Source organism: Nuphar pumila, chromosome 16 (genome assembly GCF_984573655.1).
Source record: "Nuphar pumila chromosome 16, dmNupPumi1.hap1.1, whole genome shotgun sequence".
In the NCBI taxonomy this organism is placed as follows: domain Eukaryota; kingdom Viridiplantae; phylum Streptophyta; class Magnoliopsida; order Nymphaeales; family Nymphaeaceae; genus Nuphar; species Nuphar pumila.
The window spans coordinates 15872595-15944683 of record NC_143264.1 but is presented as its reverse complement, the minus strand read 5'-3'; the positions used below and the strand labels follow the sequence as shown (position 1 = coordinate 15944683).

Below are 72089 nucleotides of genomic sequence, written 5' to 3'. Positions count from 1 at the left end.
GACAACAATGATGTAGTATACTAATAGAAGATGGAATGATTGCTCAGGAATTTGGGTCACGCTCCATTCAGCTTTCTGTACAAAGTACACATTTGATATATTTACGTAGTGGACATTACTGTAAATGACTATCATTCCCCTGGTTCATAGAATATGTTCACAGTAAGAGTTGGTACTTGATAATATTAGTGTAAGGTATAATACTGAAAAATGATTACTTATGGTCCATAAATATGTCTACTGATTAAAATATGCACATAGCGCTTAGTAGAGTATGACTTATTTTATGCATATTTCATGTCTGACCCGTATGTGCTTCCTCTTGAGTGTGTTTTTCCTCTTTTTGTTTCCCTTGGATGTTAGTATAGAACTGTCAACTATATTTAGGATAGAGTATCCTGCTGAAAGTCCGAGAGCTAAGAACATGCGGTTTTAGTGGATCGAGCAAATTCCGAAGCACAGTAGTTTCTTCTTATACCTGCTTCTATTCTTTTCATCAATATTTTCCAGATGGTGCGATATAATATGTCATTGGTTCTCAAGGATTGCAAAATCGGACCTTTCCTTATGGTCATAAACATCTTCTGTTTGCAGTTTGCACTTTGCACTATCTTGGGAATTGATGTTGCACCTTTTTACCCCTTAACTTCTTAAACTCTGTTTTTCTCTTCGTTCATATCTTCAGATCTATTTATTTCCTCTCCATTTATGTATCTTTCTTTGATAGGCGACTTTCCTTGATGATGGCATTAGTGTTGAGTATGCACGGCAGCATGGCCATACTCATTTATCAGAGGTGAGTTTGCTTGATTGGACACTAGGCTCCTGTGTGCATTTTTCTGCACGTCTGTATATGACATCCTCGGAATATATTGTTACAAAGAACCTGAATTATTTCTTTTGGACTACAAAATCTTGCAATCTTGCACAATACTGCAAATGTATTTGAAAATTTTGAAGTTATTAATTGGATATAGAATGTCCCGAGCAATTTTATAGAAATCATATTTATGAAATTAAGAGTCTTTGCTTTCCTCTGAAGCTGTTGTATGCCAGATGCAGCCTTTTCATGGAGTTTGGCATATGTGAAATCTCACTTTTCAATGTTGTTGAAACCCTTTTTGTTTCAGATAAATATTCTTGTCAGCAATGGACTCATTAGGAAACTAAAATTGCCTACTGATTGTTAGGGATAAAGAATGTAGACTGTCTTGTCTTTATAAAAAATCATGAAAACTATCCTCAATTGAGTGGTATTGTTTTACTTTTATGATATATTGTCTAATGTCTAAACTAAATATGACACAAGGAATGAAACGTGACATACCCATAGAAAGGACCATGTGATGTTTTTGGCTGTACGTTCCTCACCAATTTTGGGTGCTCGTGTTCTGGAAAATCGACACTATACAAAATTCCAATCTTGCTGTTCAAGGTCTACTCTGGTTCAGAAAATAGGGTCTGCCACCTGTTGACCCGATTGTTCATCTAAATAAACTCTTACACTGTGACACACTAAGCCAGTAGTTGCAACAGTCTCAAAGAAAGAAGTCACAAGAAGCCATAAGCTCTAGCATTAATCGGGTTGACATTTTGTAATGGTCTCAAAGGATAAATATGTCCAGTAAACACGGAGTCTCTATTTTGATAAAGTAGAACACTGGCAATGGTCTTTGTATTCTTGCGAGTACATGTAAGATAAATCTTAACTTGAAGAATCTATAAGTGCAATATTCTCAAGACAAAGGTTTCTTTACATGCTCATTAACTTTGGGACGAGGTTTCATTGAATCCATGTTCCAACTGTTAAAAATGTATATATACATAGTGTAAATTGTTAAAATGTAAAGTGTAATGTAACATATATATATATAATTATTATATTATATATATATATATATTTATTATGTTTATTTTTTATTTTCTTTAGTTTATTTATTTTCATATCTAGTTCACTTTGAACTAGCTATGAAACTTAGTCAAGTTCTAGTTAGCACTTGACTAAGAGTCTAGCCGTTGGACTCTAGTCCAACGATTACATTAAGAGCCATTGGACTAGAGTCCAACGACTCTTTTGGGAGCCAACCCCATTCTCCTTGTATAAATAGGGGTGAACACCTCCATTGTAAACTATTAGAAATGCTTCTTAAGCATTTTCATTATCAATAAAGATTTATTTATTTATTTATTGTCGTGTTCTTCCTTTTATACCCTTTTATGGGTTTGGTTGAAGTGTCTTTTTAGACATTCATTTGGTGGATTCAAGTGCATTTGTGGAAGACCACCATTTTCTTACATGGTATCAGAGCCGTGGAGATCATAGATCTTGAAGAGCTTTTGCCTCGTTTTCTGTGTCTCCCTTACAAAGGTGTTTCATCACTTTGTTCTTGGCTCAAGAAGATTCGTTGAACAAATGAGGCTATTGAAGAACCTCACTTACTAGAAAAAGTTGTATTGCATCCTCTCTCTTATTATCTTTTCTTCTCTTATCTAATTCCTTCTCACCCTTGTAAAAGATGAATGACAATGATAAAATCACCATCATACCCATGAAGCTAAACGATGCTAATTATGTAATGTGGGCTTCGATTATAAAGCATCACATTTGGGGAAAAGGGCTATGGGGTATAGTGGATGGTTCCGATTCAGAACCTAGACTATTTCTTACCAAAATAGAGGGTGATAAAGAAGTTTCTCTAATGAAAGAGGAGAAGAGCAAAGCGTTAGCCACTTATGAAAAGAAATGAAAAGAGTGGATGATAGGACATACAAAAATTATGTCATGGCTAATTAATATCGTAGACATTAAAAAATGCTCTAGTCTTGCTAAGTTCGAACATGCCGATAAGGCTTGGGAATACCTTAAAAATGTGTATTCCCTTAAAGATATTGTACATGTGTGCAATTTACAAGACAAAGTTCGGACTATGACTCAAAAGGATAAAACCATTAAAGAATATTACAATGAGTTATCCGAACTTTGAGAAGAATTGACTCTTTTAGAGCCAAAATTGCATTGTCCTGAAGACATTGAGCTCCGTTAAAAACAACTTGACATGAAGCATTTTTATCAATTTGTAAACAGTTTAAGACCAGAATTTGAGTCGAGTAAATCAACTCTTCTTCATCGAGGAAAAGTTTCCTCTATCGTTGATACTATAGAGGAACTAACTATGGAGGAAAATAGAATTAAAAAGAATACTCCAAAACCAAAAGATGATTTTGTTCTAGCTGTGTCTAGACTGGGTAATCATGTACGTTCTTACATACCACCTCATTTCAAAAGACAAAATGATGACTTTGACAAGAGAAAAGTCATTTGCCACCATTGTCATGATCCAGGGCATTATAGGCCTCAGTGTCTTAAACTTAGAGAGCTAAGGGAAAAAGAGTTGCTGCTATTGGATCAGAACCCAAAGATCAAGATGCACCAGTTTTTATGGCTCAATTAATGGAGATTCTTCAACCACTTATCAAAGGGGCTTCCTCCTCATCTGAAGCCTCAACTGGAGCATCTGTTTCATCCTTTTTCGATTCAGGTAACTTTCTTTGGCTTCTTCATTCTGGTGCTTATTTTCATATGACCCCAAATGATAATAGTCTATTCGAATGTTTCAAAAATAAGTCAAGTGTGTCAAAAGTTTTTACAACTGACGAAACCTTTCTTGAAATAGAAAAAATAGGAAATTTTGAAAAAGTTCATAAAACTAAGAAATATTTTATTCCAGAAGTGCGATATATTACTAAACTAAATTTAAATCTTCTATCTGTTTCTCAAATATCCGATTATGGTTGTAATATCTCATTTTCTTCTCATGGTTGTTGGGTACAGGATCACCAGTCAAGGAAGTTGATTGGGGAAGGCTATAGAGAAGTACTCTATTACATGAATTTTTTGGAATTGCCTAATAATGCTTTTTGTTATAACATTCAAAAAATAAAGTTGGATCTGTGGCATAAAAGACTTGGTTATCGTCATATGGCCAAAATCCAACATTTTTTTGATCTTGAAAAATTTTGTAATTATGAAAACTTTACTTAAAGATTGTATTCTTGGCAAAATGAAAAGATTACCATTTTGTGATAGAAACTTTGTTTCTTTCAGACCACTTGAATTAGTACATTCGGATGTTTGGGGTTCTGCACCAGTTATTTCGAAATGTGGATTTGCATATTATGTCATTTTCATTGATGATTTTTTTAGACATACTTGGATTTACTTTCTCAAACATAAATCAGAAGTCTTTTCATACTTTTAAACATTTCATAACATGGTTAAAAACAAATTTCAAAATGATATATCTATTTTTCGCACAGATTCAGGGGGAGAATTTATGTCTCAAGAATTCAAAAACTATCTAAGTTTACATGGCATTATGCATCAAAGATCTTGTCCATACACTTAACAACAAAATGGACTGGCCGAACGAAAACATTGTCATATCATGGAAACAACTAGGATTTTATTAATAGCTAATCATGTCCCAAAAGAGTTTTGGGCAAAAGCGGTCCTAACTGCTACCTATCTTATTAATCGAATGCCATCTTCTTCCTTGAAAAATATAACTCCAATTGAAAAACTAGTGAAACTTTCTCAGGATTACTCTAGATTGAGAGTGTTTGGATGCAAGTGCTTTGTTTTTACTAACAAAAATGACAAACTCTCCCCCCGTGTGATTTCTCGTGCCTTTTTAGGATATGCCGATAATAAAAAAAGCTATAGGTGCTTTGATTTTCAAAATGAAAAACTATACGTATCAAAAAATGTATCGTTTCTTGAAAAGGAAAGCTTCTTTGATTTTGAAAAACCTAAGTCATTGAATATTCCTTCTTAATAGATTTGACCTCAAAACCTACTGAATGTGATATTAAATGTGACTTTGACAATGATCAAATTACTCTTGATCTTAAGCACAATGACAATAATGAAGACCATAGGGATGTTAGTCTACAATATTCTAGACGAAGAGAGTCAAATTTTCCATGTGCATTAGAAAAATATTTTGAAGCATCCACCAGAAGGTTATCCCGAGTTTCAAGGCCTCTTAGAAAATTTGTGTCATACGAATCCTTTTCACCAACATATAGGGCAATTATTGCGTTGATACACTCATATGAGGAACTGTCATCATATCTTCAAGCCAAAAATCATGTGGAATGGGTAGAATCCATGGAAACTAAGTTAGATACACTCGAAAAGGCTTCTACTTGGACTATTCAAGATCTCCCTCTAGGTAAGAAACCTATGGGCTGCCGATGAGTCTATAAAATTAAAACCAAGAGTGATGAAACTCTTGAAAGATATAAAGCCCGATTGGTGGCCAAAGGCTATGCCAAGAATATGGCATCGATTATGAAGAAACCTTTGCCCCAATTGCCCGTATGACCACTGTTAGAACTTTATTTGCCTTGACTTCCGTTAGAAAATGACCCATATTTTAAATGGATGTCAAAAATGCATTTCTAAATGGTAAGTTAGTTGCAGAAGTGTACATGGAAGCCACACCCGATATTAGTATTACCAAGGGTAAAGTTCTTCGTTTAGAAAAGACTTTTTATGGTCTCAAACAAACACCAAAAGCTTAGTATGACAGGTTTAGTCAGGTTATGCTTAATATTGGTTTTCAATCCTGTTTGACTGACAATGCTTTGTTTATTAAGAATTCTGATACAGGTATTATAGTGCTTCTTCTTTATGTGGATGACATATTATCACCGGAGGCGATAAACAGAGAGTTGAAAATATAAAAAACTTCTTAAAACTCATTTTGAAATGACTGATTTAGGTCTATTAAGATATTTTTTAAGAATTGAAGTTGCTTATTCTCCTCGTGGGTATTTAATGTCTCAATCTAAGTTTGCTTTTGATATTGTTTCTAGGTCTGAAATTACAGATGATAAAAAAGTTGATACTCTAGAAGTTGTTAACGTTAAGATGAAAATTGATGATGGAGAACCTCTTGAGAATCCTACTCCATATAGACAACTTATCAGAGCACTTTCCTATCTTTCCATTACAAGACCAAACATAACACACATACACACAACCAACCAATTCCAACATGCTCCCACCATAGTTCACATGGGGGCTGTTATGCGTATTGTTAGATATATTAAGTCCTCTATTTCATGAGGACTTTTCTTGTCTTCTACATCCTCTTTGGATCTAATTGCATATACTGATGCGGATTGGGAATGTGATCCCAATAAAAGACACTCAACTATTGACTTCTGCATTTTTCTAGGTGAATCATTAATCTCGTAGAGATGCAAAAAGTAGCAGAAGGTCTCTCTCTCATCTACAGAAGCCGAATACCGAGCCATGGCAATCACGACCATGAAAGTAGTTTGACTTAGACGTATGCTTGCCTACATGGGAGTTGAAGCAACACAAGCTTCACGCATGTGTTGTGACAACAAGAGTACGCTCTACATTGCAAGCAACCAAACATTTCAGGAACGCACCAAACATATTGAAATTGACTGTCACTACGTCAGAGAGGAATATCTACATGGAACCATTGATTTGCTATATGTCACATCAGAGTATCAATTAACAGACTTCTTCACCAAGCCGCTCGCTGCTCCCAGATTTCACTTTCTCTTAGACAAACTTTCGCTCATTGTACCATAAGTTTGAGGGAGAGTATTAAAATGTAAAGTGTAATGTAACATATACATATATAATAATATTATTTTATTTTATTATATTATATTATTATTATATATATTTTTATTATGTTTTTTATTTTTTATTTTTTTAGTCTATTTATTTTCATATCTAGTTCACATTGAACTAGCTATGAAACTTAGTCAAGTTCTAGTTAGAAATTGACTAAGAGTCTAGTCGTTGGACTCTAGTCCAACGACTACATTAAGAGAGTCCAACAACTCTTTTGGGAGAGCTCAAAGTGAGCTCTCCTAGCCCCATTCTCCTTGTATAAATAGGGGTGAACCCCTCCATTGTAAACTGCTACAAATGCTTCTTAAGCATTTTCATTATCAATAAAGATTTATTTATTTATTATTGTGTCATTCCTTTTATACCTTTTTATGGGTTTGGTTGAAGTATTTTTTTAGACATTCTTTTGGTGGATTCAAGTGCATTTGTGGAAGACCACCATTTTCTTATATATATATATATATATATATAACTAGGTTAACAATTAGGTTAGGTTAGTTAGTTTATTTTAAACTTTTTTTTTTTGGTTTGAACTAGTCAACATTTGTTGACTAGTCAACAAAAGTCATTGGGAGAGGTCCAATGACTCTAAATAGAGCCGTTGGACCTCTCCAACGAGTCTTTGGAGCTCCCCATATTTGTGTATATATAGGGGTTAAACCCCTCTCATTTGTATGCTTCTTGCATGGATTGACATCAATAAAATATTATTTTTTAGCCTCTTGTGTTTGCCCCTTTAGTGGGTTTTGTGAGTGAGCCTATTTGTGGCTCTTTGTGTGTTCACTTTGGTATTTTGGTGGACCTTGTAGTGGCTCTTTTGTCCACTTTGGTGATTTGGTGAACATCGTTGGAGGCTATCATTTCTTTACATGGTATCAGAGATTGGTGATCAAGTTGATTTTTTTTTCGCTACATCGGGAAGCATGCTACTCAAAACTTGAATATGTTGAAGCTCTTTTGCATTTCCTATTCAAGTGCTTGAAAGATCGTGATTGTGTTTCAAGTGATGGATTGGTAGTGCTTAGTTGGTGGTGGAGTGCACATGCTCTTAATCGGTGGTGCTTACTTGGTGCAGTGTTTGCGCTCTTTATCTTGTTTTCCTCCTCCTTCTTTCTCTTCTCTCTTATTTTCTTCTTGTTTTATCTTCTTTAGTACTTGAAAAAATGGATGACAACGAAAATGTCATTATAAAACCCATCAAACTCAATGATTCAAATTATGTAACATAGGCTTCAACCATGAAGCACCTCATATGGGGAAAAGGGTTGTGGAGACTAGTGGATGGGACCGATCCGGAACCCAAGCTAATCCTTACCTAAGTAGAAGGTGAGAAAGAAGTACCTATTATGGAAGTTGAAAAAACCACAGCAATGGCCACCTATGAGAAGAAAAGGAAGAAATGGAGAATGGGGCATACCAAGATTATGTCATGGCTTATTAGTAGTGTTGATATTAAGAAGTGTTGTAGCCTTGCTAAATTTGAACATACAAATAAATCATGTGATTATCTCAAGAGATTGTATTATCTTAAAGATATTGCACATGTGTGCAATTTGCAAGACAAAATTCAGAATATGACTCAAGGGGACAAGAGTATTAGAGAATACTATAATGAATTGCCCGATCTTTGGGAAGAGTTGGCTCTTTTTGAACCGAAATGGCATTGTCCCAAAGATATAGAACTCTGCCAAAATCAAATAGATGCAGAGTATTTTTACTAATTCACTAATGGATTGAAGTCGAAGTTTGAATTCACCAAATCTGTTCTTCTTTATCGACGAAAAGTTTCCTCAATTGAAGACACTATAGAGGAATTAAGTATAGAGGAAAATAGGCTTAAAAAGAAGTTTTTTAAGAGTGATGATGACTCAGTTCTAGCCGTATCTAGATCGGGAAACTATGTTCATATCTACAAACCACCACACTATGAAAGGCCAAATAATGAGCATTATAGCAAACAAAGCAATGAGTATAAGAAAAAAAAGTTATTTATTATCTGTCATGAACCTGGACATGTCAAAACCTATTGTCCTAAATTTAAAAGGCCTTATGAGAAAAAGGTTGCCTCGGTTGGTCCTCCACAAGAGTCAAGTGATGTAAAAAACACTCAAGACTCCTCTATTGGGAACATGTTCTTGACACAACTAGTGGAGGCTTTTCAACCTCTAGTCAAAAGACCATCTTCATCAACTGGAGCCGTGGTTTATTCCTTTGGCTTCTTTGATCCCATTAAATCTCTTTGGCTTCTTGACTCAGTTGCCTTATTTCATATGACACCAAATGGTGATATGTTATCCGAATGTTGTAATTCAAACAGATTAAATGTATTTGTTGTTGATAAAATATCTCTTGAGATAAAAGGAATGGAGAATTTTGAAAATATTTTTTAAAATTCAAAAAATATTTTATTTCAAAAATTAGATATATTCTTAAATTAAATTTAAATCTTTTGTCAGTTTCTCAATTATCTAACTATGGATGTAATATTTTCTTCTCTAATGGTTGTCGGGTGTAGGATCGCCAGTCAGGGAAGCTAATTGGGGAAGGCCATAGAGAATGAGGCTTATACTACATGGATTTTTTAGAAATACCCAAGAATACTTTTTGTTGTAATGTTCAAAAATTAGATTTGGATTTATGACATAAAAGACTTGGTCATCTTAATGTATCCAAAATTCAGTATTTTTCAAAACTTAAAAACTTTTGTAATTATAAAAACTTTACATGTGAAGATTGTATTCTTGGCAAAATAAAGAGATTACCATTTCAAGAAAGAACCTTTGTTTCTTCCTGATCGCTTGAGTTAATACATTATGATGTTTGGGGCCCAACACCTGTTATGTCTAAGGTTGAATTTGTGTATTATGTTATTTTTTTTGATGATTTTACTAGACATACTTAAATCTCTTTCCTTAAACACAAATATAAAGTTTTCTTACATTTTTAAATATTTCATAATTTGGTCAAAAATAAATTCAATAATAATATTTCTATCTTTCGCATTGATTCAATGATTTTTTTTATAAAAAGAATTTAAAGACTACTTAGATTTAAATGATATTACACATAAAAAATCTTGCCCTTACATTCTACAACAAAATGGTTTAGCTGAAAGAAAGATATTATAAAAACAACAAGAACCGTGCTTATTGCAAACTAAGTACCTAAAGAATTTTGAGTTGAAGCCACATCGACTGTGGTTTATCTCATTAGCAAAATGCCATCCTCTTCTTTGAAAAATGTGTCACCAGTTGAAAAACTTTTCAAATTAATTACAGATTATTCTAGATTGAGAGTTTTTGGGCGTAAATGTTTCATTTGTACTGATAAAAATGATAAACTTTCTCCCCTTGCTATTTCTTGTGTCTTTTTAGGATATGAAAATAACAAAAAGACTATATATGCTTTGATTTTAGCAATAAAAAGCTATATGTTTCAAGTAACGTGTCTTTCTTAGAAAAAGAAAGGTTCTTTTAAAATAGAAAAATCTAAGAAAATAACTGAGTATTTTTTTCTGCTGGACCTAATCCCAATGTATGACGATTGTAATGTTGATCTTGATGAAGATAAAAAAACTTAGAGATGATATGGTGAGTAAAGAATAATATCGTGATAATGAGATTATAGAAGAGCAATCTCATAAGGGTCAAAGTTATATACAATATTCTAGGCGTAGTGATCCTAAACCTCCATGTGCACTAGAAAGATATAATGATAATGAAAACCAGATGAAAACACAAACTAGAAGGTCATCTAGAGTATCAAAACCTCCTGAAAAATTTGTTTCTTATGACTCATGTTCACCTAAGTATCAAGCTTATATTGCATTAATACATTCATATATAGAATCCTCGACCTATGCTCAAGCAAAAGAACACTCTAAATGGGTAGAAGCCATAAGGGTAATGCTAGATGCCTTAAAACAAGCAAATACTTAGACTATTCAAGATATTCCTCCATGTAAGAAACCTATAGGTTGTAAATGAGTGTTTAAGGTAAAAACCAAGAGTGATAGCACTCTTGAAAGATATAAAGCTAGATTAGTTGTCAAGGGATATTTCCAAGAGTATGAAATAAATTATGAAGAAACATTTGTCCCAGTTGCCAAGATAACCACAGTTAGAACCTTCGTAGCCCTAGCCTCTATGAGAAGATGACCAATATATCAGATGAAATTTAGCTGAAGAAGTTTATATGGAAGCACTACTTGATATAACTATTCCTAGAAGAAAAGCTCTTTATTTGGATAAATCCCTTTATTTTCTTAAACAAGCACTAAAGGCATGGTATTACAGGTTTAATCAAGTTATACTTGATATTGAATTTCAATCTTGTTTGACTGACACAACTTTGTTTATTAAGATTTTTGATGTAGGTGTGATTATTCTTCTTTTCTATGGAAACAACATGATTATCATTGGAGGGAGACAAACAAATAATTGAATATATTAAAAAACTTCTCAAAAATTATTTTGAAATGATTGATTTGGGTTTTTTAAAATATTTTCTTAGAATTGAATTAGCTTATTCTTATAGAGGTTATCTATTGACTCAATCTAAAATTGCTCTAGATATTGTTGTCAGGTTTAAAATCTCAGATGATAAGAAGCTTGACACTCCCGAAGTTGTCAATACTAAGATGAAAATTGATGATGGAGAACCACTGAAAAATCCGATGCCGTACAACCAACTTATTTGGGCTCTCTTATCTTTCAATTACGCGACTTGATATATCTCATGTTGTTCACACAATAAACGAGTTTCAGCATGCTCTCACTTTTGTTCATATGAGAGCAATTTTGCGTATTATTAGATACATTAAGACTTCTATGTGTCGAGGATTTTTCTTGTCTGCTTCATCACGACTTAACTGTTTATACTAATGCTGATTGGGGAGGTGATCCCAATAACTGATACTTAACTACAAGTTTTTGTATTTTTTTAGGTAAATCATTAATCTTATAGCGGTGTAAGAAGCAACAGAAGGTCTCTCTCTTTTCGACTGAAGCAAAATACTGAATCATGGATACAACTACCATGAAAGTGGTCTGGACAAAAAGATTGTTGGCTAATATGGGCGTCCATAATAAAGGAGCATCATGGATGTGTTGTGATAACAAAAGTTTCATCTACATTACCAGCAACCAGACCTTTCATGAACATACCAAGCATATTGAGGTGAATTGTCACTATGAACGAGATGAGTGTCTATATGTCACTATTGATCTTCCCTATGTTACCTTAGAATATCAGTTGGTGGATTTCTTCACCAATTCTCTCGTTGCTCTTAGATTTCACTTTCTCTTATGTAAGCTTTCGGTTATCTAACCATAAGTTTGAGGAGGAGTGTTAATATATATATATATATATATATATATATATATATATATATAGCTAGGTTAGGTTAGTTTATTTAAAACTTTTTTTTTGTTCAGTTTGAACCAGTTAACACTTGTTGACTAGTCAACAAAAAAGAGTTGTTGGGAATAGAGCTGTTGGACCTCTCCAATGACTCTTTGGAGCACCCCATACTTGTGTATATATAGGGGTGAAACCCCTCTCATTTGTATGCTTTTTGCTTGGATTTATTTTTTTAGCATCTTGTGTTTGCCCCTTTAGTGAGTTTTGTGAGTGAGCCTATTTGTAGTTCTTTGTGTGTTCACTTTGGTATTTTGGTGGATCTTGTTCCGGTTCTTTTGTGTGTCCACTTTGGTGATTTGGTAAACATCATTGGATCTATATATTCTGCCTGCAGTCGCTTGTATGGCAATTGTGCTTTACATGCCCTGTAAGTAACAGGCCTTTCTTTGATTGGGAACTTTATTTTCATCTTCACAGGCTAGATGTTTATCCTTTACTCATTCCTGAAATGAACAAAAATAGAAGAAAAAAATGGGAAGCAATGAGAATAAGATACTTCTAAGATATGCAGAATAAACACCAAATATTAATATTAGGTATGTCTAGGGCTGTCAACGGGTTGGGTTTGTACCGGGTACCCAACCCGAACTCGAATTCTCGGGCATGGGCATGAAAAATGCTGACCTGAATAATATTCAGGTCTATCGGAACCTGACCCAAGCAATATGAGGGCCGGGTTTGGGTTATGCTTTTTGCTGGGTGCCCAAACCGATCCGGTTTTTTTGCTGGGTACCTGACCTGACCCAAGTATTTTCAGTAAAAATAAATTTATGAAATTATGTGGGTCTGGGTTTGGGATTCCATTTTCATGACCCGGCAAAACCCGAACGTGAACCCTGTTATTAATTATATGGATGGGCCCGGGTCGACCCTGACCCAATCCATTGAAAACCCTTGGTATGATAGCATATGGTGTATATCTTGCATAATACACATTCAGCATACTATATTATTTAAAACAAAAATCCCAAATTAAATGCCAATGGGTTAATCAACCCCCAAATTGTCATCCTACTGTATATAATACTTGATGTACAGTTGTGCAGTTTCCCTCATTACATTGGTAGGAGTATGCCTAAACCCAGCTTGCCTTTCTCAAAAAAAAAAAAAAATCAAAATTAAAATTCTAACGGACATACAAAGTGTTATCTTTTTTTTTTGTTGAGACAGTTTTTTTATCATTTATATCCTTAAAAGGCATGTATATGCATAATACAAGACATGCATTATATATCAAATCCTAAATTAGATCTGAGGATTGATCGTCTAGAAGGGTCATATGATTGAAAATGAGTCGGAGGACTGAAAAAAAGAAGAATTTATTTGAGAGGTTGAGATTGCTTGATGAGGATATGCATAATAAGTGACTGGATATCTAGAGATTCGTGGTTGCTTGTCTTCATTCCTCTTGAAAATATATCAAACTGTTAACAACCAGGTTCAAATCAACCCTCTCTTTTATCCAACCATTTTTCACTGTCAGCTTTCTGTACAGCAGCTTGCTTTCTTTCAATAGAGTTGCATGCTCCTGGAACTTGTTTTTCTCTTCTTTTTAACAAATAGTTTCGCCTTTCAGGTGATTTTGCACATGCATTCATAGACCATGAAACGGGTGAATATCAAGGATTCATAAGCCTTTACATGTCTTTGGTTTCTTGTACTACCCTTTGATGATTTCGCTGTTAAGAACATTTCTACTCATGTGCAGCTATTTGTTTAGACTTCTTCAGTATCTTGTTTTTATCATTTGAAGGTTACTTCTTTTTTTCTTTTAAAAACTAAATGTGTCCTGGAAGCTGCAGATAATTGAGAATGCTCAGTGGGTACGGAACAAGGCATTATTGCTCACTCATTTTTCATCGAGATACAAAATGGAGGTGATTAGTTTTCTTGTTTCACACACACACATGGGTGACTTTTTCTCCAAGTCACGGATTTAATTTTCTGGTGTTTTACAGGATATCCGTGAAGCAGTAGCAAAGTTGCAACCGAGATTGTCTGCAAAGGTCATTGCTCTGACAGAAGGATTCAAATCCATGTATTCTTAACTTGTACATATATATTGCTAGCGTCAATTTCAGTCATTTTGTACTCATTCTCCCATTTCCTAGTTCAGCGGGATAAACCAGGTTCAAGTTCCCAGGAACCGGTCCCTGGAATCCGGTTCGGCTCTGTTGTTGAACCAAGTTGTGGAAGTATCGGTCCCCGAAGGAACCGGGTGGAGGGACTCCATCCACTTAAGGGTGGGGTGGAGGAGCCCCCGACCCAGCCTGTGGGTGGGGCCCTCCGATGAGGGCAGCGGCTGGCAACCATGGTTGTCGTTGGCTAGGGTAGGCCAGCGGTGGCTCGCTGATCGTTCCCCAACGCGGGCAGGTTATATGTTCCCCCCAGGAACACACACTGTAGCTACAGGCGTGTTCCGGGGTCCCCACTGAGCGCCGCGTATCTCAGTGGGGTGTAGGGAGAGCCGTACAGCCTGCAGGCTGATGTACAGTGGTGTACGACTCTCCCGTACACCTCACTGAGTGCCACATGGTGCCCAGTGGGGACCCTGAAACACGCACTGTAGCTACAGTGCATGTTCCGGGGGTGCACACGCAACACCCTCTCTTCCCCAACCGACGATCAAGTTGCCAACAAGAGGGTAGCTCTCAAGGACTGCTCCTCCTCCACAGTGTAGGGTCTCCATATCACCTGAAAAGGAGAAGAACAAGTAAAGAAGAGTACAACAACAACTACGCCTTCATCCCAAAACAATTAGGGTCGGCGATATGAACCAATAAAGAAAATAATTTTGGGTCTTCCACATGAATCCTTCTCCTTCAATCATTTCTATCCAATGCCATGTCCTTGATGAGGTTTAAAGCATTCATATCCTTTCCTATCATCTCCATCCAAGTCTTCTTAGGCCTACCCCGACCTCTTTTAACTAATATATTTTCTCATTTCTCTATCCTTCTAATTGGAGCATCATTAGGCCTTCGCCGAATATGTCCAAACCACCGTAAACGATTCTCTCTCATCTTATTTTCAATGAGTGCAATGCCTACCTTCTTACGTATCTCCTTGTTCTGAATCTTATCTTTTATTGTATTTTCACACATCCATCTAAGCGTACACATTTCAGCTACACTCATTTTTTGAATATGATGTCTCTTGGCAGCTCAACATTCTGTATCATATAGTAAAGCGGGCCTAATAGTTGTCCTATAAAATTTTTCCTTCAATCGCAATGACATTCTACGATCACACAACACTCCAGTTGCACTTTTCCATTTCATCCACCCAACCTTTATCCTATGATTTACATCTCTATTAATTTCTCCATACTTTTGAATGATAGATCCCAAATATTTGAAACAATCATCCACCGGTATTTCTTGCTCACTAAGCTTCACTACACTCCCATCACTACCTCGTTGCTTACTAAACCAACATTCCATACATTCTGTTTTACTCTTACTCAACTTAAAACCTCTTGCTTTCAATGTCTGTCTCCATGATTCTAACTTAGCATGAACAAAAAAACCGACATCAGAAAATACTTGATCCAAGAATCAAAAGAAAAAGATGAGAGAAATTCGTACCTTGGAATGATCCAACAAGTCGATCACTGCCCTGAGAATTGATTGAGAATGCTGTCCCTTTGAGTGAGGAGCTAACCACAAAGCCAACCTGGGGCAATCAAAAGGAAGTTGAATGACCACCTTGCTAACAAGGTTGTGTGTACATCCGCATAGCTGAGAGTGCTAAAAAAGAAGAAGTCAGGAAGCGGAAAGTCGAAGAGTGCAGCCCATCAAAGCGTATGCGGTCTTCCTCAATTTGTCTTCCTCAGCACAAACTGATTGAAGTAGTGGTAAGAGCGAGCTAGCGTATCGCTGCGCCAATCATATTGGCTCAGCTCCCCTACATACTTCAGAAACCTAAGAGGCATGCGGGTCCCATCACTTGAAGGGAAAAGAATAGTGCCTATCAAGTACAGGAGGTAGGTAGATCTGTGAACAAAAAGAGAATGGGAGATGCCATGCGCCGAAGCCGCAAACTCCATCCGTAGCTAGCTCATTGGGACCTTGTTGTCGGAGGGAGGCGGACATTCGAAAGTCTCTTGAAAAAGCCGGGTCGGGTCCTCGCCAGAAGGCACTGATCAGATCAGGACCCATCGGAAGGCTCAACAAGTGATGGACCTTATTAGGGTTAATGGTCATCTCACCCCAAGAAAAATAAAAGGTGTTGGTCTCTCACCTCTACCTTTTGACCAAAGCTAGAATCAGCTTACAGTTGGCCAAGGACATGTTGCATTGAGCCAGGAAGCCAAAGTTGATCTTGTCCATGGAAGCCATCAACTCGGCATCATCGAACAATCACTAAGTCCGAAGTAGCTCGAGGTGCGATCACACCCTCTTATTTGGGATTTTCTAAAATTCGAATAAGAGTAGAAATATACCTCTCCCACAAGGGCTATTATTCTCTCAAGGGCTAGCACTTGCTAATCCTCTAGCCCCTCCCTGAAAGAAAGGCCCAGGTAAGTCTTCTCACCGAAATAAGGTTTTATTTTAAAAGATCTGATTGTGTCATTGGATAGTCTCTAATGACAGCTCAGGGTGTCGTTAATGGACCTCTGATGACATGTTCAATTGTCACCAAAGACCCTAAAGGGACCTCTGAAGACAAGTTTGATTGTCGACCCAAACAGCTCTCTGACGACAAGTCCAGTTGTCATCAAAGCCTTGGCCAAGATCTTTGACGATAACTCTTTTAGACAGAAATTGTCATCGATGCAGTTGTTGTCAAAGCCTGCGATGCCGACGGTGAATTATCGTCAGTGTCCTGGTGTTTCCAATGAAAGTCCGACCCTTTTTTCAGGCTGATTTTCTCTGCTAAATCTCAAATCCAAGATTCCTAAATGTTCCTAAAATGCTTTTAAACATGTTTTTTTAGCGTTTTAAACCAAGAAACTTGGATTTTCGCAAGGATTTTGCCTAAAAATCAAAATTTGGGTTTTTTTTTTTTCTGGAAACCGAAGGGTCACCCTTCGATTTTCACCGATTTTTGATGTTTTCATCTGTGGAAAAGGTCCCTATGTTTTCGTTTTTACCCTAGAAACCCTTTATACCGATTTAATCGGGTGATTTCAACATAAAAATAAAAAATCAAAATTTTGAACGGCTTACCTCATTCTCGAGCAATTTATGAACATGGAGAGGGTTTGCTCCGTCGAATCTGACGTCCTTCCGCTCGCAGATGCCATGGGTTGCAGAGATCTTCCTAAATTTTTGAGAAACGATCAAAGTTTTTGAAAAATGACAGAAAAAGAGTCTCAGACGAATTTGGGAGGGCCAAAAGTTTTTGAAAAATGAAGCTACCTCTTAACCTTGTCAAGCATTGCTCTCAGTAAAATTGCAGTACGCTTCACACAAAGATCGTAGAGATAAGCATGAGACCCCACCACGATCCATGCTTATCTCAATGCTCTTGCATCAACAGGAAAAGAGTAAAGAAAAATGCAACATTACCATATCTCCTTCCTCTATGCGATAATATTCATGAGTTGCCCTCCAGAACATCAAAGCCAGGAAAAATCTGTTACTTCCCAATCATCACCATGGCTCAGAGAAAAAGAATTTGAGTAAAGAAAGGTCTGGAAAAGCTCGTTGATAAGAGGAAGGATCTTTAACGACAACTTCAGTTCTAGTAAGCAATTTTGGAAATTGCTATAATGACAAGTTCAATTGTCGTCAGAGGAAATTGCAAGATTCCAAGTACGACCACAAATCATTGCCAATATGAATTGTCGTTACTGGATCTCCTTAACGACAAGTTCACCTATCGTTAGAGGTTGCCCAGCGTGACAGGCTTTCCCTCCTCGACAGGTCCTCTTAGTGATCATTTTCATGCATGTTTTCATGCATCCCATGCATACTTCATATGTTTTAGCCATGCATTACATGAATATTGCATTTTCTAACACGTTTCTTTTTACGAATGCCCAAACAAACTCCTTTGAAAAGCCTACCAAATCCTATCTCAGGATAATCTTATAAATAGATAGACATTAGGTCCTTAGGTTGTCTCACAGATTGATGGGACAATCTAAAACCTATTTGATGAGCGCACCAACTGTCCTAAATCAAATCCTTGTCCCAAAGGTATATCTCTGAAAATCGACTCCATTTCATTTCATCCCGTCAAAAAATGAAGAACGTATTAGTCTTTTCGATGCTTTTGCCCTAAAAAGCTTGTCTTTGTTTTTCATCAGTCACCAGTCATCTTTCATGTAATTTTAAGCGAGAAGACACTTGTTTTGTCTTTGTTTAATCGTGCTCAGACAAGATTTTTCGCTCACAATATTGAGTTTAAGAAAAAGCCCTCATGTGAAACAAGGTACTAACTTAGTCTGCACTCCAACCTCGTTTGGCCAGACTTTTGATCTGCTTGTAAGTGTCTGACACCATGGAGAGTCCCTTGTGTTGAGCTACGTATGCGTCTTTAGCTAACGTCAATTGTCAAAGCTAAATTTTCACTCTTTTAAAAGGATAATGTATCTACTTTTTTGTTGTCGATCAAGGTTCACATGCTTAACAACAAAGAGGGCATCTGTAGACACTTAATTTTTGACCAAGATGTTTTTCGTCCAAAATTTCATCTTTTATCTAAAGTAAGGTACCTTCAATCTAAATTTTGGCCTTTAAAGCAATGTTTTTCAAACTTTTAAGCAAAAGAAAAGTTAAAGAAGAGATTCCCAGCTTTTCAACAAGTCAAAAATAAAGTCAATCCAACATCAGAATCGAAAGTTATGTTCAAAGCAACTTCTTAGTCTCTAACAATAACTTATTATTGGCCCATGTTGAATTGTAGTCACCCCTTGCTTTGTTTCCATCATCATCTTGGAATTGTCGTCATTGTTCTTGAGTTTTTGTTAGAGGAGATTCCATTTTGAAAAGATGATATCATCCTTCCTTAAAGACACCATAAGTTGTTATCGGAACCCCGTTGATTGTCATTTTTGCCAGCTTGTGTCACCAATTGTCGTTAATGACTGCCTCTAATAACAACTAGTCATTAAGGCTAGAGTTGTCATTAGCTCCACTTATCATCAGAGCAAGTTATTGTCAACATTTTTCGATATCAACCTATCATCAGCTGCCTTTTTGGCATGCCTTTAGGTTGAGATTTGCCTGCTCAGCCTTCTAAATTTGCATTGAAAACCTTACAAGCCCCAAAATCCCCTTTCCTTAGAAACCTTCTCCCTTCAAGTCAATAAACCTTGGCCAAATATCAACCATCTATTCAAAATGGCCTATCTAGCAATCATTCATCTAAATGGATCCTGGATAGGCAGAAAACGTATTCAGATTCACCAAAAAAATTATAAATATGGATGCTCCACTACAAGAAAATATGGAATTAGCGACAAAATTATTTCGTCGCTAACTAGCGATGGATTAACGAGAGAAACAATCCGTCGCTAAAATGAATACTATTTACAAAAATAGCGACAGCATAGGTTCCGTCGCAAACGCCATCGCTATTTAGCGACAGATTTGGTGACAGAATAGATTCTGTCGCTATTTGCGTATTTTGTCATAATAGTCGTGTCATTCAGCGACGTATTTTGTGACAGAATCTATTCCGTTGCTATTTAGCGACGGATTTGGTGACAGAATAGATTCCATCGCTATTTTCGTATTTTTGATTTACGATGGCGCAACGATAGAATAATTCCATCGCTAAGCCGTCTCTAAATGTCACATAAATCCCTAATCCCAACCCTCTTTCTCTTTTCTTGTTTCGCTGCCTCTTCCACTACTCCCGCCCACCGCCCTCTCCCTCCTGCCGCCCTCTTCCTCCCGTCGCCCATCGGCCTCTCTCCGCCCCCCACCGTCCACCGCTCACCGACCGTCGCTCCCCATCAGCCTCCCACCATCGCTCGACGACGCGCAGGTAAACCTTTCTGTCGGTAGGGGGTTGACCCCCCTGCGTTTCTGGCAGGGGGTCGACCCCCCTGCGTTTCTGGCAGGGGGTCGACCCCCCTGCATTTTCGTCGGCAGGGGGTCGACCCCCTGTGTTTCCGGCATGGGGTCGACACCCTGCGTTTCCATCAGGGGGTCGACCCCTGCGTTTTCTGCAGGGGGTCGCCCCCTGCGTTTCTGGCAGGGGTCAACCCCCCTGCGTTTCTGGCAGCAGGGGGTCGCCCCCCTGCGTTTCTGGCAGTAGGGCGCAAGGGGTCGCCCCCCACCCCCCCTCCCCCCTGCATTTCCGGCAGGCAGGGGGTCGCCCCCCTACGTTTCCGGCAGCAGGGGGTCACCCCCTTGCGTTTTCGGCAGCAGGGCGCAGGGGGTCGCCCCCCCTGCGTTTCCGGCAGGCAGGGGTCAACCCCTCTGCGTTTCCGGCAGGGGGTCGACCCCCCTGCGTTTTCGGCAGGGGGTCGCCCCCCTTGCGTTTCCGGCAGGCATGGGGTCACCCTTCCTGCGTTTTCGACAGGGAGGTCGCCCCCTGCGTTCTGTGAAATTGCATCATTCTGTGAAACTGAGAATGACTCATTAAATCAATTATAGTTTGTTTGATGGTTCCTGCTACTCAGATAACTCTAGTAAAGCTAGAGCTAATACGTGCACCAAAGCTCGACTTTTGGAAGGGCCACATTTTTTAGATAAAAGGCCTATGCAAGAATTTTTCATTTGCCTTAGTTTTTTTTTTCGGCAGGTGGTGACTTCATTTTAACACAGTGTTTTTTGCAGATTTCTCAACGGAACTCGCTTGTGCCCCGCCACCCGTGGTAAGTAAGTGATAAAAATAATGCAAATCGGGTAAATATCCGTGGTGAGTAAGTGATGCAAGCGCATCACATGTTATTTAATTTATTAGATATAACACTTTATTGTTCACACACTCACTTAGTTGTTAATATCTATGACTGCTTTGTTGGAGTTCAGAGATCATGCTAAGCATGATTTTAATGTATGAGAATAGAAGTGTTCTTATTTTTGGAGTACGGATTCTATGCTAGGCATGGTAGTAGTTAGCGGGATATTGAAGTGTGTTTGTTGTAGGTGCATGTTTGACATTTGTTTGATATGAATGATTTTGATGTGATTGTATCCATGCTTGCATGTAGTTACTTTCAATTTGATTATGACTTTCATGTGAAATTGTATAATGAAAGCATGCTTCAAATGAATGTATCGTGTCATGAATAGTTTGCACATGAAAATATTAAGTTATCAATGCATGCATCATGATTCTTGTTATTGTATGACATCATATATTGCATGATAAATTTGATATTTTCTTCATCATAGCATTCTGATGGTTCTCTTTTAACTGGTTAAGATACTATTCGTAACATCATACGACAAAATGACTACAAACCGTGAATGGATATACCGTAGGATAGTGGACAATTAGTTATTGCATAAATATATGGATGGTGTTGAAAGTTTTATTGAATTTGCAATGGCAAGTGTCAGTACAGTGGATCCCACAGGTCGGATTAGATGTCCCTGCAAGATTGGTAAGAATAATCGATTTGTAGAACCTCATAGCATTAGACATCACCTATACAGGAAAGGTTTTGTGAGTGATTATCAGAATTGGTTGTTTCATGAAGAAGAATTGAGAAACTATTTTGATGCACGGGTGAATGTGGTGCACAATAATCCATATATGAATTTGATATTTGATGCCGCAGGAACAGAACTGGGTTCTGCTATGCGTTCTAGTGATGTAAGAACTGCAGTAGATGAAGAATCACCAAACGATGCAACTAGTAGATTTTATGATTTACTTAGAGATGCTGATGAGCCACTTTGGAACGATTGCGAGAGTCACACTATCTTGTCTGCAGTTCTTCAACTAATGAATTTAAAGTCCGAGTATAATTTGAGTCAATCATGTTTTGACCATTTGTGCATAATTTGAGTCAATCATGTTTTGAATGTATTACAATACTTGATGTGAATGATTTGAATTATTTGAATGTATTGTAATACTTGATAAAAATTATTTGAATGCATTGTATGCCATTTTTTATTTGTTAGAATATGGTTCGTGGAGCTTACAGTTGTTGTTTATCCAGTAGTAGCCAAGCCCAGCCTTCATCTTCACGGGCTCCTGTGACAGGTATATCATTTAACTAATTGGATGCTTGATTAGTTGAAATGCGCATTCTGAGAATTTCTAACGTATTTTTTTATAGATGATGTTTCACCTGTATATGACCCACCTACACCAGTTGATCACACAAGTCAGGAGCCAACACAAGATGCAGGGTCTTCTCAGTCTGGCACAAGAAGACTCATTCAAATAGTGTATATCGATAATCGACCGTAAGTATTTCGTTTTCACTTATTGCATATCTTATAAATATTTTATATTGATATTTAATGTGTACCAATTCATGTGCAGCACGAGGTTTGAGCAACAAAAAGTAGTACGCGAGATTAGGAATTCACTTCTTCAACATCTACTAGGACCGGTCGCTCAATGAAAAAAGTATCCAAAAGAGGTGATAGACAGATTGTGGTCCTCATTCACGGTATATAATTGTTTGTCATAGTTAATGTGTTTCATATTTAGTTTTTTTTATAGTCATGTCTACTAACTTTTTGAAAATATGTATAGGCTTCGAATTGCTTCGCGACTACGATGGATGAACATAATGCAAGGAAGGTGTGGCAGAAGGTAGCCGTCAATCGATTTGCAAACATGCTGCACAATATGAAGACTGCAACAAAAAAAACATCTGGCGGAATAGATGATCCACTACAGTGGAAAGGCCATAACCCTATTACTATCAGGAGAGATTATTGGGAGGGAATGTGCGACAAGTGGGCGGGGGATGCATTTCAAAATCGCTCATCTACAAACAGGTGGATCTAAGACTTTTGGGAGCCACCTGAATAAAATGGTAACTCATCAATATATAATATCAATTTTATAAGTATTATTGCAAACCTCTTAACTAAATCTTTTATCATTTAACTTCGCAGGAAGCAGAAAAAGGAGGCATTGTACCATATAGGGATGTGTTTGTTGAAACACATAAACGGAAGACCACGGAAGACTTCCTATCAGAGAAGACGAGAATGACAATGGTATGTATTTATTCTATTAATAATCATTGCAATATACAAGTTACCATTTTCTTTGTAATTCTTAATTATTAATGCATACTGTAAACATTATTTTGTAGGAGGCATTTAAGCAACAGATGGTAGAGCGATATGGCGATGACTCTACTCAGCATCCATCATTTGATCTTGCAACATGGGTGACTGCAGCAGGTGAACCTAAAAAGGGTCGTGTGTTCGGGTTTAGGAATAATATGAACACCTCACCTATCATTGTTTCCTCCAGTCACGGCTCACAGACTTCTTCCGTCGACATAAGCTCCAAGCAATATCCTATTTTTTTCGGTGATGATGTACGCCAGATCGTTAAGGACACAATGCGTGGCTACTTTCATGAAACCATCACCGACGTTCTCCGATCTGAGTTCAACAATTTTTTGCTGAACAGGAGAACTTCGATTGCAGGTGCCTCTCAGGTATGAAAGTTTCATGCAATATATTGCATGTCGTTAGATTTCATGTAACTTTGATTGCCTTAACTTAGGTACATTGGATATAATTTATTTCAGTATATTTTGTTTATCAGTACTGACCTTTTATATAATATTTCAGTATAATATTTTTACTGCCTTAGAACACATATGAGCATGATAGAATCACATATACAGCTTTTTGCCTGCCTTAGAGCACATGTGAGCATGGTAGAATCACATATAGAGTTTTTCTGACCGCCTTAGAACACATATGAGCATGACATTATCACATATAGAGTTTTTTTACTGCCTTAGAACACATATCATTCATGATAGAATCACATATAAAGTTTTTTTCCTGCCTTAGAGCACATATCATTCATGATAGAATCACATATAGAGTTTTTTGCCTGCCTTAGAGCACATATGAGCATGATAACATATAGAATTTTTTTATTTCAATATATATTTTGTTTATCAATATTGACCTTTCTTTTCTTATGTAGGTTGCTGGCGATAATCAACGTAGCGAAGCTGAAGGGACAGATCAAGGCAATGAACAAAAAGACACACAAAATCTTGGCGATGATTAGATTAATGTGTTGAATTTGTTATACTTTTTTTTGTTTCAAAAATATAATTGTTGAATTGTAAATAATTAAAACTTGTGAATTTTAAAGTAAAACGATTAATTGTTTTAGTTTCCTTTTATATGTAATTTTATGTGTACTTTATTTTTTATTCAGAGGAAATATAAATTGTACAAGAAATATAAATTGTAGCGCGAGAAATTTTTTCTCGATATTTAATTTTTAAATATTTTTTTTAAATTTTTTTCCTTGTTTGCGATGGATTAGCGACGGATATATCCGTCGCTAGATGTATAAGTTAGCGACGGATTAGTGACGGCTGTAAAGCTGTCGCCAAATTGAGGTTGCCGTTTAGTAATGACGGCTTTGAGACGGATGTTGACGTTCGTTATTCTGTCGCAACTTAGCGATGGAACTGACGACGGATATATGCCGTCGCTTATTAGCGTCAAAAAATTCATGATAGAAGATATCCGTCGCTAAGTCAGTTAGTGATGGATTAGCGACGAAATTAAGTCGTCGCTAATCCACTGATTTGTTGTAGTGCTCCGCCCTATTTTAGATCTGACCCTTGTATTCCTAGCATTACCACTCTACCAAAATCTTGTTGAAAATCAGACCTAGCCTAGTTGCCTATCTATCCCGCTTGGCCTAGCTGATTAGCCTAGTGTAAGCCTTCATCAAACCTAGTCTAGGATCCTGATTCTCTTGTCTCAACATTTTTGGAGCCCGTGCCTAGCTGAAGTGTCGCTCGTGATCCCCCGTGCTTGTCAACCGTATAAAGGGCTAGGTATGCCAGATGTGAGATTCAGTTTTCGTTTTCACTTGTACTTTGTTTATTTCGTGCATATTTCTAAGTTTGCCATAGTCGTAACATTCATATGTTATTCGTTTTGGTGTCTTCTTCTTAAGTTTTGGTGGTTTCTACTATCAAACTCACTTTCTTTTAGGTTTCACATACGAGGTACAAATTTTTGCAATGTTTTCACTCCCAAAACAATGATCGAAGAATTCATAGTTTAGATGATCCCTGCTCATTGGATGAAGAAAGGCTCTTTACCTTGCAGAATAGTCCCCACACTCTTTCAAAGTTTAGATTCAGTTTCAAATCTATTTTAAAGCAAAAAATATCTTTTAGTAAAAAACCTCACTTTTATTCTTCAAACCTCAGGGAAGTGTCTACAAGACCCTAACACACATCCCTAGGTTCCTCTATAATCCTTGAACTAGTTCCTTTCAGCCTACCCGATTTTTCTGTTTTCTTGTTTCTTTTCTCATAGCACCTTAACCCTACACCACGGTTTTTCTTAGGCTTCTGCCCCATTGTGTATAGCGGAGGTTGGTACCCTCGACATGTCCATTTCAGTCATGAAAGTCTAAGAATCGTAGGCATGATCCTCTTGCTTTCATGGTGCTTAGACTATAGTACCTATATCTTGCAAGCATGGGGCTCTCTTCTAGTCCAAGCTTCGAACCGATTCAACTGTATCTTAGGGAAGATGTAACAAGTAATTTGTAGTTTTTTGTTGAATTCATGTTTCATTAAAATCTTTAATTAAATAGTAATCCTATTTAAGTTTATAATCATATTCACAAGAGTGATAAGTCATTTAACATTATTATTGATAATTCAGTGATCCAAAACCATATTGAAGATTATAATTTTATATTCTTTTTGAAAAGTAAATATGGATGATACATGTTCCATTTGCATATGGCAAGAGTTTCTTAAGGAAACTCAAGGGTTTTACCAACCGGAGGTCAGATAAATGTGCGCTTAGTGATTGGGTTTTTTTCCCTTGGACTATAAAAAAAAGTAAAAGAGTTTCACAAGTTTCTTTATTGTTTGGTAACCTTATTTATATGTTCTGAAGTGGGTTTCACATCAGTTAGAGATAAGCATTGAGGTACCCATGCACAAGACATGTACAAGGTGATTCATGAAGTTATGTGCAATATAGCTGCCATTTACCGATACACTCAAACTTACAATTTTACATAGCATTGTCTTTGTCCCGAATCGAGCAGTGGGGAGCTGGTCGTTAGGCCGCCGGTCAGACTGAGCAGTCTGGCACATCGCGGGTTTGCAAAAAATTCTATGCCCAACGGTTTTGTTCTAACCATAATCTCATATAATTGAAAAAAATATTTTTTTGCATCCTAATTAGATAAAAGCTTCAACACTCTTATAGGAAATCCTTAGAGCCATAGAAAAGCCTTAAAAAATAATGCAAATGGGGATCGTAAATTAAAACTACAAAATGAGTGTTACTTTATTAACAGTTCAAGAATCGTGAAAGCCAGTGTAGTTTCGGATGAACAGGAGAAAATAGGCTTATATGATTCGTATGATCATACATCATGGGATAAAATACTCTCTTAACAGCTGTCTTTAATATATAAATATATAAAAGGATGCACGATGAACCCTCTCTATGGCTCAAAAACTCTTGACGTAGAGCAGGAAGTGAATGCGTCCGCAACCAAAGCTGGTTGCTGAGCTGGACCTTTCACTTTCGCAACTAATCCGATAGGGATGACTTATTTCCTCTAGTTTCATGATAGTTTACTGTAAGGAAATGTTTTATCATTAAAAATGCAGCCCAAAAAGTTGCGATCTTTCAAATCAACATGCTGGGTGTATACCACCACGGGGTCGACCACGTGGTTGCCTTAAATTTTGGGGTGTCAACTGGTCAGGTTTACTCGGACAAAACCTTATAAGGTCTGGGTATTATAGGGTCTGAATATGGTGATAAATAAGAAGACTTGACTAAAATCCGGGTTTGGACTTGAAGGTCCCATTAATACATGATCCGAGTATAGTTTGTGGAATTTTATAATAGACTCGGGCTCGGACCCGAAGATCAGATTAATACATAGACCCGAGTATAGTTTGTGAAATTTTATACCTAGACCCGAGTATAGTTTGTGAAATTTTATACCTAGACCTAGGTTTTAATGGAGTTTCTATTAAGATTTACGATTTTTCACTGTAAAAATGATAAAAAATATTATTTTACCAGATAGAGTATGAGTCTAGTTCATCTAGTATATCCTCACGAGAAGGAAAAGAGCAGTTCATCGATTGTTGCACTATCAAGAATTGGTTTCGCAGAGATTGAAAGAGGTACCCAGACCTAACCTTCTTTCAGGCTTGCAGCTTTGATCTCACATCATCCAATTTATTCAATATACAATTTTCACTACTTGGATAGACCTACTCTTTTTCCCATGTTGTTCTTGCTTTGGATGGACCAATGTTGTCAGTATCGGTATCCGGCCCTGAATCGTTTGACGATCGATTCAATTGATTCGGCCGATTCTCAAGTGAATCATTTTGCATCGGCCAAAAAATAATAAAAAAATATTATGTGTCAATTATAACATGATATATGATAACAAGCATTAAAATAATATTAAAAACTTAATTTTTAGTATATTTATATTTATTAAAAAATAACCGATTCAGGGGTGAAGCTTATAAATTTTCTGCCGATACGACGTGTACAGGCCGATAACATTGGGATATACCGCATCTGGACTAAATGAACGGCTGGCAATGAACCTATTCACTGACTAGTTGGAAGTCGTTCAAAATGAACGGCATGCAAGGCGTCTCTGACAGTGTCATTAGAGGTGCCTCTCACGTGATACTCTCTCCCAAAGAAAAAGGAGAGCATGGCTGCCCAGTCGTACGGAGTATCATGCTAGGTACTAACTTTGGCAGTATGCTTCAGTCTCACGTGATACTCTTTCCATTCCTAATTCAAAATAATTTTATTTTTATTTAAAAAAAAATAAGAAGAAAATAATGAGAGAAAAAGTTTAAGATTAAAATCAGAGAGAGAGAAGGGCACCTTTGGGTGCCTGTCGAAAAATCAAAGGGCGACAGGGTTGTAGGTCACGGTGGTGCTTGTGAGCATTCAGTAAGATAGAATAAGATGATGGTTGGCGACCAACTGCCACCGTGGTGGTGCTGTGCGCACCCACTAGGAAGTGTTCACTGTGGTGGCACCTCATGAACAGACCAACGAGAGAGAGAACAAGCACACCAGCAGGGAGGAGAGGTCACTGGAGTGGAGGGTGGCGATGAACAGATGGTGATGGGCGTCATGAAGGTGCCTTGGTGACGGTTGCTCGGCAACGACAATGACAAAGATGCTGCCACTGTGAAGTTCTAGAAAAATGGAGAATCGACGTCAAGGGGAAAGTCTGCTGGTGGCTCCCATAACTCAGGAAGAGAGGAAGATTAGTGAAGAAGATGAGAACGAGAAGAGAGTGTAGAGAGGTACTTTGGTCGAGTGAAATGCTTGCAACCACAGGGAAAATGAAGGGGTTAAGTAGGAGAGGGTGGTGTATGTTCGCCCCCGATGATTCACTGAATCCCACGTCTGTGTTCGGGGGTCCCAAAAAGCACCACCTATATAAGCACATGAGGCTCGTATTCCCGTGTATGTTGACATCACTCAGCGTTGGAGTCTGATTCGGTTGCAAAGACTTAAGTACCCTTTTTTGCTATTCTTGCCATAAAACGATGGTTTGAGAAAAGGACAAAAATATCCTTTATTCAAAAAATGAAAATAAACGGTTCAAAAAAAGGACAAACATGTCTTTCATCCAGAAAGTCGAGGATGATGTTGACTCTTCAAAGTCTACACAACGAAACAAACCTTATCCGACGATCCGATGGTGATCCGGCAAAACGATGGTGAGCCGAAGATCCGATGGTCATCCGGCGAAACGAACCTGAGCCATGAAAAATGTCTGTTGAACTTTTCATCGTCATCTTCTTCTTCTTTCTTCTCCGTAAAAGACTGTAAAACTCTCTCTCTCTCTCTCTCTCTAGAGAAGAAATCAAGGGAGGCAAAGAGTACCCCCTGGAGAAGGCCATGAACATCAACCCTCTCACTCTCTCCCTTCTCTTTCTACTTCTGTGCACATCCAGCAGATGATCCTATATTGCTTCATACAACACTGACTGACCTGCACACTGACTGTAGAATCGTTCAACTTGAGTTGTGGAGCCTGATTTATAGTTTTTGCCCTTACAGGAGGGGGTTTGGGGGCTCCTCCCAATGTGGGTAGCATCATTCAACTTGATGAGTTGTGGAGCCTGATTTAGAGTTTTTGCCCTTACAGAAGGGGGGTTCGGGGGCTCCCCCCCGGCGCGGGTCTTGCTGAACGGTCAGCGGGCGGGGGTCCAGGGGGGGCCGCCCTTGGCGGGGGGCTCGGGGGGGGGGGCAACGCCCCTCGAACCAATTTTTTTTGGGGCCTTGTATAATTTTTTTATTTTCTTTCCCTCTTTTAACTATAAAAAAAGAGCAATAAAGCATTTTGTTTAATCATGGGGCTCATGTTTCCTTCGGTTGTTTCTTGCTCGAGGTTTTCGTAACACCCCTTCCCATGATTTTTCTATTTTTCTTTTTCTGTTTCTTTTCCATGATTTTTTCAATGACTCATCTACAACGATTTTTAGTGTTGTCGGGTTTCTAACGAGCCCCACAACGATTTATAGTGTTGTCCAGTCTTCCAACAGTAATTTGTAGTATTGTCGGGCTTTCCTACAACAATTTATAGTGTTTTCGGGTCTCCAACGAGCCCCACAACGATTTATAGTGTTATCCGGATTTTCAACAACGATTTGTAGTATTGTCGGGCTTTTCTACAATAATTTTTAGTATTTTCGGGTCTCCAACGGGCCCCACAACGATTTATAGTGTTATCTGGCCTTTCAACAACGATTTATAGTGTCTTCCACAAATCACTATAGCGTTTTGTAGTGTTTTTGAGTCTCCAATGAGCCTCACAACGATTTATAGTGTTGTTGGATCTCACTATAGCGATTTGTAGTGTCTTTCGCAAATCACTATAGCGATTTGTAGTGTTATTCAGTAAGCAAATCGCTACTCGAATTAGGACCAACTTGTCAGGGCCATATCTCCCTAATCAGAGGTTATATTCCAAATCCGTAAAAAGTGGTGTCTTCGTTATTGAGTCTAGTTTATTTTTGTCAAATTTTAGCAATTTTTATGGTCATATCATTCTCCATTTTAACTAAAAACTAGACCACTATTATTCGGTGTTATTTGAGTTGCACAACACTACAAAAGTGTAGGCACTGAGAATGTACATGGAAGTACACTTGATTATGTTCCGGTAGAAGGAATGCAGTTTAATAATGAGGAAGCTGCATATAAATTTTACAATGATTATGCCTTAAAAGTTGGCTTCAGTGTGAGAAGGTTTTTTTGGTCAAAAAATGCACAGGGTGTCGTGGTGAGAAAGACATATGTTTGTTCCAAGCAAGGTTAGAAGAAATCAATGAAAAATCCAACAAGAAGCATGCCAGAATCAAGATGTGGATGTCAAGCGAGAATGGTTTTGAGAAGACATCCGAATGGGAGCCCTCAAACCCCCTCCTGTAAGGGCAAAAACTCTGAATCAGACTCCACAACTCATCAAGTTGAACAATGCTACCCACGCTAGGAGGAGCCCCCAAACCCCCCTTCTGTAAGGGCAACAATTGTGATTCAGGATCCATAACTCATCAAGTTGAATGATGCTATCCACGCTGGGAGGAGCCCCCAAACCCCCCTTTTGTAAGGGCAAAAACTCTGAATTAGGCTCCACAACTCATCAAGTTGAATGATGCTATCCACATTGGGAGGAGCCCCCAAACCCTCCTCCTATAAGGGCAAAAACTCTAAATCAAGTTCCACACAACTCATCAAGTTGAATGATGCTACCCACACTGGGATGAGCCCTCAGACCCCCATTTTGTAAGAGTAAAAACTCTAAATCAGGCTCCACAACTCATTTAGTTGAATGATGCTACCCACGCTGAGAGGAGCCCCTAAACCCTCCTCCTGTAAGGGTAAAAACTCTGAATCAGGATCCACAACAGTCAATGTGCAGGTCAGTCGGTGCTTGATGGAGCAACGTAGGATCTTATGCTGGATGTGCACAGAAGCAGAAAGAGAAGGGAGAGAGAGAGTGAGAGGGTTGATGCTCATGGCCTCCTCTAGGGGAGATTTCTTTCTCGGATAATCCTGCAGTGCAGAGACTGGGTCTTAAATAATCATCTTCGGGGCACTTAAGTCTTTACAACCACTCCTTTTCTAGAATCGCCATTTTTTTGACACCAATGGAGGAGAGGGTACTTAAGTCTTTGCAATCGCATCAAACTCCAACACTAATTAATGCTGACAAACATGGGGATACGAGACGCACATGCTTAAATACGTGGTGCTTTTTAGGACCCCGAGCATGATCAGATGCCCTGTTCGGGGGGGGGGGGGGACATATAACCTGCTTCGGTTAAGTAGGGGTTGTTCTACCCCATTTGGTTCTATAGGTTTTAAGTGTTTTATGATAGATCTTAACCACTAGATGTGTTTAACATGATTAATTTAGTGAGAATCGACTCTTGGATCATGTTTTTTCGATGAAAAAACATGTTTTTATGAGCTGGAAAAAACTGATACCTTTATTGCCAGTGATTTTGGATCATTGGAAAAACCTATGTATAGGTGAGATTCTGGCGATCCAAAAGTTGGTTCCCACTAAACAAAACCTATAGATCATATCTAAAGTGTTAGATGCGAGAAAAAATACTTAAAACTGCCATTTTTGAAGGGACATAACGAGACCTAATGAAAAAGGGAGCATAAGGAACACATTACCCTATATATATAGCAATTCTTAGGTGCACAACTATAGTGCAATCATGCAGGCCGTCCATCACGTGCCCAATGGATGGTCAACATGCAAAAATGGTGCAGAAAAAGCCAAAAAATATGCTTTTGTATTTTTTAGCATTAGCAACCCTTCAAAGGTGCCACTAAAAGTCATTGTTCAGCTTGAACTTTTAGCGATGCTTTAAAGTGTCGCTAATGTCCCCTAGAGGTTGCACGGACATTTTAAAAAATGTTTTTAGTGATGCTTTAGAACTAAAGGTTTTTTTGCCTGGTTTTTTACGTTTTTTCAGCCATTTTGTGAGAAAAAATGCTATGCCCATCACACGCATGTTAGCAAAACTCCACTGATAGCTGCACACCAATGGATTGCACACTCACTATATATATTGTCCATCCTATAATTTCTGTGCTGCCCCTGACCATATCTATTGGTTCTTTATTTGGTGAAAGTCACATTGTTGTTTATGTAAATTCTAAAAAGGTTTTAGATTTGTAAAGTGCGTGAAGGAAAGCTTGTTAACTCCCATTTTTATGCAAAGTGACTTTCTTCTAGCCACTTAGGTGTGGGATCAGTGGCGGAGCCAGGTTGCCACAAAAATCCCCCATGGGGGTATGAGTTAGGGCGGGTAGCACCCACCCTGATCCGCAGAGTATGTTCCCATCCTGACCCAGTGTGGGCACTCATGCCTGACGCCCTAACCCAAAGGGCTCCCCTATACCCTAATAGTACTCTCTCCTCCCCCCTCTCTCTGGCCCTTCTGATACCCCATGGTGTAGACCCACAGGGTGCCCCACTCTCTCATCACCCTCCAGCCCTCCTCACGACCCCACAGTCACCATAGGCCGACAACCTCCCCCCCCTCCTCTCTCTCTCTCTCTCTCTCTCTCTCTATATATATATATATATATATATATATATATATATATATATATATATATATATATATATATATAATAAAATCCAATTCCTGTGGTATGGCCCATCCATCATTCGACGTTAATGATGGGTTGCAGTGGACCTCCGACGACCTCTTCCTCTTTTACATGCACTGATGCACCCCTAGTGGCTGGCCATTGGGTTTCTCTTCTTCCACTTTTTTTTTTCCAAATAATAAATGGGTGCTTGATAGGTGTTATATATATATTGCAGTTAGCATAATGCATAATTTTTTTAGGATTTAGGTTATTGATTTAGTATATTTTTTAAATAGCATGAATGTTTAATTAGGGTTTAGGTTTTTTTTTTGTGTTTTTTAATTGACATTAGGCATGCAATGAATGCTTGATTTTTATTAGAATATTAAGAGATTTTTAATTAGCATTTAGGATTTAGGGTATTGATTTGGATTTTGCAAATAACATGAATGTTAAATTAGGATTTAAGGTTTTTCATAGTCTTTTTTATTTTTAATTATCATTAAGCATGATTCTATTAATGTCATTTTCATTTTAGTTATCACTTATCAAACCCCTAAATCTTTGATTTTGTTAGGATTTAAGTTTTTTTATTTTGATTTTTCAAATGACATCAATATTTAGTTAGGTATTTTTTGTGTTTTTTTCTCATCAACATTAAACATGATTCCATGAATTCATGTTTGATTTTAGTTACAATTTTAGGGGTTTTATTTTTTTTAATTAGTATATCTATGAGTGATTTATAATTTAGGAATTTGATTTGTGTTTTTTTAATGACATAAATGTTGAGCTATGATTTTAGGTGTTTTTTTTGTGTTTTTTTTTCTAATTACTATTAGGCATGAATTCATGAATAATGAAAGTTGATTTTAGTTGAAACATTAAGTTTTTTTTATCAATCAACATAAATGCATAAAGGTTTTGATTTGGTTTTACTTTTTTTTTCAATTAGTATAATATATTGTTAGGGTTTAAGTTTTTCATTTAGTTATTTTCTGAAATAGCATGAAGAATTAATTAGGGTTTTAAGGTTTTGTGTGTGTTATTTTTTAATTGGCATTAGGCATGAATAATGAATAATTGAGTTTTTGTTAGAATATTAGGGGTTGTTCATTTTTTAATTATCATAAATATACAATTTCTTTTAGGATATTGGGTATTGATTTGTATTTTTTTTCAAATAGCATTAATATATAATGAAGTTTTTATGGTTTTTTGTTTGCTATTTTATTTTTAAATATCACTAAGTGTGATTTCACTATTAAATGCTTGATTTTGGTTATCAAGCCCCTAAATCTTTGATTTTTGTTAGGATTTATTCTTTTATTTTGTTTTTTCAAATGACATAGATATTTAATTAGAGTTTTTTTTTTCAATTAGCATATCTATAATGTAGTGCTTGTTAGGATTTAAGGTTTTTATTTGATTTTGTTTAGAATAATGAAAATGTTTAGTTTATGATTTTAAGGTGTATGTAACTACCATTAGGTATGAATGCATGAATATTATGTGATTTGATTTTGGTTAGAATATTAAGGGTTTTTATTAATTAATTATAAATGCATAATTTATAATGTTTGCAGGGATCAAGGTTTTTTTAATGACATAAATGTTTAGTTTATGGTTTTAAGACTTTTGTATTTTTTTTTTAATTACCATTGAATATGAATCCATAAATATTGTGTGATTTGATTTTGGTTGGAATATTAAGGTTTTTTTTATCAACTAGCATAAACAAATCATTTATGATTGTAGAAAATAAGGTTTTGATTTGGTTTTTTGAAACATATTATTAGTAAATATCTTTTCTTTTTTACTTTGTATTTGTCCCCACCCTAGTTTAGAATCCTTGCTCCGCCGCTCCGTGGGACGCCGTATATAACAATTTCACTTTGTTGAAAAAATTATTTTACTAAGCATTAGTTCATTTTTAAGTTTAAGTTTTAGATGTGTGCCTATTTTTGAAACTCAGCTATCATGTTCATTTATTAAAACCCATTGAAAACGATATTTCAACTAAATTCTAGCTTGACCGGTTCCTCATGGACCTCTGAGGTGTCCTACCCTGTCCAAGTTTCAAAATCCCTTTAATTATTCGTTTTTTCATCTATAAGCAAGGAACGTATCCGACTACATGCATGTTAGAATCCGAACTAAGTACAACGCCCAAGAAACTAGCCAAAATCTAGAGATAGATTTGGACCAACCTGATCAGTTTTATTCCAGAAAGTGGACCAAATTTTGACTTGGAAACCTAAAAAAGCTGAAAGTCAATACCAGGATTTGAGTGTGAATATGTGGCCATGCTAAGACCCAGATTGATACCCTTATCAGGCATTTGAATCCCCTACTGGGGAGGACAGGGACAGCTCAACCTGTCCACGGAGAGGACAGGAGGCTCTGTCCTCCCCTGCCCAGGCGACCTCTGGGTTTCTTCTCACTTTGATGCGAGTCCCACGCTGTCCCGTCCTCTGGTTTTTTGGGGAGGGGGGAGGGACGGAACAGCGAAGGACACTGAATTAAAACGGGCCGGGATGGTGATGCAAACTCCCGTTTTAGGTGATGCATATGAAAACATCTCCTCACCTTATATCCTTTTCGTTCAGTAACAACTTGGTGCTTCGATGAATTACATATTCGTCAAATTCAATATTTCAGCCCTGATATAAAGAGTGGAATTTTGCTCTAGGAGCCCATTTGTTCTGCAGTTAACTTTGTGATATGTAGGCCATTGAAACTTTATAAACATGGAAAATGAATAAATGCCAACTACCAGTTGGCATCAAACACTTAATCTTGATGATAACTGTCATAATGTGCACCGACTGAATGCCATCTACCAGCTACGCCATCTCTCTCTCTCTCTATAAATAGATAGAGGAAGGAGGCTCAACTCCGTGGTCAGCTCCTACTTCTTTGCTTGTTAGTGAGATTATAATAGTACATAGGCATGGCAAAAAAGGGATCTTACTTGCCCATCCTCCTCCTTTCCTTACTCTTGACCTCCTCCCTTGCTTTTGCACGAGTGGTCGATGAAAAAGAAAGTGCGTCTACGTTCCTTTATCTCAGCTGTTTAATATTTTAGTGTTTTTATCTTTCCTGTTTCTTTTTCATCTGTTTGATCAGCTTAGTAGCTACAACCCATCTCTTAGGTCTTGTCCAAATTGGGAGATGGGATCAGGTGATATTGAAAATGACCATTGATAGTAATTTTCAATATCCACCACCCATCCTGGCGGATCAAGGGTCGGATGCCAAATCCCCCATTCAAAAGGAGGATTGGGCGTCTGGTGCAAAACAGTTAATTCGATGCAAAACCCAAATTTGACAAGAAGTTTGAACCTTGGTGAATATTTCTTGCCGTTGAGCCATTTCGAAGGAGATGAGATCAGGTCCGAGTGTGTGCTCTGACGGTATCAGGTCAGAGCACCAACTGAATGACGTTGATCTCAAGATGAATGGCATCCGAAGCCTGTACGAATGGGATGTACATCACTTAGATGGGCCCCCCTCTTTTTTATCATGTCGTTCGTAGTTCTGATGGACGGCATGAGAATGGTTTAAAATGATCGTCCCACCATGAGCTTCCTTACTGTTTTGATGGGTGTGGTTCATTTTTAAGATGAACGACATCCGAAGAGCTTCTGACAGTGTTACCCTCAGAGGTGCCTCTGACGTGATCCTCTCTCCAACTAGGGCACATCCTCTCTCTCTCTCTCTCTCTCTCTCTCTCTCTCTCTCTCTCTCTAAGGCCACTGGTGCCCTTTTCTGTCCACCCGTTTCCTTTGCCTCTCTGTCAAGAAAAGGGTCGCTAGTAGCAAGTTTCCAGCCACCCCCTTCTTTCACATACACACACACACACTCTCTCTCTCTCATATTATATATAATCTAAACAGTACATATAAATTATATATATATATATATTATACATAATAAAAAACTATATATTATTATATATACATGTTATGTATGTATTATATATATGTACTACATTATTATTAAATTGTGTTATTTATGCACGTACATTCTATAATATATATATATACATAAAATACTATGTAATATATAATATACAATTATATATCAATATATGTATTATCTATTGTAGCATTACATTTATTTATTTGTTAATTAATATGAATGGATGCGCATTTTATATATGTGTGTGTTATAAGTTATTTTGGTGCAAAACTAAAAAAACTAGGTTAGTAGGACGTCATCCAAACAGCAAAACCTGATTGTCAGTTTTTTAGAAGACAAGATTTAATCCAGATTTTAAGAAAACTAAGTGTTTAGAAAGCCAGGTTTTTCAACCCCTTAGAAGCTAAAAGGTATATGCTGCAACATACTGGCTATGATCTCTGATAAAGCACTGCTTCGATAAGATAAGGCGTCTAGGTAGTACTGCAGATCTCTTCATATGAATGCTTCAGGATAAGATGAAGATCATGGATCCCATTTTAAGGATGCAGGCCACCCACACACCACTTTATATAGCAATACTTTGACATCTGTTCATGTATTTTGGATTGGCATGTATGGTCTTTATTTTAAATATTTGTTGTTATTTTTTATCATATTCTTATAAAATGACCATTTTAAAATGTTAATATATTAAAAAATAGCATTTCATTGATTAAATTTTTTAAAAAGTTTCATGTCTTCGTGTCCGAATTTTGAAAAATTGTTGGAACTTTCGAGTCGAACATGAATCCCCCTTATTCGAGTCCATGAATCATTGTAACATAGTTTGGGCCACGCAGTTTACATCATTTGTAGGGGTGTCAATGGGTCAGGTTTACCTGGACCAGAAAACCTAAACAAAGCCTATAGGGTATGGGTATGGTGATAAATAATAAGACCTGATTAAGACCGGGGTTCAGACCTTAAGGTCAGATTAATACATGGACCCAGGCATAGTTTGTGACATTTTATACCAAACTCAGACCCAACCCAAGTTCCCATTAAGACCCAAAATTTTTCTGGTTTATGTAGTTCTTATCGGGTACTGGTGGGTCCAAACCAAACCCGACCCGTTGACACCCCCTACTCATATGTACTCTATTTTTTAAGTATTGATACTCAGTGATTGGTCCATGCTGTTTGGCAAAAAGAAAAACTACTCTTTTTGTCACTAAAAATACGTGCATGCACAAAAATAGGTCATGCATTGAGCTGAAGCATGAGCATCAGTTGCACTATGCCTCCTTACCGTAACAAATTATTCTTTTATGTTGGCAATATTTTGAAAAAAGGTGACAATTTAGTTATCATTTTAAATGGCCAAAATATCTTGATATTTATTGTCTGAAGGAAAAAAATGCCTTTATATCTGCTATCTTATCTCGTTGAAAACGGTTTTTTCTTTTTATATATTTATTACTTTATTTTTTAATTGCTTAACAAATTTCGTTTTGCAGATATTTGGCCCATATTATTTATTGTGTTCTTTTTTTATGATGAAAGTCATCATTGAGTTTTGTCACTGCGTAGCTCACCATCCTGACCAGCAGGATTTGTGATGGCCGTGGGCTGGGAAAACCGGCCCCCACCTTGTCTCGTTTGGACCGGGGATGAAGGACATGAAACGGGGATGGAGGTGGGGATGAAGGTTAAAATCAACACCATGCGAGAATAGAGGCGGGGACGGATTTATACTCCCCCCCTCTCACTCCCCAATCTCTGTCAGTAAAATAACTAAAATACCTTTAGGGATAGCAGTATACCGGAGAGAAATGGGGGCCCCACCCCGCTTGAACAGGGGATGAAGGTTAAAATCAATACCCGTACAAGGATGGAGGCGGGGATGGAGGCTGAAATTTTGAGACGGGGCAGGGGTTGAGACCTTGTCCCCCGCCACCGCCCCAGTCCACTGCCATCCCTACTTAGAAATCTTATGAACTGAACGTTTGCACTACTAGAGCTTGACCTCTCATTTGTTTTTTGTTTTTTTTTGCATGAAACTCCAAGATAAGAAAAAAAAAAAAACGTAATTTTAATCCGTTATAAAGTTTTGTTATTGTGTCAAAAAGGTTTTGCTTTTTAAAAATTCCCATATCTTTTTTAACATTTTCTGCTTGTTATATTCCTTTTTATGCCATCATCCAAGACTCACATTTGATGAATGATATGTGCCTTTCTGCCGTTTTCAGACAAGCAGATTCCAGCTGCGAGCTTCCTCAATGGTGCCACACGTGCAGAATACCAACCTCAAACTCCTTGCTTTCGCTGTGGAATCTTTTTAAGATTTTGTTGCGGGTTTTTCTGCTGCTCGGCAGAAGAGTATGCCAAGTACATCAAGAAGAACCCAGGCCTCCCTCACAACTGAAGAATGCCTGAATCCCCTGCAGTTGCCATATAAAGTTCACCACTACTATGTTTGATGATTAAATAAAAGCATGCTATATATGTCATGACTCAACCTGTGTTGGTCATGCAGCAAGCTAGTGTTCAGCATATTTATGGTCGTGTCCTGTGTCAGAAAAAAATAGTTATGGTGTGTATGCTTATCCTTCTTGTCTAATAAAAACTGGTGTCTTGTTTTCCTTGGCTTTTCCCCCTATATATTGAAAGAAAGAGAAGTGACCACGTTTCATAAAATTTATTAAAGGAAATTCATGGCCAAATTAACTTCAAAACAGCAATCAACAGTCACTCATGCAACAATAAAGAAAAGTAAAGTGGATCTATAGTCGGTGATCTCCATCTCCCATATGTATCTTTGTTCTTGCTACATCAATAAAAATTGCTCATGTCTAAAGTTGGGAAAGAATAAGAGCTGCTCATGGTCGACTTTGAGTTTGGCTTGTAAAAAGCTCATTTAGACTTGGCAAGCCAAACATGCATGAACAACAAGGGTCGAACAAGGCTTGGCTCATGTATCCTCATTAATTAGCTAATTCAATTCCATCAATAGCAGTGACTTTTGGTGTCACGGTTAATGAGTCGCGGCTATTGACCCATATTCTTGTAGTGTAGTAATAAATGTATTTTCATCTATATTTTATATTATAAAGTGCAGATGTTGCAGTGTTTTGCATGCGAGCAGTAAGCTTATTAATTACTTGTAGTATTGAAACAATATTGTATTATTTTGTAAATAAGTGAGTTTGAACTTGGCTCAGTATGTTTAGGGTCCACATTCAATTATTTTCTGCTTTGAAAAAGTGTATTTTTTTTAAATAAATGAGCCAGCTCGAGTTTGGTTCGCTTAGTTCGGGCTAGCCATGACTTGAACACCTGCTATTTGATTCATTAAGCTTGTTTACCAATGCTTTGATGCCAAGAGCAATCTTTTGATGCGGTAAGACGTAGGATGGCTTATGAAATTTCGGACTCCAAGAAAAAAATGGCTTAAAGAGTGAGATTCCACTCAATAGTTTACCACACTAGCTAAGAACATCTATAGGATGGTATCATGTGACATACTGTTAAAAGATGATATGTCTTTCAAAAAAACAGTCATTGTTTTATCTATATATGCCCTGTCTGTTTCATAGAAAACGTAGCAATTTACTTACTTAGATGGCTGGCATTCCACCAACATGAAACAAAAAGCCCCATGGGTAAACATGGAGCCACGCGCTGCCCACATGGTAGTGCAAGCGCATTTTCCTGCATCAATCAACATTTCATATCAAATGCCTTCCCCAGGGGGGAGGCATTTTGCAATATATGATGTTTTTTCCGAACCATGTGTCCTCTTTTACACTGATGCAAGAGCTGAAGCAGGTCAAGGGTCCATTAGGATTCACTTTTTTGTTACTGATTGGTTTGGGTCATAGTCTTGGATCATGTTTTGGATCTTACTTGAGTTCAGATCTATATCAAATCTGTATTAGTATTAGGGTTTATCTTTTGTTTGCTACAAATATTTAGTGCAGAGGAGAAAGAGAGTCTGATAATGAATTATTGAAGAATTTAGTTATTTGCATGCAACTTTCTTTTATTTTCACGTCTTTTCCTAGTTCTTTAGTTTCACTGTTGTGCAAGGGTATCGATTCTTGTGGGATTCAAGAGTGATATCACTGCATCAAATTGGTACAAGAGTTTAGGTTGCACTCCTAGATCATCACCCTGTTGCGTAGTTCGAGGGTGGATCATATCAGAGCAAAAAGATGGTTCACCTCAATTCATTTGACCGAGCGATTTGAGAGAACAGTCTCGTCAAATTTAAGATTCATTAAAGGATTCCAACTTAGAAAGCAGGCTTTGATATGTTGGACATTTTGGGTTTTCAGGTCCAACCCACAGTCTGACCCGGTTTGACACCCTGTTAGTGGGTCACGTAAGTGACTGAATAATGGAGGTAGTGGGTGGGAGTTACGTGAATGTGGAAAGACCACATTCACGTAACTGCCCAATTCTCCATTATATAAAGAGGTTTGGGGTTACGAAAATGATGAGATTTCGTAACAATTCCCTGCCATATTGATTGTTCTGCATTTAGGCGCAACAGAACGGGTCCTGCTCACCGTCGACATTAGGCCTGGGCTCATTGTGGGCGTCGACCGGCTGAGGAGAACGCCGAACTTCCTACACGATCAATGGCGAATCCAGGTACGCTCCCTGTCTCATTGTGTTTACAGGGTGATCGCCAACATTGGGTTATGGGCCCACTGCCACGCATTTCTGCTGCGCGTGGCCGTGTAGGCTGTTTCAGCGGTTTTGACGTCGGTGGAATCGCCGTAGGGTGACAACCACCGATTAAGCTGCAGACTGTCGCCGTGGGATGACAGTCTGTCTTCACCGGCAAATGTCACCGGAAAAGGGCGACATTACATTCCCGGTTTCAGGCAAAACTCTTAAAAAAAAAAATTTGTGCGTTTTATACCTGTGGCCATTGGGCTGCAGGGAGGTTTTGCTGTCGCCGGGATCATCGCCGGAGCCGTCGGGTTGGCCGGCGTATGGACTTTTTGCTGGAAAGCTGCAGGTGACAGCGGCGGTCTCGCCGGTGCCACGGATCACCCACCCCATCGCCGGAGGAACCTGCAAAACCGACGATAATAATAAAAAAATAAAAAATAAAACCCTTACCTGTCGCCGTGGAGGGGGTAGGTTTTCGCCGTGGGTTTTCGCCGTGGAGGGGCAGCCACTGGCCGGCAGCATTCTTGCTGATGTCGCCGGGGCTGCCGCCGGACTGGCAGGCACTGCCATGCCCCTCAGCTATCGGCTTCACCTCCATCGTCGCCGTGGGGCGACGTCGTCTGACGAGGTGGGGGGGCTGTCGCCGGACCGGCGTCACCGTGGGGTGACGCAGGTCGCTGGCAACCGGCACCGGTCGCCGTGACGGCGACGTGGGTCGCCGTGAAACCGAAATAGGGGGAAACCGAAAACCCCCTTTTCGGTTTCCCTAAAACTGAAACAGAAACCATCGGGTTTCTGTTTAGGTTTTAAAAGTTGGACCAGATCGGGTTCAGAGAGTCGACCCGTGGACAGATCCGATCCCAACCCTTTTGGGTGGATCGGGTCTGCACTTTTACTTTTTGGATCTGACCCAGACCCATATAGGTACCGGGTCTGGGTCTGATCCGGAAAGGTTCGGGTCCGATCCGAGCCCATTTTGGATCGGGTCCGATCTGGGACCATTAAGGACCGGGTCGGATCCGGACCCGGTTTAATCCGGGTCATACTCGGGTCCATGTAGGACCGGGTCATACCCGGGTCCATGTAGGACCGGGTCATACCCGGGTCCATGAAGGATCGGGTCATACCCGGTATTCGTTCTGGACCGGGCCCGACCCGGGTCTGTTTTTGGACCGGGTCCGACCCGGGCCTGTTTAAGACCGGGTCTAACCCGGGTTCTGTTCGGGCTGGGTCTGATCCGTATTAAGTATGGGTCGGGTCAGACCCGGATCCCATTTAAAACTGGGTTGGATCCATAAAAACAGGATCCAAACACTATTGAGACTGAATCGGATCAGGAACCTGATCCGACCCCTTCCGGAACCGGTTCAGAGCCATTTTGACCGGTTCTTTCCAGTTTTTCACCGGTTCCGAGATGCTGAGACTGTATTTTCATAAATATAATGAAATACAGGGATTTTGGTATATGGTTATAGGGTTTTATGAAACTTTTGTTCATATTAAGTACCACTTTATAAGGTTCAGAACCGGTTCGGACCCTTAGATGACCGGTTCGGGGCAGTTTCAGACCGGTTCAGAGTGTTTTTAGACCGGTTCCTACATGTGGACCCTGGGTTTTACCCATATGAGCATGCGTTTGTTATTTTTCATTCTTTATAAAGTATTTATTTTGAATAATGCATGACTTATGCATGTTAATTCATGTATTTAGCATTGGTTAAGTTATGCATACTGATTTTAAGCATGAATTATAACTAAATTTATGACAATTAGTTTATAAATTTGTGTTGTAGTATGAACTGATATTATGTCATGAATATACATGCATTAAAATGTGTGCATGGGTGTGCTCCATAATACGAATAGGTTTTTCGGTAAAAGATTTTGATTAACCGATTCCTGTAATCACCAAAGTGATCTGAGTCGTGTTAATTAAAGATTCTTTGGACCGTATTAAGATTCGTAATTATGATTGTGTGTGAATTTATGAAACATCGATTCTACCCAAAGGTAGGTCGTTGTGTTCCAAATTTACACAGGGTGTGATAGTAGATGTGCATTCCAGCCCATGAAGCATGTTCGTACCCAAAGGTACAGTGCTGAATTGCCTCTGGATTCATGATCTACTAGTTTCACCAACTGTAGTCAATTCCTTGAGAATTGAAGAGACGGAGCAATTATGAGTATTGTCGTTTTCACCAAAGTGAAACGATAATGGCTCAACTATGCTTGTCTCAGAAAAGGTGAAAAATAAAGGGTCTCACTTTTACCTTTTCAACACGAGTCTCGTTTGAGCAATAATAGTAACATCTTTCTGTTTTTTCGTTCCTTTAATTTATCAGGTTCCTTCCATATCGACGGTTCTAGTAGTATCCCTATCTTAGACGGATCAATTTTTTCTGATTGGAAAGAAATTCTGTTATTCACTTTGGGCTATATGGATTTAGATCTGGCCCTTAGAATTGACGAACCTCCCACTCTTACAGAGCAGAGTACAGCTGATCAGAAGGCTGCCTCTGAGAAGTGGGAGCGCTCGAACAAACTTAGCCTGTTGCTTTTGCAATCTCGGGTGGCTAAGAACATTCAAGGCGCAATTCCTCACTGTAGGTCTGTGAAGGAATTTCTGGGAGCCATTGAGGCTCAGTTCGTCACTTCTAATAAGGCAAGGGCCAGTACTCTCATGTCCAAATTAGTGTCTATGAAATATGCTGGTGACAGTCACATCCGACAGCACATTTTGGAAATGAGGAATATTGCGACTCAACTGAATGACATGAAGTTCGCCATCTCTGACTCGTTTTTAGTCCATCTGATCTTAACCTCATTACCTACTGAGTATGGACCCTTTAAAATCTCCTACAACACACATAATGATGAGTGGTCTTTTAATGACCTCTTGAGTAAGTGTGTTGAGGAAGAGGAGAGGTTGAAGGGTGAGAGGGTGCCAAGTGCACATATGGCCTCTCATAAGGATAAGCAGAGGTCGAGGCCAAAGAAAAGCTCCTTCAAAAAGAAGAATCAGAAGAGAGCCACTGGGGAGAGTTCAAACTCTCAGGCGAAAGCCAAATCTCAATTTGGTGGCCCTTCTATAATGTGTTTCTTCTGCAAAAAGAAAGGGCATAAGAAGGTGGACTGTTTGAAGTTCAAGAAATGGCTCGAAAATAAAGGTAATAAGTCATTTGTTTCTCATGAGTGCAATCTAATTCATGTTCCATTGCATAGTTGGTGGATTGATTCTGGTGCTACGGTGCACATTGCCAACTCTTTGCAGGCATTTCTGAACAAAAGGGAACCAACGGAGCATGAAAGAAGCATCTTCTTAGGAAATAAGATGCGTTCACATGTCAAGAGCGTTGGGACCTGCAGAATTGTGTTGGAGTCGGGATTCATGTTGGATTTGGTCGATACATTTTATGTTCCATCTTATAGTCGGAGCCTAATTTCAAAACTTGATAAGTTTGATTTTGTGTTTAAATTTGAAAAATCTGAACTTATTATTATGAAAAATTCAATGAATATAGGTTCTGCATATATGTGTGATGGTTTGTATCGATTAAGAACCAAACTCCAAATTCAGGAATCTCACTCCATTGAGAACACAATGATTGGCAATAAACGTGGTCTAAAGGATGATCAATCCTATTTGCTTTGGCATCAGAGATTAGGACATATCTCGAAAGAGAGAGTCCAAAGACTCGTGAAAGAGGGAATCCTTGGATCCCTTAATTTTACGAGTATAGAGCCATGTGTTGACTGCATAAAGGCCAAGCAGTCTAACACATATAAGAAAGATGCCAAACGCAACAATGGAAAGTTAGAGATAGTGCATACGGATGTCTGCGGCCCTTTTTCACCGTGTTATACGGGTGAAAAATATTTTGTCACCTTTATAGACGATTACTCACGGTATATGTATCTCTACTTATTATCTGAAAAATCTGAAGTCTTTCAAGTTTTTAAGGACTTCAAGAAAGAAGTAGAGAAACAAACATGTGAAGTTATTAAGGTTGTCAGGTCAGATAGAAGTGACAAATATTATGGTCGTTTCACAGAGATGGGACAAAAGGAAGGTCCATTAGCGCGGTTTCTAAAAGAGGAAGGCATTGTACCTCAGTATACCATGTCTGGTAGTGCTTATTAGAATGGTGTAGCTGAGAGGAGAAACCATACGCTTAAAGAAATGGTTCGAGCGATGTTGAATCACTCAAACCTTCCTTTAACCTTGTGGGGTGAAGCTCTTAGGACTGCAGTGCATATTTTGAATAAGGTTCCAACGAAGGCTGTTCAAAAGACTCCTTACGAGTTATGGACAGGTAGAAAATCTTCTTTGTCATATATGCACATATGGGGATGTTCAGCAGAAGCTAAATTGTATAACCCACATATAAAAGCTTTTGATCCTAGGACAACTAGTGGTTTCTTCATTGGTTATCCAGAAAGATCGAAAGGCTTTAGGTTTTATTGTCCATCTCATACACCATAGATAGTGGAAACAAATAAAGCAAGATTTCTTGAGAATGGTTTTGTTGGGATAGATGCATCTCAAAATATTGATTTTGAGGAAATGCAGGATTCAGGTTCTACACCTGCTGAGGATAATGACCCGATTTTCTCTATCATTGTTCCTTCGAGTAATGTAAGAGAAAGTCTAGTCAATGAACATCAATCCCAACTAGATCCGGTTGTTGATGAGGATATACAACAACAACAGGATGCAGAGGCTCATTTTGAACCACCTGTAGCACCTGTATGGAGGTCCACCAGAATTAGGAAATCTGCTATCCATCCAGACTATGTGGTGTATTTACAAGAGTCAAATGATTTCATAGACATTGATGAAGATCCCTTCACATTTGCAGAAGCCATTGAAAGTGAAAGATCAACACATTGTATCAATGCCATGAAAGAAAAGCTTGACTCTATGGCAAAGAACCAAGTGTGAGATCTTGTACCTAGACCTGATGGAGTTAGACCTGTTGGTTGTAAATGGGTTTACAAAACCAAAACAGACTCTAAAGGTCATGTGGAGAGGTACAAGGCTAGGCTTGTTGCAAAAGGTTTCACACAGATAGAGGGCATTGATTATAATGAGACTTTTTCTCCTGTCTCAACTAAAGATTCATTAAGGATAATCATGGCCCTCGTAGCTCATTTTGATTTAGAGTTGCATCAGATGGATGTGAAAACCGCCTTTCTGAATGGGGATCTGGATGAGGAGGTATACATGCAACAACCTCCTGGTTTCAGTATAGATGACTCAAATAACTTAGTTTGCAAATTGAATAAGTCAATTTATGGACTTAAACAGGCCTCCCGCCAGTGGTATAAGAAGTTCAATCAGGTAATAATGAACTTTGGATTCACTGAAAACATTGTTGATCAATGTATTTACATTAAGACTAGTGGGAGTAAGTTCATAATTTTGGTTTTATATGTTGACGATATTCTTCTTGCAACTAATGATTTGAGTCTTTTACATGAAACAAAAGACTTTCTTTCCTCTCATTTCGATATGAAAGACATGGGTGAGGCCACTTATGTCCTTGGAATCGAGATCCGTCGTAACAGAACTAAGGGTGTCCTTGGCCTATCTTAGAAATCCTATATCCTTAAGGTTCTTAAAAGATATGGGATGGAGAATTGTTCTCCTAGTTCAATACCTATAGTGAAAGGGGATAAATTGAGTTTGAAGGACTGTCCTCAGGATGATATTGCGAAGGCTCAGATGGATGCTGTCCCATATGCTTCAGCAGTTGGGAGTTTACAGTATGCGCAGACCTGCACTCGACCTGATATAGCATTTGCTGTGGGAATGCTTGGTAGATATCAGTCAAATCCAGGCATTGCGCACTGGAAGGCAGCAAAGAAGGTCATGCGCTATTTACAAGGAATGAAAGACTATATGTTGACCTACAGGAAAGCTGACCACCTAGAGGTCGTTGGATACTCTGATGCGGACTTAGGGGGATGTATTGACAGTAGAAAATCCACTACTGGATACATTTTTCTTCTAGCGGGTGGTGCTGTCTCATGGAGAAGCGGAAAACAGTCTACCACTGCTGCTCATACCATGGAGGCAGAATTTATTGCTCTATACGAGGCTTCGTCACAGGCCATTTGGATAAGGAACTTTATTATGGGTCTTGGTATAGTGGACTCTATTGAGAGACCATTAAAGATCTTTTGTGATAATGAAGCAGCCGTGTCTTTTTCAAATAACAACAAGAGCTCAACATCGTGTCGACACATGAAGTTAAAATATTTTGTTGTTAAAGAAAGGACTGAGAATCATCTGGTATGTATTGATACAATTGGGACGAAGGAAATGACTGCAGATCCCCTTACTAAAGGGCTAGCACTGGGATTGTATTCCCAACATGTAAAAGGGATGGGTCTTTTTGATTCCTTCTGATGTATGACAATACATTAAGTAATCACATTTGTGTTTATGTTTTGATTCTCTAAGGTTTTGAGTTATTGTTGATTTTGCATAAATGATCTCTCATATGGGTTAGAGAGAATAGCAGAATAACAATATTAAAGGACCAATAGAATAGGTGAGAGACCAACCTATTCATAAAGGTAATTTCTTTACATGCCTAAGCACTGAAGGTGAATTGTAGTGTAGTACAAGGAAATATGATATTTCATAAAGGGGTGTTCATATCCTTGACTCATACGATTCATCCTTGTGATAAAGGGTGGCATGTGAACCCACATGAAGAATTAAATCGAGATAACGGTAAACACCTCGATTTAGTACACTTTTAGTGTCAATGGGTCAAGTGGAAGAATGTTGGACATTTTGGGTTTTCGGGTCCAACCCACAGTCTGACCCGGTTTGACACCCTGTTAGTGGGTCACGTAAGTGATTGAATAATGGAGGTAGTGGGTGGGAGTTACGTGAATGTGGAAAGACCACATTCACGTAACTGCCCAATTCTCCATTATATAAAGAGGTTTGGGGTTACGAAAATGATGAGATTTCGTAACAATTCCCTGCCATATTGATTGTTCTGCATTTAGGCACAACAAAACGGGTCCTGCTCACCGTCGACATTAGGCCTGGGCTCATTGTGGGCGTCGACCGGCTGAGGAGAACGCCAAACTTCCTACACGATCAATGGCGAATCCAGGTACGCTCCCTGTCTCATTGTGTTTACAGGGTGATCGCCAACATGATAAAAATATGTATTTTTGTTCTTTGATGACATTCTCAAACTGGTGACGTTTCAGGCCAGTTTTCCTGCAACACCACAAGATACCGCGTACCTACACAAAATCTAACCATGGTGGTATCACTGTAATTTGGCATATTCGATAAATGAGCACAATCAAAGGCTTTATGAAGTTGTAGGCATCATTTCTAACACTAGTCAAATTAGCATCTCTAACCTAGGTGGAACCGCTAGAGAAGCAAACATAGTTGGATCAAACCCACTTGGTGAGGCCCTAAAGAAGGCCATAGAAACTCTAGTGCTTGCATTGTTTCAAAAAACCCACTATTAGCCACAAGGGTATTATCCTGCCTTTGGTAATCCCTGGCCTTTCTAGGCCAAGATGCATCTCAGCCACCAGAAGAACCAGGCGGAGTAGCTGCGGTGGTCATTAAACCACCACCAACCACCAGGCAGAAATCACGACAGGAAGGCCGCCTGCCAGATGAAGGCTCACCTCTGGCCTTAACAAGTCTAGTGGGAAGGGGAGTTCCACCTTACCACGGGCGGGGATAACTTTTAATATACCACCCTATTTTCTTTAGTTATAGGTTTGAATATTACTCACCATTTCAGCCACATGGCAACCAACCAACCAACCTACCTCCCCTGCTGATATGTTCTTATTTTGAGGCTTCGTATCCATCAAGGCACCCTAATGGATCTTATCTACCAACTCAAGGTCTAAACACTAAAAACAAGATATCCATTTCATGAAACAAACCAAACAGATTGGATCCCTCAAGATAAGGTCCAGTCGCCCAAGCCCAATATATACAATGACATTGTTGGTATTTTGTAAATTTGTGGGTCCACCTTGAAGGATGCCCCGTCCCTTTTTAACATAGACTAGATGGACATGTGATGGTTTTTATGAAGTTCTTGATTTAGGTCTTATCTAATTTTGGATTTTAGCATTGGTTAGGTTTTGTAATTCCTAAGTGATTTGCTCTGCTGTTAACTGTAGAAATAAACCCAACTTTAAGACCTCATATCTCCCTGCCTTGAACTTATTTAGGGTTGAGATTTGAACCGTAGATTTCTTGACTTGTCCTAAGACTAGCCTTAAAAAATCATGATTTTATCAAACCCCAATAAAGAAAAATAGATTTTCTATTGGAACATGCCAAGCGTAAAACCTAGTCCAGCGAGTCCTGTCTCTCGTTCTATCTTTCCTAGTTTTGAGATCATTTATCTCCAACCAAAATAAGTTAGGGTCTGATTTTTGGTCAGATCTTTCCTCAACATGTGCCTAGTGTCCACCAATTTTAGATTTTTTCCACATTCCATTTGAGAGAGATAAATTTTTCCTAAAACCTGTCTGTCCCAAACAAAACCTATTTTGAGGCATGTCCCTATTCTAACCCCCTATTCCCTATATCAGTTCGCCTAGCCCAGAATGATTTTGACTTTGCCCTTTGAGCATAGTCTTCCTCGACCTCTCTAGAAGACTTCCACAAAGTCTCATGACTTTTAGTGCACTTATATGGGCATACTGAATTTTCTATGAAAATTGGTCGGTCTCCTAAACAGAACCATTCTAAAACCATTTTTTGTTTGACCTATCCAACCTAACCCATACCTAGGTTCAAACCCAATCCCACCACAAGCCCACTAGAGCATAACAATTGGTATCAGAGACCCAACCCACCTAAGCGAAGTTAAGACCAAACACCGAAGATGAATTCCAAATTTATTGCAAATTCGATAGAAGGTCTAACACCAAAATCAATGGTATTTGTATAGAGGATGTTAGAGCTAGCTTACAACAAATCTTGAGTAGGTTGCAGCAACTCCAAGTAGACGTACGAGCTACTCATTAGCTGCCATGACCCATTGAAATTGATTATGGGTTACTCGGAAGAAAGCACGACCAACCAAAGGAGAAGATCTCGCAAAAATCCGTATGTGAGGAGTGCACGGGAATCGATCGAGTTCTCGTAAATGAGAATTCAGAGACCAATCTTGTTGATCCTATTGATGCACCTTCTGTAGCCGATGTGTGCCTTCTCCACTTGCAGCCAACAAAAGTGTTTGCTATCATCCTTCTTGCGAAATTCATAACTTCGCAGAAGGAAGCAAAGGTTCTAAAATCCAACGTTGTTGCGGCTTGTGCGCATTGCAATAAGGCGCTCCCTAGTTCAGAAGCGAAGCTGGCTGACTCATGCCTTTTGAAGGGTCATGAGTTGGAGGTCTAGAGCAAAGATCATATTGAGGGAGCTGACCTCGCGGTCGACGCATGCCAACTACACATGTTGTGCCCCCTCATCTGATGGAAGCTAATGGACTACTGCAAGCTGCCAACTGATCCCGCTTGAACCACGATATTGCAAGGAGTTCTCAATGAGTTTGATAAGGCTGAGGTCAAACCCCATATGCGACATAAGAGGAGTCTCCAAGATAAGAAAATAAACAATTTTTTTTGGTGACAAAAGTGAAGGCAAGGGTGTTCGAACATCCCCTATTGGTATGTAGAATGAATGTCCGTTGTGAGTCTCGAACTATGGAAGAACGCTAAAAAACCCATGTTTCATATTTCCAAAATGAAGCAGAGAATAAGGCAACATCAACCAAGATGCATGTAGTGGATCAAAACTATGTGTACAATCTCGGAAGAGGCCAACAATAGGTTCACCACGGTGTAGGTGGCTCCATTAGTTAGAGGCTCTTCTGAGGAGTCTGCTTGCATACTTCTATGACACACAAGTTTCGTGGGTGTAGTGGGCTTGAAGAAAGTCTGGTAAATTTTTGTTTTTGGTTTCCCTATTGTTTTTTATTTTCCTCGTTGCTAGGCATGGTAGTGTAATACCTCGCTAATAGGAACCAAGCTCGTCTCAAACCTTGAAGGCACCTCAATCCAATACCCAACTTGTTTCTCTTAACCCAACCAAGTAGGAACCCATCTATACTCGTGTATCCAAACTTGAAACCTACCGCAACCCAAAACATTTTTAATGAAATTTATCTAGAACTATACCCAATTTGTCATGTAGAAGTTTTGGAAATTTTGGTGACTTCTTAAAATCATAACTCTCAATTCAAGTGTCCCCTTATCAATAAATTTTCATGTAACTTCCTTAAAGTGTTGAGAACGATTCTCTAAAATTTCAAAATTTTCTAATACACCATTTGTGTGAAATAATTTTTATACCAAACCCTACCCTAAACCAAACCCAGTTTGTTCTAAACTTGTCTTTAATTTTCTTGTAACTTTGAAAATACCTTTGACTCTGAGATTTACACTCAATCTCTTCTAAGATGTCTATCACCGTATCCCAAAATTTAATGATATTAGGTGGTACCATTTGGGAGAACCAGATTTTTTGTTAAAGCCTAATTGAACCAACCTGTCTTACCTAAACCCGCCCATCCCACTTATCAGACTTTCCTAACTTAAGTCCATTAAACCTAAGCCTATGTCCCTAACCTAAGTCCCTTGAACCTGGGACCCTCCAAGTATGGCCGTATCCAGTTAATGAAGAATGAAAGAGGTATCTCAAAAGAAAAATGGGGTGACCTTGCACAAGGATAGGAGTTGATTGATTGTTGGTACTGCCTTGGTCAATGCATTGGCTGCTTGGCCCAATTGCAAAAAAAGGTGGAACTGCATGCAACATGTTGGGAGTGGAAGTGAAGCTATATTTTGAGTAAAGCTAGATCTAAACCTGCAAATCTCGCTGAACTCTTATTGAGTTATTGAATGAAGCTGTTGGAGATCCAAAGTGTAGCTAGTAAACTGCGTGGGGCAATAGCACAATCGATTACACCATGGGGACCTTGATGGTGGTAGCTTGGACATCATTGTTTGGGCTGACCTGCATGGAAAAATAATAGCAAAGAATAAGTTCACTATCTATGTTGATTTTCTATGGAATTTGTGTTCTAAATCGCTCAGTGTTTATGGATTCTTAAAAGAATCACTCTAGTTGCCTCTTATAATCATGCCTTGTCACTGCAAGTAATGAAATAAGAGTGATGCAATAGTGTCATATTGGGTGTCTCCTTGAAATGCTTCATTGCCTAAGGGACTAGGCAAATCTCAAGGAAGATGGATTGATAAGTTCAAAGTTTGGGACATGTATCCACTAAGATACCCCAATAGATTATATCTACCAACCCAAGGTCCAAACACTCAAAACAAGATTCATTTCATGAAACATACCAAACATATCAGATACCTTAATCCAAAGTCCATTTTCCAAGCCCAATCCATGCAAGTGTGGATCCTTAATTTTTTAAAAGGTTTAAATACACAAGTTTTCCACAAAAAAATAAATTTTCTTTGAAATGGACTCAAAACAAATTCAGACTTTGAGAGAGTGGGGTCTTTTTTTCAAGGTAAAGAGCCTTTTCTCCTTCGATGAGCAGAGACCAACCAAACTAGGAACCCTCAATTGTTGTGTTTAGAATGACGACATTGCAGAAGCTCGTACCTCATACGCAATCTTATGAAAATGTGAGTTTGGTACTAAGAACTACCAAAACCTGAAAAATACACAAAATAAACAACATACGAAGGTTAGAACTATCACAAACTTAGAAAATTATACAAATAAATAAAATACAAACATAAATTAAAACCAAATCTCACATCGGGAATAGCTAGCCCTTTCTACAGTTGACGAATGCAGTAGGCACAAGCACCACTTCAGCTAGACACATGCTCTAAATGAGGGTGATACAAATGATTTGTGTCCTAGACTAATCTAGGTAGGCTTGATCGACTAGGCTAGGTCGGTTAGGCTTGGTGGACTAGGCTAGATCGGCTAGGTCTTTTAGATATTTTGACAAAGTGAGTACAAATTTCAGATGCTAAAATATGGAGAAATGACTCTTTATTTATATAGTTTTTTAGGCAGATCTAGATACATTTCCTGTGTATACAAGATCCATCTAGATGAATGGTTCATAGATGGCTTGTTTTAAATGGATGACTAAGATTTGTCTAAGGTTTATTGCCTTGGAAGAATATTTTCTAAGGAAAGTAGATTTTTGGACATAAAAGGTTTCAAAATAAGATTTTGAAAGGCAAAAAAGACAAATCTCATCCCAAAAGCATGCAAAAAAGGCAGTTGATGACATGTTGATATTGTCTAAATGGTGACAAGTTGCTCAGATGACAAGTAGTGTTGACGACAACTTTAGCTTTAACAAGTTAGGTTGTTAGAACTAGTCATCGATGACAACTACGACTCAAGTCTGGTATGGTGACAATCTGTGGGGTTCTGATGACAACTCAAGGTGTTCTCATGGGAGGATCACATCATCTTTTCGAAGTGAAAGGTCCTTTAATGGAAAATCAATGACGATGATGACAAGACTATGATGATAGCAAGGTGATGGTGACGATAATTCAAGAGGCTCTGCCGACAATATAACTTGTTGTTAGAGGTTGAAAAGTTGTTTGGGCCATAACTTTTGACTCCTATGTCAGATTGAGGTGATTTTTAGTTTGTTGAAAAGCTAAGAATATCCTCTTTAACTCTTTTCTTGGTCAAAAGTTGAAAAAGATTGATTTACAATCCAAAAATCATATTAAAGATATGTTTTCTTGAAAAAAGATAAAATTTTAAACAATAAATATCTTAGTCAAAAACTAGATGTCTACAAATGCTTCTTTTTGTTGTTGAGCATCCGAAGATCGATCAATAACAAATAAGTAGATTCATTGTCATTTGAAGAGTAAAAGATTGATTCTAATAAAGTATTTTTGAAAAGAGATCTTTGACAAAAGACATACAACTGGACGATTGACATTAGCTAAAGGTATGTATATAGCTCAACATGAGGGTCTCTCTATGGTGCCACACACTTTCAAGCAAAAGAAGTCTGGCCAAATATGATTGGTTTATCAACTAATCTAGTACCTTGCTTTACATGAAAGCTTTTCCTTGAACTCAGTGTTGTGAGCGAAAAGTCTTGCTGAGGTCAGACGAAGACGAAACAAGTGTCTGTTGCTTGAAATCAGATGAAAGAGGATTGTTGATTTTGACAAAGATAACGATTTTTTATTTTAAAATACAAAGATAGAGAATCTTTTTAGGGCAAAAGCATCGAAAAGACTGAGACATTCTTGACTTTTGATGGGATGAAATTAAATGATGGCTTTTCAGAAATGCGCCTTTAGAAGTAGGATTAGGTTTATGACGGTTTATGCATTCATCCAATGGGTTACCAAATTGCTCCATCAATCCATGAAACAACCTATGAACCAAATGTCTATCTATCTACAGGATGATACTAAGACAAGACTAACTAGGCTTCTCCTAATAAGTCATGAGACTATTGAGTTTTAAAAAACTATGTCAGCTCCAAGAAAACTTATTAGTAACATGTAAAATGAATGCATATGACATAACATGATGATGTACGATAAAATGCTCTGATTTGACTTATTTTGATCAAGATGATCCCGAAGTAATTTCTTGAGACAATTTTTTCTAACTCATGACAACTTTTTTTGAGAAAACAACGTAGAAGACACTTTATCTTAGCTTACTAGAAGTCAATATTGTTATCTTTGACAAAAAATTACTATGTTGACAAAATGCATTTTCAGACGTTTCTGAACCCTTGACTTAATGATCAATCGTTTAATATGGGAGGGTCTTGCCAATGACCAATCATCGGTCTCAGGACAAAGCAGAAACCTTATTTCACATGAGTGTCTTTTTGACTGAATGAGTAGCCATGCAAAGTAGGAGGTTTTGCCGATGACCAACCATCGGTCTTAAGATGAAACAAGTAATGACAATGATCTATATATTGTTGAAAACCTAGTTTGGATGGAATTTATAAAGATTGCATAAAATTTTTGTCAAACTAAATCTTGTTGTTGGATAAACTTGTAGGCCTTTGTGGGTCAAATGAGATGACATGAAACTCATGATATTAAAGAACTTCATGATAAACAATCGATAAGACCAAGATGACATTTATAACTAACAATGCCAAGTGTCATTATGCGATTTATTTTAAATTTTGGGTTTTTGTGAGCTTGAATCAGACATATCAAGCCACTCATTGTAAAAATTTTAGCATCTAATTCATTATGTATGATTTATACTCTTTTTTCATTAGAGAGACAAAATTGTATAAGATTCTTATGTGATAAGAAAATAGTCTATGTTACAGGAATTTAAATTCTTCATTTATAATGAGTTAAGGTTTTAGGTTTTTACCTATATGCATGTAACATATGTAGGAACCTTCTAATGAAATCTTAGTGCCTAAATTATTATGTATGAATTATGACAGAATTTATAATAACATATAAATTTTGTGTTATCAGTCCCGAATTAGGGGATTGTGTTTGAATGCATGAAATGGTTCAACAAGTGAACCAGATGGACATGTAATGGTTTAAGAAGTGAACCATATAGACTTGTGATATGTTCTTGAGCAACATGTGGGCCTATTGCAGTTGTGCGATAATATAATATTTTGTAAAAAATTATATTGAATGCAAAGTTTAAATTCTATCATGATGAATCATACATGTTTGCATACATTGGTATATATTGGTACATAATGGGTATACTGCTATGTTCGAGTAGCGAGATCACCCAATCAGATATTATATGACATGATATGATTGCTTGAGTTAGATATGACACTCATATGGCATGAGTGCATGCTATTAATATTGTGGATCCAAAATTGTTCTATGTGGAAAAAATACATAAAAGTTAAAGATGTGAAAATACTCAAATAATGTGCTAATGTTTCTCTTTAGTTCCTTTTAATAAGGTGAAATCCTTGGATAGCTGTTGCAGGGGACAAGGTGGTACTAAACTCCGTAGTGTTGTTTTTTTTGAGAGACTGATATTGTGGCTCATGTCCTTGGCCACGGTAGTAGGGGACCTTTTTCACCATTGAGACTCAAGAATAATATTGTTTTGGCTTCAATAGTTAAACATTATTGGTATACCAAGCAGTGTTGTCTAGGGTGGTGATTCTCTGATGGCGACAGTCTAAGGTGATGATTCTTGATGATGGCCCAAGGAACATTTGTATATTAGGTTAATAAAATATAAATTGTGTAGATGAAAACACCCCTGGTATTTTTTTATACTTCGATTTTTTCCCATGAACAATACTCACAAAAGGTGGGGAGAAAAACTTAAATCAATTGCTAATAACTTGTTCATGCATTAAAAAATAAGTAGCAATATGGAAGATAAAAGCTACTTAATGTTTCTTTGATTTATGCTTTATGCTATACTGTTGGATGATGTAATAATCTCGTATGAGAATTGTGGTTCTCACCTATATTTTATATTTCTAGGTAGTGAAACTCAGACTTAGCTGAGTAGCATGATGGTGGAACTAAGGCTAGAGAGGGTGGATCTATGGATTATGGGGTGTTCTTTTTCTAAGCAGTTGTGTTGAATGAAAAATATATGAACTTGATTTGAAGTTATTTAATTTTCATTAATAGTTTGAACTATTTTGTTTTAAGAATGGTTTAAAATGAATGATTGATTTGACGGTGGAACGTGAGTTCCAAATCTATGATGTGCCCCGTATCTTTGGGATATATTTTATTTTTTTATATAAAGGGTTCTTGTTATTGGTTTTTTCATTCATGGACTTAGTTTTAGTGGGCTAATATACGCTCGCGCTTGTGCTCAGGCATACCTCTTAGTGCTTAGTTCGGTTGGATTATTGCCATCGATAAGGCTTTGCATCATTTGCTTAATTTTATTTTTTAGATATTCAAAATTTTTTTTGGGGTCGTTAATCCAATATCAGAAATGCAACTATCTAGATTCAAATTGAAATTCAAACAAAAATTATAACATGAATTTTATTTTTATTTTCCAAAAATGTATCAAAAATTCTCAGATGTTACACATTGATCATCTTCATGCATATTTTATGCATATTCCATATGTTTTTACCATGCATTATATGCATATTGCATTTCAAACATGTTTTTTGCAGGAATCCCTAGCCAAGCCCTTAGGAAAAACTTACCCTATTCTATCTTAGGATCATTGTGTAAATAGATAGACATTAAGTCTTTAGGTTGTCGTAAGGATTGATGAAGAAATCTGATAACTCTTTTGATGAGTGAACCAACCGTCCTAAACCCAGCATTTTCGAAAATCAACACCATTCCATTCTGCTTCATTTCATTTCACCCTATCAAAAAAGCCAACACATCTTAGTATTTTCTATGCTTTTGCTCCAAAAAACTTGTCTTTGTCTTTTAAAAAAGAAGCCTTTATATCTATGTCAATCGCCAATTGTCTTTCATGTGATTTAAGCGATAAGACATTTGTTTCGTCCTCGTCTAATCGTTCGTGGTTAGGCAAGACTTCCCAATCACAACACCGAGTTAAATGGAAAGCCCTTGTGTAAAATAAGGCACTAGTTTAGTATGCAGTCTAACTTTGTTTGGCCAGACCTCTTTGCTTGTAAGTGTCTGGCACCGTAGATAAACCCTTATGTTGAGCTACGTATATGTCTTTAGCTAACGTCAATTTATATCTTTTGTCAAAGTTCTCTTTTCAAAAGTACTTTTCAGAGCCAATCTTTTGCTCTTTTCAAAGGCCTATATGCCTACTTTTTTGTTATTGATCGAGCTTCATATGCTCAACAACAAAGAGGGGCATTTGTACACCCAATTTTTGACCGAGATGTTTTTCGTTCAAAATTTCATTTTTTCCCAAAGTAAGGTACTTTCAATCTGATTTTTTTGCCTATAAAACAATCTCTTTCAAACTTTTACCAAAAAAAGAGTTAAAGAGGAGATTCACAACTTTTTAACAAATAAAAAATCAAGGCAATCTAACATCAGAATCAAAAGTTATGGTTGAAACAACTTTTCAATCTCTAACAATAAGTTAAGGTCGTTAACCCCTATTGAATTGTCATCACCCTTGTTTTGTTTCCATCATTATCTTAGAGTTGTCATCATTATCCTTGAGTTTTTGTTAGAGGACCATTCATTTCAGAAAGATGATGTCATCTTTCCCTAATGATACCATAAGTTGTTGTCAGGACCCCACCATTTATCGTCGTTGCCAGATCATGTTGCCAATTGTCATTAATAACTGCCTCTAACGACAACTAACTTGTTGTTAAGGCTCAAATTGTTGTTCGCACCACTTGTTAAAGCAAGTTGTCGTTAGTGTTTCTTGATATCAACTTGTCACTAAACTGTCTTTTATGCACTTTTGAGATGGAATTTGCCTGTTCAACATTTCAAATTCACATTTAGAAACCTTTCAAGCCCAAAAATCCTCTTTCCTTAAAAAACTTCTCCTCCCAAGATAATAAACCTTGGCCAAATCTCAACCGTCCATCAGGATGGATCCCGAATATGCAGAAAACATATGTAAATCCGCTAGAAAAACTATAAATAGGGGTGCTTCCTCCCCCTATTTAAGATCTGGCCCTTGCATTCTGAGCACTATTACTACTAAAATCTTATCGAAAACTAAACCTAGCGTAGCCTAAGTCTCCATCGGACTTAGTTTAGGACCCAAATCCTTTTGTTTCACCCCCTTTTGGAGCTCACGCCTAGTCGAAGAGCCGCCCGTGCTCGTCAACATAAAAAGAGCTACCTAAGCTAAGCTCGAGGTGTGATTCAATTCTCGTTTTCATTCATATTTTGCTTATTTCATGCATTTTTCTAAGTTTGCGATAGACCTAACGTTCAAATGTTGTTCATTTTGTTGTTTTTCTCTCGAGTTTTGGTGGTTTCTACCATCAAACTCGTTTTCTTTTAGGGTAAGATCTAGTCTTGAGTAAAAAATAAGTTGCATCGTCAGATTCCAACTAGATTGCAGTTACAATCAATTTTATCAAGTATATATCTTGAAGGGCAAATTTAATACATCAATATTTAAACAACTCATTTTGACTTGTTAATAACGTGAATAGCCCGTTATTTTTAAAGTTGTTGGTGCCGCAACCGCGATGATTGTGCGCGTGGTTTGTCTAAAGATTACCGTTTACCTCGGTTGACACCTATGGTGGTTCTAATAATAGCTCCCACTACACTACACTACACTAACTACACGATAGGCAAATTACATGACATAATGAGCGTGACATACGGGGAGAGGATGCATTCAAGCACTCGTCGTGCCACTGCCAACCATTTGAGCCTGCAATATGATTGCACAAAGATTTGTGCATCAAGCACCTGATCACCCTTATCTTAAGGACGGTGGCGATGGGGTGCTTAATGCACAAATTTTTGTGCAATCATATTGCACCCTATCCGGACTCGGCATTGCACGTAATACCGTCTTACCAAGAGTAAGAGATAACTCTGTCTCTGTATAAGCTCATTCTATTTTCATTTAGGTGTAAATATTTATATAGAACGGAGAATTTTAATCAGGCTCACTTTCATCTGCTTGCTTCAAACATAGAACGCGTCAGGGGACAGGGACCAATAAATGTGAAAATTTGGACAGAAAATGGCAAGGTTGACAATTTCATGATCGTCATGTCAGTATCGGTATCGGTCCTGAATAGTTGGGCTGCCGATTCAGCTGTATCTGTGTATCGGCCCAAAAATAATAAAAAATTATTACTTGTGTCAATTATTATGTGACACATGTTAAAATCATTAAAATAATTTAAAAAATATTTAAAAATTATATTAAAAATCTCTGCCGTGTATCGAAATTCTGCCAGATACGATTCGTATCGGCCGATACACCGATGCTGATAAAATTTTCCAGGGTCTCCATAAAATTTCCCGTTACTGCTCATTTTCCTATCACCGAGACGCACTTAATCACTTTCCGTTCGAAAATTTAGCGCACCAACCAACAAAATCTTACCGCTCTCTCTCTCTCTCTCTCTATAGATTGTCGGGCTTTACTCGCTCGCCAGTCCCCCACCACCACACAAGAGAACCCAACAAAATCTTGCCTAGCAGGAATACCTCTCTCTCTTTCTAGATTTAGAAGACTGCCAGGCTTGGCAGTAGTCCGCACCATAAACAAGGAAAGAAACAGAAAGAAGCAAGCATAACCAAGGAGGGACTGCAGGTAAAAGAAGAAGGTCCATAGTGAGTTTGTTCTGTGGAGAGAGAGAGAGAGAGAGAGAGAGAGAGAGAGAGAGAGAGAGAGAGAGAGAGAGAGAGAGAGAGAGAGAGAGATGGAGGAAGACGAAGGGGAGAACTATCTGTTCAAGATTGTGATCATCGGGGACTCGGCGGTGGGGAAGTCAAATCTGCTGTCGAGGTTCGCGATGAACGAGTTCAACCAGAACTCGAAGGCGACCATCGGGGTGGAGTTCCAGACGCAGTGCATGGAGATCGAGGGGAGGGAGGTGAAGGCCCAAATCTGGGACACTGCCGGCCAGGAGAGGTTCAGGGCCGTCACTTCCGCCTACTACAGAGGGGCCGTCGGCGCCTTGATCGTCTACGACATCACCCGGAGGACCACATTCGAGAATATCGATCGTTGGCTCGAGGAGCTCAAGAGTATGGCTTTTTCCTTGCCACTCCCTGCTTTCCTTTTCCTTCCTTCCTTCTTCTTTGTCTTCCTCTTCTTTAGAATTTCTTTAGCTTCTCTCCTAAGGAGTTGACCCTAATTGTGTTTTGGGGCATTTTTCTCCTCTCCTGTGACCTTTTGGCATTTATGTGTAATATTTTCTTGGTGGTTTTCTATCTAACGTTTGGAGTTTTCCATTTGTGGGGCTTTGTGGAAATTGCTGCAATGACAAAGATTAGTGAGAGATGGTCTGAATGATTTGTATGGGAGATGATCTGCGTAGGTTTCTTGGTCTCCTGTATCTGATTTTTGCTCTTTTTTTCTCTTGGATTTGAGAGAATAACTATAGATTTTAGTTTTCATGGTTTTTATTGTAGAAATTGAACTTAAGTAGTTGCTAGGATTTTGCTGGAATCTATAGAATTTGATCTGTATAGCGTGTCTCCTTTAACTCTTACAAAAGGTTTGCGTGTGCGTGTTTTTTTTTTATCTGGAGTGTTAATTATTTAACTTTCATTCAAGGACATTGATGTCCATCACTGTTTTCGAAATATTGGGTTTACGTAGGAGTTTAGTGCTTGCTTTTGCTTGAAGTCCTCTGTAAATTGGTAAAAAGTTGTCTTCTGATTTTGGAACCATTTTTTACAAAGCTCATAAGAAGCAGAGACCCATGAAAATGATTTCATGTGTTTGGTGGAAATCCTTTCCTTTTCAAGTTTTGTAAGTTCTAGTTTTGTGGTATTCCTTCGGGGTTTTGTTTTCACTTTGTTCAGTTTCGTGGCAAAATATATGCAGCTCACTCTGATACCACAGTGGCAAGAATATTGGTCGGGAACAAGTGTGATCTGGATAATATAAGGGATGTGAGCATAGAGGAAGGGAAGGTTCTGGCTGAGAAAGAAGGGTTGTTCTTCATGGAGACCTCTGCATTAGATTCGACAAATGTCAAAGCAGCTTTTGAGATTGTCATCAAAGAAATCTACAACAATGTGAGCCGCAAGGTCCTGAATTCTGAAGTATACAAGAAAGAACTGTCAATGAACAGAGTGAGTCTTGTTGATAGTCAGAAGGAAGAGTCTGAGGAGAAAAAGAGCAAGTCTTCCTGCTGCTAAGGAACTTTTTATTTGTTTGATTGTTTTATTTTGTGGGATTTCAGCCAATTGTATCTCAATGAGTCTTCCAAACAGATTCTTAGTTGGGGTTAGATTTTTGTGGTGGTTGTCAGTGTTTCTTTGCCTTTCCTATGAATAGGCTCTTCGATATACTATAATGACTGGAAAAGAATTATTGAATATTGTATTAGACACAATGTAGGCCATTTTGTATTATTCGATTTTTTTTACTTTGAAAAGTGAACCAAGTTTGCTACCTTTTGAAACATGTCTTTCAGACAATCCAACCTTGAGCTGAAGCATTTGACGTTAACCCTCATCTGTAATGGACGAAGTATTACACTTCTCCCATGAAGATTCAAAAAGGAATTGAAGATTGATTGCATATTTGATTCCTGGGTCATATACAGCAATGTCTCATTCATCAGTTCACCTCATTATCATATCTTGTTGTACTTTAAAACATAGTAACTGCTAGGGCATTGTCTCCATAATATTATGTCACATCAATCATAGCAATTTTATATGATAGGAATTTTCTACCTTGCAGTGATTGGTGATTTTATATTTTTAAGCTCAAATGCTTGATTTTTGTTACAGAGTTACTTTCTGCAGAACTTGATCAATCATTGACCCTGTAATAGCATTTTATGTTCTATTTTGCTATACTTATTTTTTCTAAAGAGCATATGATATTACACCTTGAATAGTGAATCTCTTGATAGTATAATCCAGTTTTTAAATTATAAATATACCTGGCTGGATATCATTCTGCCCAAGAGCTTTGAATTTTAAACCCTGGAATAATGTTATTCTGTTTCAGGGCCTTACTGCTTAAATATTGCTGCATCTAAAAACTACAAAAAATTTAACACAATATAGCAAACTCAGGTTCAGGTGAAGTTATTCTACAATTTTGCAGTTCTTGTTGTTGAATTCAAAATCTGAGAAAGAAACTGCTTGAAAAACCAATTAAATACATTACAGCTGTAACTTCTAATGTGCCAACGATACTGCAAAAGTTTGTTACTTATGTCACTTATATGATTACTAAGTTATGGATCTTGATGTTATTCTGGTCACATCAAATGAGATGATTGGCATCTCATTGAGCCAACCTGAGAATGACATCATACTCAACCTTGCTACTGGTCATTGTTTGAATTAGTAGCAGGTCAGCCAAGATAATCCTTGGATTCTCACTGTCTACAAGTTCTTGCACAGTTCCTTGATGTCATATTATAAAGTTTTCAAGTACTGAGAACTCATCCCTTTTCCAGCTTTCAGCTTCAAAGCAATACTATGTTTTTGCTGGCTAACCTATAGAGCTCATGCTGTTTGTATGTATTTCTAACAGATGCTCATCCACTTGTATAATCACTATCATAAGAAACACTAAAAGTAATAAACTTTAAGCTAGTAATCGCTATACGATTTAGCAAACGTAAGGACAAATCGTTGTAGCTTCCTAAACACTATACATATTAATCGCTATATAGAGTAATCACTATCACAAGAATCACGATACATAATAAACCCGAAGTCAGTAATCGATATACGTAAGTACAAATCATGAAACAGTTAGTGGCACTTCTGTGTTACACTTATTAAGGAAAGAATTATATAATTACAACATAGAATTATCGGGATACACAAATCATAAATGTTTATTCACTTGCGCTTGACGAGTCAGATAGACCTATAACTCGTCTCTTGCTTGCACTTGGTGGAGTCTCTTTATTCGGTGGTTTCTTCGTTCCCTTGATCTTATTAAACCCACTTGTAATAAACTCAGCCAGTGACCCAATTTTTTTACTCAAATTCTGCACGTCCTTCTGTAACTCTTTATTATCACTCTTCAGCATCGCAAACCTTTAGTCAGACGATACCTTCTCCTTTGGGAGTCGTGTTTGCTTTTTATAGTGTACTGTAACAAATGAAAATATAGTATCCACCGAATGGACACGATGGACATTACGTCTATGCTGAAAGATGACATGCTTGGGGACAAGAGTGACCTCACTTTCAGGTTTCTTCTCCTCGATCTGTCGATTTTCATGCATGGGTTGTCAATATTTTTTAAAATAGTTGGGGTCATATTGTCGTTCTTTATAATCACATGGTATGGCACAAACACCTCCTTTGTTCCAGTTATCAAATTATTCCCTGAAGCGTTCGCGCCAATTCACGTTTGTGTCCCCACCACTATTCATCTTCCTTTTCAATGCCAGGGGCAATTTTGGTATTGACTGTCCCAAGCCAGCTTGTAGGAGTACTCAACTACCATGCTGCATCTCGGCTTCACATTTGCTAAAGAGCCAGATATCGCATATAGATAGTCTCGCAGCCTCGACAACAATCCCGTCATCCTTGTCCTCCCCATCCCTATAAGGTCTTCACACAACCTATACAATCGAGATTGTAGTTTAGATATAAACATAATTATTCATGCAAAATGCTGAATGTGATAACGATTTGTACTAAAGAAGACAAAATGTTGAACATGATTATTAGTTAAGAATGCTAAACATTACAACGATTTATGATAATGAAAGTTAGATGCAAATGAGATAACGATTTGTACTAAGAAAAATGAAATGCCGAATGCGATGATTACTTGAAGATGCTAAACATTACAATGGTTTATGGTAATGAAAGTTAGATGCAAATGCAATAACGATTTGTACTAATAAAAACGAAATGCCGAATGCGATGCTTACTTGAGGATGCTAAACATTACAACGATTTACTATAATAAAAGTTAGATGCAAATGTGATAACGATATGTACTAAGGAAAATGAAATGTCAAATGCGATGATTACTTGAGAATGCTAAACATTACAACGATTTACGCTAATGAAAGTTATGAAAATGAGATGATTTTTAATAAGACAAAATCCTAAAGCGGTGATTACTTAATAATGCTAGATCATATAACGATTTACGGTAATGAAAGTTAGATGCATAGGAGATAACGATTTGTACTAAGGAAGACAAAATCATAAAGCAATGATTACTTAAGAATGCTAAACATTACAATGATTTTAAACCATTTACCTCATTTAATTGCAACACATCTAAAATGAATTGAGCATTTTCGCACTTGACATTTATTGAAGCCCATGCGCCGATCATGGGAAAATCACAAACCGCTGGGCCACATTGAATATGCAAGACGACAATATGCTCCCAAGTCTAGGTCTACAAAAACAATATATTAGTAAGACTACAACCTTCAACGAGCTTAGTCCACAAGCACTAAATATGCAATAAACAAATACCTGAACAAATGGCTAAACCCTCCTGATGGTTTTCGTACCCCTACTCGCACGGTAAAGTTGATTGTACAAGTGTGCGAGCATAGCAGCACCCCATGCCCAGTTGTCGACTTCATCTAAATCTTCCAAGAACTGCAGCCACAAGTAACTTATTCTCGATCCAGAACAATCGAAAAATAAAGTAAGTCCAAAAAAAATAAAGAAGGAAGCCACACAACTCTTGGTCAGCTGCTTCAGATGCACATGCAGCAGACCGACCTTCCCATTTATTATAAAAAAAATGAACTTTCATCGATGAAAAATTGCCTCCACGAGAAATACACTCATGCCATTCCTCCATCGACATTCCTAGAAGGGCCGTGCAATTGTCCTTTGGGTTATAACTTGAATCCCGTGTTAGGACAGCACTGCCATGACACTTAAGTCTCGTAATCCGTGCCACATCTTCTAGGGTCATGGTCATCTCAAAACCTCCAAACTGGAACGTGTTTGTCTTATGGTTCCACTTATTGACCAGGTGGGTCATGGTGTTCCAACAATTTTCAAAATAATGTTGGTCTAGAAGGCCGCCGAAGTGCATCTTTCGTAATCGGTCATTCTGATATTCACTCAGTTTTCTGAACCACAATAGAACTACAAGCCACATACACCGCCCTTTCAACTTTTCACCTGCTGCTTTGCTTCTCTTTTTACATGCCTGTAACATAAAATATCAAATCACAGTTAATCGCTACACCTAGTAATCGCTATACAGAGTAATCACTATACAAAGTAATCACTATCACATTAATCACTATACATAATAATCACTATCACAGTAATCGCTATACAGAGTAATCGCCATCGCATTAATCGCTATCGCATTAGTCACTTTAAAGATAAATCACTATACGTCATAATCATTGTACATAGTAATCACTATACATAATACCTACAATAGTGCATCATGACATACAATAGCGATTAACGTATCTTGGTTACATTTTTCTCCTCTTCATCCCCTCCCTTCCTCTGCTTTTGTACTTTTTTCTTTCTTCCATCCACTGTCTGCTTTTTCCTTTTCCTTTCCTTTTCTTCCTCCTACTTCTTCCTTTCTTTTTCCTTCTCTTCCTCATCCTGCTTTTTACTTTCTCTTTCCTTCTCTTCCTCGTCCTCCTTCTCCTTCCTTCGTCTTTCCTTCTCTTCCTCGTCCTCCTTCTTTTTCCTTTGCCTTTTCTTCTCTTCCTCATCAGCCTTCTCCTTTCTTTGTCTTTCCTTCTCTTCCTCGTCCTCCTTCTCCTTCTTCTTCCTTTGCCTTTCCTTCTCTTCCTCATCCTGATGCTTCTTCCTTTGCCTTTCCTCTTCCATCTTCATCATTTGACTTTCCTTATTCTTTTTTTGCCTTTTCCTCTCCTCCGCCTCCTTAATTTCCCTTATTCTCTTACGCTTTGCTAAAAACTCCTTCATCTTTTGCCTTTCCTTCTCTTCCTCCTCCTTCAATTGTCTTTCCCTCTCCTCCTCCTACTTCTTCCTTTGTCTTTCCTTCTCTTCCCTGTCCTCTTTCTCCTTCCTTTGCTTTTCCCTCTCCTCCTCATCCTTATTTTGCCTTCGCTTCTCTTCCTCCTTCTCCTTATTCTTCCTTTGCTTTTCCCTGTCCTCCTCCTTTTGCCTTTGCTTATCTTCCTCATTCTCCTTATTATTCCTTTGCTTTCTCCTATCCTCCACCTCCTCCTTCATTTGCCTTGGTTTCCTTTGCTTTTTTTCATTATCCTCCTCCTTCTTTTCATTTTGCTTATCTTCGTCATCCTTCTTCTTCTTTTTCATCGTTGGATTATCGTCTTCAATATATGATGGATTAGGCTCCGATCTATACTTCACCAACAATTTCTCCCTTTCTTTATCATTCTCAATCTTCATTATTTTATAGTACACTTCTACTTGCTCATACAAAGCATACTCTTGGACAATTACATCAAGAGTTTTCTCCACTGACGACGAAGTGTTTCTTTTCCTAGGAATGTAAGTCATTGGAAACCTACACAACACAAAAACTTACCGAGACAACAAAGGGTGCTCCGGCGAAAGAAGATGAAGCGTTAGAATTTTTGTGGAACGTTTAGGGAGAAATATTGTGAAGAACTCCTTTTATAGCCGATGAGTTTAGTGCTTGTGGGACCCGCCAAAGATTTTTTTGTTAGTTCACGTTTTTGGCAGTTCATGTATTATAATAAAAGATTTTAAAATGATGTCGTTGTCGGCCACAAAGATCTGCCTTTGTTGCGAAAATATTGTCATAGTGTAACACAATCAGATTATCAAATATCATACAAATCGATATGAAAATTACTGTTGATAGCTTATAAATCGACATACAGAATCAGGATAAAAAATGATATTAAGAATCAAAACATCTTAAATTGATATGAAAATTCCTATTGATATATTAAAAATCGATATTTAGAATCAAAATAATGTCTTAAAACAATATTAGGAATCAAAACAATATCTTAAATCGATATTAAGAATCAGCATAGAAATCAATATTAAGATTCAGAACAATATCTTAAATCAATTTGAAAATTCATGTTAATATCTTTCAAATCGATATTTAGAATCAGAACAATATCTTAAATCAATATTAGTAATCAAAACAACATCTTAATCGATATGCAAATTCCTATTGATATCTTAATAATCGATATTTATAATCAAAACAATATTTTAAATCTGTATTAAGAATGAAACAATATCTTAAATCCATATTAAGAATCAACATAGAAATCATTATTAAGATTCAAAATAATATCATAAATCGATTTGAAAAATCGTATTGATATCTTAAAAATCGATATTTAGAATCAAAACAATATATTAAATCGATATTAATAATCAAAACAATATCTTAAATTGATATACATAATCACGATAGAAATCGATATTATGCTAAATTACTGTATCGATGATTAATATATTCTGCTTTGTCTAATGCGATTTATACATTGAATATCTTATTGCGATTTGCTTGATACCGATTGTCCTTTTGCGAATTAATTTTATGAGCTTTGTCTAAATGAACATGTCCGACCACGATTTATACAATGACTGATTCATAAAAGGCGGAAAGAAAAATACAATAAACAAATCGACACGATGTTTAGGCATAGTAAACTATAAATCGAGTTAACTTCAACGATACATTACAACTACATTCATTTACAAAATATATGAGTGTTGCACATTCTTTGCTTCTCATGCAAATATCCTTAGCTGAACATTCTTTGCTTTCAGAGTGTTGCACATTCTTTGTTTTCAGAGATCCTCCAATGTTATCACTCCTAGCATGGAGTTCATATTCCAGCTAGCAAAAGCTCTAGAGATATATATATGTGATCGGCACATAGAATCGATTTGCAGCAGGAAATGCGTGCACTCTTGAGAATATGCTTCATAAACTTTAGCTCAGGCACTCGCTGCTAGAAGGAACTGATTCTATGTATATATTTGTCATGAAGTATATCGAAGGTAGGCAAATATTTTTCCAACTACGAATTATGGTTTGCGAACAATAGCAGGTCCGACAGTAGGAATAAATCAAATAGATGAACATCAACATCACCCCCTATCTATTATGCAGAATATTTGTGCTTGCTCCGGTATGACGACAACGATTGAAGATGATTATGGTCATTATATTTTGCGTAAGCTTTGATATACTTCACGACAAATGCGCCATAGTCGTATATGTCATGAATATATCGATGTATACATAGAAGATAACAACTATAATCATCATCGAAGATTATACAAATCTTTCCTCATGGCGTGAAACAACTACATTATCAGTATCAAAACCCATCTATCAAGCACAGATAGAAGGAACACAGAAGAACAAAGAAGAAAGAAAAATACAAGGGCGAAGAAGAAGGAGAAGAAGAAGGCAGAGGAGAAAAAATAAAAAGAAGAAGCTGCGCTGCCGCAAAAAAGAGGAAGAGAGGTTAAATAGATTAGGGTTTTAGACATGAACAACAAGTTGGGTAGGGTTTGACATAGATCTATATTTGGGTTTTATATAGAATAGGGTTTTACGCAAGTGTACACAAATCGACACGATGTTTAAACTTAGTAAAGTACAAATCGATTTACAACTTGATAACTATTAAAAACTTGTAAATCGCTATCACTGTTATATAGAAGTGTTCTATCACGATCTGTACAACAACAAAAATTAAGTTAAAGTTGAAAATCGTTATCACTATTTTATAAAAGAAGTGTTCTATCAAGATCTGTATAGCAACATACCTAAATCGTTAACGATTTGACCCATCAAGATTTGCGTTTACCAGCTTTGTCTATGTGAACGATATCCTATCACGATTTGCTTTTACGAACATTTTCTATGTGAACGATATGTCGTATCACGATTTACCTAATGACTGAATCATAAAAGATGGAAAGGAAATAACTTTAAATAAATCGACACAATGTTTAGACTTACTAAAGAACAAATCGACACGATATTTAGGGTTTCGGGGTTCGGAGTTCAGAGTTATGGTCTAGGTTTTAGGGTTTAGGGTTTAAGGTTAATGGTTTAGTAATTTATTAAGGGTTTAGAGTTTAAGGTTTAGGGTTTAGTAATTTATTAAGGGTTTAGGGTTTAACGTTAGGGTTTAGTAAGATATTAAGGGTTTAGGGTTTAGGGTTTCGGGTTTTGGGTTTAGAGGTTTAGAGGTTTAGGGTTTAGGGTTTAGGGGTTATGGTTTAGGGTCAAGGTTTAGGGTTTAAGGTTTAGGATTAGGGTTAGTGTTTAGGGTTTATGATTTAAGGTTTAGGGTTTATGATTTAGGGTTTAGGGTAAAGGGTTTCGGGAAAAGGGTTTTGGGTTTAGGGTTTATGGTTTAGGGTTTCAGGTTTAGGGGTTATGGTTTAGGGTTAGGGTTAAGGTTTAGGGTTTAGAGTTTAGGAAAAGGGTTTAGGGTTTATGGTTTAGGGTTCAGGGTTTCAGGTTTAGGGGTTATGGTTTAGGGTTAGGGTTTAGGGTTTAAGGCTTAGAGTTTAGTAATATGGTAAGGGTTTAGTGTTTGCCGTTAGGGTTTAGTAAGATATTTAGGGTCTAGATTTAGGGTTTAGGGTTTATGGTTTATGATTTATGGTTTATGGTTTAAGGTTTAGGTTTTAGGGTTAGATACTTGTAGTATGTAATTAAAACCTGTGCGTGAGGAATAAAAATTGTAGAGACATGAGGTAGTCATTTGCATGTTCAAATTGTTACTCCTTTAGCGATTTCTATGAAAATCACTTTAAAGCATCGTACCTGTAATTAAATAACTGTCACGTGAATCATTATCATCAACAATTATAAGTCGCTATTGCATCAAACATATAAATCGTTTTTAATTTAAACGTACAAATCACTGCTTCAAACTTAAAAATCGATGTATAAATTGCACCCTTCATAAGTATATATCATTATAACATTTGGGCTTCAATAGTAAACCTTGTTATACAATTTAGCAAACTTGAGTACAAATCTTGGTAACTTTATATATCATAAATCGCTACTGCGCTAAATGCATAAATCGTTGATGTTTTAAACGTATAAATCATAAATCATAAATCATAAATCATAAATCCCGTCAATTTGGCTTTGTTACCAAAATATGTGTCATTCTTGTAAAGATCTTCAATTATTTCTCTTCGATGAGTATGTACAACTACCAATTGAAACAATATTGAACATAACAAACATCTGAGAGACTGTATCGATTTGAATGGTGAGTGGGCCACTATTACGAATGAGCTCGTTTGCTTGCAAAGGATATGTGAGATCTGACCCCTGATACAGAGTTGTTGTCAGAACTTCTGCAGAAGAACATGGAGCTACCAGCTGCAGAGTATACTTTTGGATATGTGCTTTTTGATTTAATATTTGATAGATCCGCAGCTGCACAACAAATAGTGGTCCGACAATAGACGATGGTAAAGGTGCTCCGACAATAGACAACGACAAAGGGTGCTCCCATGGCAGCAGGCGACACAAAGGGTGCTCCTCCAAAGGTGTAAGTAAGGGTGATCCAAAATAGAGAGGGTGACATATTTTGAGGTTGAGACTCTTCAAGTAGAGGTGTTGCTTAGGGTGAAAACAAAAGGTTATCCTCCATTTTCTGGCTGGAGGAGATTTTGGTACATTACTCGAAATGTCGTTTCATGACGCTAATGGCAGGAAAGGATACTTTATTCTTTGAAAATGCACTGGACTTTGATGCTAAGTGATGCAGACACACACGGGGAAATGAGCCCCATGTGCTTACATACGTGGTGCTCATTCAGACCCGAGAACATGCACTTGCCTGTTTCGGGGGAGAACATATAACCTGCTTCGCATGTGACCACCTTTTCTCCATTATTTTCTTCTTTTTCTGTTGCCCTCCATGGTCCCCATGCAAACGACTATCCCAGCTCCTCTTTTCTCAATGGATCCCACATAACCTCTTTTTTCTCCATTATTGTCATGCTTCTAGGTTGCCCTCCATGGTCTCATGCAACCACTTTCTCAGCTCCTCTAAGGAAACCATACAGTTTTTTGACCCTTCCAATCGAAA

General features: G+C 37.8%; 2 protein-coding genes and 1 long non-coding RNA gene across 4 annotated transcripts in view; all 3 read left to right on the top strand.

Moving 5' to 3' along the window:
- Positions 1 to 14184, top strand: part of LOC149813019 (nuclear ribonuclease Z-like) — an 18233-nt gene extending 4049 nt beyond the window's left edge. Inside the window, exons 6-8 of one of the 2 annotated variants that reach the window (XM_089991759.1) lie at positions 728 to 796; positions 13906 to 13980; positions 14062 to 14184. In XM_089991759.1, the coding sequence (XP_089847885.1) occupies positions 728 to 796; positions 13906 to 13980; positions 14062 to 14151 (234 nt within the window). In that variant the 3' untranslated portion in view covers positions 14152 to 14184. Of the gene's footprint in view, positions 1 to 727; positions 797 to 13679; positions 13716 to 13905; positions 13981 to 14061 lie in introns of those variants that run through there. The other variant, XM_089991760.1, reaches the window with a different exon arrangement.
- Positions 14185 to 35731: 21547 nt separating this feature from the next.
- LOC149813018 (uncharacterized) lies at positions 35732 to 39398 on the top strand. The gene is made up of 2 exons (XR_016428359.1): positions 35732 to 35897; positions 39006 to 39398. It is a non-coding gene; the product is annotated as an uncharacterized LOC149813018 (long non-coding RNA).
- A 21219-nt stretch (positions 39399 to 60617) lies between these two features.
- Positions 60618 to 62412, top strand: LOC149813017 (ras-related protein RABA5e-like). Its single transcript, XM_089991631.1, has 2 exons — positions 60618 to 61110; positions 61916 to 62412. Exons 1-2 carry the CDS (start codon positions 60783 to 60785, stop codon positions 62230 to 62232), a joined length of 645 nt encoding a protein of 214 aa, XP_089847757.1. The 5' UTR covers positions 60618 to 60782; the 3' UTR covers positions 62233 to 62412.
- Positions 62413 to 72089: the final 9677 nt, after the last annotated feature.

Excerpts from the sequence above, each read along its gene's own strand:
- LOC149813017 (XM_089991631.1), top strand. The coding sequence starts at position 60,783 with ATGGAGGAAGACGAAGGGGAGAACTATCTGTTCAAGATTGTGATCATC. Across the intron at positions 61,111-61,915 it reads TTGGCTCGAGGAGCTCAAGA|CTCACTCTGATACCACAGTG; the intron begins GTATGGCTTTTT and ends AAATATATGCAG.